Consider the following 72,089-nt stretch of genomic DNA (forward strand, 5'->3'; position numbering starts at 1 on the left):
CTCCATACCTGGCGCAGGGCCGCTGACACCAGCTGTCACACTCCATACCTGGCGCAGGTCCGCTGACACCAGCTGTCCCACTCTCCATTCCTGGCGCAGGGCGGCTGACACCAGCTGTCACACTCCATACCTGGCGCAGGGCCGCTGACACCAGCTGTCACACTCCATACCTGGCGCAGGGCCGCTGAAACCAGCTGTCACACTCCATACCTGGCGCAGGGCCGCTGACACCAGCTGTCACTCTCCATACCTGGCGCAGGGCCGCTGACACCAGCTGTCACACTCCATACCTGGCGCAGGCCGCTGACACCAGCTGTCACACTCCATACCTGGCGCAGGGCCGCTGACACCAGCTGTCTCACTGTGGAGAGACACCCACGTGTACTCCACCACTGGAACAACACCCACGTGTACTCCACTACTGGAACAACACCCACGTGTACTCCACCACTGGAACAACACCCACGTGTACTCCACCACTGGAACAACACCCACGTGTACTCCACCACTGGAACAACACCCACGTGTACTCCACCACTGGAACAACACCCACGTGTACTCCACCACTGGAACAACACTCACGTGTACTCCACCACTGGAACAACACCCACGTGTACTCCACCACTGGAACAACACCCACGTGTACTCCACCACTGGAACAACACCCACGTGTACTCCACCACTGGAACAACACTCACGTGTACTCCACCACTGGAACAACACTCACGTGTACTCCACCACTGGAACAACACCCACGTGTACTCCACCACTGGAACAACACCCACGTGTACTCCACCACTGGAACAACACTCACGTGTACTCCACCACTGGAACAACACCCACGTGTACTCCACCACTGGAACAACACCCACGTGTACTCCACCACTGGAACAACACCCACGTGTACTCCACCACTGGAACAACACCCACGTGTACTCCACCACTGGAACAACACCCACGTGTACTCCACCAGTGGAACAACACCCACGTGTACTCCACCACTGGAACAACACCCACGTGTACTCCACCACTGGAACAACACTCACGTGTACTCCACCACTGGAACAACACCCACGTGTACTCCACCACTGGAACAACACCCACGTGTACTCCACCACTGGAACAACACCCACGTGTACTCCACCACTGGAACAACACCCACGTGTACTCCACCACTGGAACAACACCCACGTGTACTCCACCACTGGAACAACACCCAGGACACCACGATGAGTGCCATCACTTGGAACAAACCGTTGTGTTCCACACACCTCAGGTGCATAACGGCACTAAAAAATATATGTTGATTTCTCTCTATTTTATTTACAAAAATAGTAAATTCCCGACAATATTTTGGTTATCACGTCCCCGAGGGAAGGGTTGTCGGTCATCGGAAGTGAGAGGTGATGACCAGTTGACTGAGGGCGCTGAAGAGTATGATGACCTGAATGGAATACGTCTCGTTGACGGAGGTGTTGTACCCGCTCTGTTGGACGGCGGCCTGGTGCTGACCTGTTGGGTGATGTCTGTTAGTGGTGGGTTAGTACACACACACACACACACTGGTGCTGACCTGTAGGGTGATGTCTGTTAGTGGTGGGTTAGTACACACACACACACACACACACACACACACACACTGGTGCTGACCTGTAGGGGTGATGTTTGTTAGTGCTGGGTTAGTAAACACTCACACACACACACACACACACACACACACACACACACACACACACACACACACACACACACACACACACACACACAAACACACACACACATAGTACTATTCATACTTTTAAAACTAGGTATGATAGGGAAATGGGACAGGAGTCATTGCTGTAAACAACCGATAGCTGGAAAGGCGGGATCCAAGAGTCAATGCTCGATCCTGCAAGCACAAATAGGTGAGTACAAATTGGTGAGTACACACACACACACACACACACACACACACACTGGTGCTGACCTGTAGGGGTGATGTCTGTTAGTGCTGGGTTAGTACACACACACACACACACACACACACACACACACACACACACACACACACACACACACACACACACACACACACACACACACACACACACACACACACACACACACACCACGAACTCGGGGTGACAAACGCAGGATGACAATCGCGGCTGGGACAAACTCAGAGGATGGGGTGGAACTGGGAGATTGGATGAAGGAAGTACTCCAGCAAATGCGGGATGAATTCAGTGAAGGACTGAGGGTAATGAAGGAGACAGTAGCCAACCTGCAGGATGTACTAAGGGCAGCAAAGGAGGAGATAAGATGCCTAAAGGAGACTCTTCCACAATACCAGACACAAACCGTGCCTCAGGGAGACAGGAATGCTACTGTGTGCAGGGGCCACCACAACCCAGCTCTCATTTGCTGAAATGCTTAAAAAGAGCCCTGAAGCTAGGTCTGCAGTTAAGGAAGTTGCCATGGAAGTGGCTTCCTCTCAGGAAGCAGCTAGATGTACTAGCCGGATGATAGAGAGAAAAAGAGCAGTAGTAGTAGCAGGCATTAAAGAGCAAACAGGGACTAGCCCAAAAGGAGCGGAGAGACAAGGACAAAAACGCAGTTACCGAGATCCTTAAAGTGGTAAGGATGGAGGAAACTGACCAAAATGTTGAAAAGGTTTTCAGGCTTGGAAAGTACAACAAGGACAGAGACCGAATGATAAAGGTGGTATTCATGAGCCAAATCACGAAAGAGGAACTGTTAGCATGGAAGAGCGGTCTAGCAAATGTTCAGAAGTTCAAAAAAGTATTCCTGCAGAGGGATATGACAAGGGAAGAGAGAATGCAGGCAGCAGATGTGAGGAAGGAGCGCAGGGAGAGAGAAAGGAATCAGAGTACCACAACCCTGGACCCTACAATCCCAGAGGGGAGTGGGGAACCTTCCTCAAACAGTGCAACAGCCACAGGGAGTGGGGCACCACCCCCACATTCTACCCAACAGACACCCAACCTGCCCCTTCCCCTGTCAGCCCCCCACTAAGTACCCACCTAGGGCACCCTCCCCCCCACTCACCCCCCTCCTCCCATTCACCCCCCTCCTCCCACTCACCCCTCTCCCCAGGACCTCCCTTCTTCCCCCTCCCCCAAGCCCACTCCTCTCCCACATGCCTTCCCGTCTCCCCCACCCCCAAGCCATCCGTTCTCCCCCACCCCCCTAAGCCCCCCACTGTCCCCCACCCAACTTAAGTCTTCCCCTCTCCACCACTCCTCTAAACCCTCCCCCTCTTCCTCACCCACCTCAGCCCTCCTTTTCCCCCCACGCCCCCCAAGCCCTCCTCCCTCTTCTCCCCTATCCCCCAAAGCCTCTCCTCCCCCATGCTCCCCGAACCCTCCCCCTCTCCCCCCCCCAACCCTCCCCCTCTCACTCTTCCCCCCTACCCCCCTATCCCTCCCCGCTCAGCTCGTTGATGCCGTGTGGGGGCTTTGTGGGCGGCTGCTGGAGTGTGATGCTCCTTGGGACAGTCCTCTGTCCTTTTCTAGCCTTGCGCTCCTGCTGCCGTCCTCTCCTATTGTGCTGAGCACCTTTTCCTTTTCCTTCTGTTTCGTTTTTCTCCCCCCTCTTCTCCTATCTGCTTGTCGTTTCCTGCCGACCTTTTGCTTGTTTTGCATCTTTCTTGGACTTCTCCTATTTTAACGCCCGGGTGCTTGAGGAGGCATACTCTTGCACCCGTAGAACTGTTGTACCCGACGTTTCGAGCGAGGGGAACTTTTTATTGTCAATCCCACTTTCGCCGCTGAACCCGATCTCGACGGACTGACGGTTCTTAAGGTGGCGTTTGTGGGGCGTATACTCACGACGCACCCCTAGGGGGCCCCGGCATGATCGGCGATAGCTTCCTGTTGGGTATCCTGCCTCTAATTGTGGCTCCATGGTGGGTATGGGGGCACATTCGTGGATGAATTTCTTTCTCTTCGTCTCTATGTCGATACATGTTTCCGTTGTACCCTCTCAGGCTCGTGGGGTGGGCGACCAAGCCCCCGAGTCGGCCTGTATTGGAAGACCAAGCTCTGTAGCTCCCGCTGCGTTGGGCCCCGACCTTGCTCCTCCTTTGACCGTCCTGACTTCTTCCCCCAGCTCCCCTCCCTCCTCTGTGGTTGGGTCGAGCCTCCAGCCCCCAGTGGTGACCGCTTCGTCCCCTGGTGCGGCTAAGTCTCTCGTTGTGACTACTGCGCCTTTTAACCCCTCTCTCTCTGGGGGTTCTCAACGCCGTTCGCGCCCCGGCCGCACTCGCTCGATTCCTTCCCGTACTGCCGCGTATCAGGCCTTGTTTGGTCCCGCTTCATTGGTCAAATACTTTGATCTCCTCCCTCTTGATTCTGCGCCTCCTGACGATTTCTCCCTCCATCGGCATCTTGTTGATTCCGTGGATGCGTCTGTTACCTTCAACCCCACTCGTCTCGGTACACGTGTCGTTGCTGCTCCTTCTCAGGATGCAGCTTCCCGCTTGGCAGCCTTGTCTTGCCTTGGCAAGATCCTGTTCGGGTCTCCAAGAATGTTCAGATGAAAGCCAGTGTTGGCACTATTCTCCTCCCGCCCCATGTTGCAACCGGTGTTCGGAATCTGCAGGATTGCCACGATGATATTCGGCATATCCTTGATGCCCAAGTCCTTTCTGTCCTCCAGGTTGACTCGTTTACTCGTCCCCCTCGTGGTGGTCGCCGTCAAGCCCTTCGTGTTGTGAAGATCACCTTTGATGGTAGGACCCTTCCATCCTCTGTCATTCTTGCTGGTGCCAGGTGCTCTGTCCAGGAGTATATTCCTTCTCCTCGGCTTTGTAACAAGTGCTGGAGGTTTGGGCATGGTGCCCTCCGCTGCTCTGGGTCTGTCTCTCTCTGTCCTTTGTGTGGGGGTGAAGGTCACTCTAAGTTGGAGTGCACTTCTCCCCAAGCTCGCTGCCTCAACTGCGGTGAGGCCCATCCTACCTTCTCCCGTGCCTGTATCCATTACAAGCTTGAGGCGGCCGTCCTCAACTTGAAGCACCGGGAGCGTTTATCTTTTCCTAAGGCGAGGCGCCAGGTTCGCCGGCTCCCGCCTTATGCTAACGTCTCTTATGCTCGCGTATTGCGCTCTTCCTCTCCTCGTCCTTCCCTCCTTCCTCAGACTCACAACCGTTTCTGGGCCTTGGACCCTGATACGCCCACTGCCCCTCCTCTGTTCCTTTGAGTTCTGTCCGAAGGGTCCCCCTCCTGGTCCTCTGTCTGGGGTTCCCCTTCTTTCTACCCGGTCTGTCGTGTCTCCTGTGTCTTCTTCCTCGTCTCCCTCCAATCCTCCTTCCCATCCTCTTCCTCCATCTATTGGCTCTCCCCGCCGCCTGTCGGTGCAGACGGATGTCCATCGCTCTCCTAACGGCCGTCGTGAGTGCTCTCGTTCAGCTTCTCCTGTTGAGACGCTGGAATCCGTTGCCGGTACGTAGTTGCTGGGACACCGGTCTCTTTAAGTCAGAAGCGTAAGCCTGGCTCCTTTCCTTCCTCCTCCCCGGCAGGTAAGAAGGCTTCGCTTTCTTCCTTGGCCTCTATTTCTGGCTCTGTTGCTCCTTCCCCTCCCATTTCTGTGCTTGCGCCCCCTGTTCCTGCTATGGAGGTTTCTTTGGCCCCTGCTTCCCTTTCGGTTGCTGCCCTTGCTGAGGTGCGCTCCCCTCTTTCTACTCCCCCTCTGCCTGCTGCTGTCCTTGACTGCTCCTCTCCGCTGTCTCCTCCTCTTCCTCCTCCTGACCCCGCCCGCCCACCTCTGCTCTGTTCTCCCGCTTCCTTCCCTCCGTCTTTGCTCAGTTTACCCATGCCCCCTAACCCTGACTTTGCTGACCCTGATCTCGACCCTGATATTCTTTAACGTGCTGTATTGCTCTTTCGCCTTTGTTTCTTCCTTGTTCTCTGTTGTTGTCCTTTCCCTTCTCGTCGATGTCTATCCTTCAATGGAACGTTCGAGGTTATTACGCCAATTTCCTCGAACTCCAACTTCTGATTTCACGGTTTTCGCCCCTTTGTGTCTCCAGGAGCCGATGCTTGGTGCTCGTCCTGGTCGTTTTCGTGGCTATTCCTTTCTCTCTCCCCCCCCCCCCAGCCATTGCTGGTGCTCCTAATTCTTCTGCTCTCTTGATCCGCGCTGATGTTCCCTTTGTTCCTTTACTTTTTCCTTTGCCTCTCCATTGTTCTGCTGCTCGTATCTTTGTGGGGAAATGGTACATAGTTTGTTCCATTTATCTCCCCCGAGTGTCCTGCTTTCTCTTCCTGATTTGAAACACCTCTTGGACTCCTTGCCGGAGCCTGTGCTCCTGCTGGGTGACTTCAATTGTCGTCATTCTCTTTGGGGTGATGTTCTGACGAATTCCCGGGGTCGCCTTCTTGAGCCGTTTCTCCTCTCTTCTTCCCTGTCTCTTTTGAATTCTGGTGAGCCCACTCATTTGGACTCTCGGACTCGCACCCTTTCCTGTCTTGATCTTTCTCTCTGCTCTTCTTCTCTTTATTTAGATTTCACGTGGCAGGTTCTTGATGACCTCCATGGCAGTGATCATTTCCCTATCCTTGTTTCCTTTTTCTCGTTTCGCCCTTCCCTCTCTTTTCCTAGGTGGCAGTTTGCTAAAGCGGACTGGAACCTATTTACCCTCAGTGCTGCTCTCTCTGACCTCTCCCTTCTGCCTCTCCCTCGCACTCTCCTCCTTTTTCATGACACTGTCTTCGACGCTGTCCTCCACTCTATTCCTCGCTCTTCTTCTCGGGGTCCACGGAAGTGCGTTCCCTGGTGGAATGTGGACTGTGCTCGGGCTGTCCGCTGTAAGTGTGCAGCCTGGAAGAGGCACCGCCGTCGGCAGATGACTGATTCTTTTCTTTTCTTTCGGAAAGCAAGTGCGGTGGCCTGTAGGGCCATCCGTATGGCTAAATGTGAATGTTGGACTTCTTATGTCTCCACAATTACGTCCGAAACTCCCCTGCCATAGATCTGGAAGCGTATCCGCAAGATTGCGGGTAAGTTCGTTCCCGATGTTTCCCCGGTCCTTCACCTCCGTGGTACTCTTGTGGCGGACCTGTTGCAGGTCGCTACCGAACTGGGTTCTCACTTTTCTTCTGTTAGCTCTTTTCTTCATCTTCCCCAATCTTTCCTTCTTCGTAAACCTGTCCTTAAGTCTCGTCCTTTAGATTTCTGCACTCGTCTTCAACTTTCCTATAATGGTCCCTTCTTTCTCTCTTAACTTCGTTCTGCCCTGGCCCTCTGCGGTTCTACAGCAGCAGGCTCCGATGGTATTCATTATGAGATGCTTCACCATCTCCCTCCGTGCACGTCTCAGTATTTATTGAGTGTGTATAATCGGATCTGGGAGTCGTCGTCAGTCCCTGAGGACTGGCTCGATGCCTTTGTCCTCCCTGTTCGCAAACCAGGGTCTCTGGGAACTTCCCCTAAGGACTTTCGCCCTATTGCCCTCACAGGTTGTGTCTGCAAACTCTTTGAACGTATGGTTAACGTTCGTCTGATGTGGTTCCTGGAACACCATCACCTCCACTCCCCTTCTCAATTTGGTTTCCGCAAGTGCCGCAGCACGACAGATGCCCTGGTGAACTTGGAGGTCTATATTCGTACTGCTTTTGCTGCAAGGACCTCTGTTGTTGCCGTCCTTTTTGACCTGGAAAAGGCTTACGACACCACTTGGCGATATCATATTCTGTCCCAGCTTCATTCTTTTGGCCTTCGTGGTCATCTCCCTCACTTTCTCCGCAGCTTCCTCTCTCGTCGTTCCTTTTGGGTGCGCCTTGGTACCGCTCTCTCTGCCTCTTTTCAGCAGTATGAAGGTGTGCCCCAGGGTAGTGTTCTGAGCACTACTCTTTTTCTGGTTGCCCTCAATGGTCTTCTTTCCTCTCTTCCTTCAGGTGTCTTCTCTGCTCTCTATGTCGATGATCTTACCCTTTGTTGTCAGGGTGATGATTCGCCTGCCTCTCGTTCAGCGCCGGCTTCAACATGCGATTGATGCCGTGTCGTCTTGGGCCACCAATCATGGCTTCAAGTTCTCTACTTCTAAGACTTGTGTCATGTCTTCTACTAGGAAACGGGTCGTTCTTCATCCCTCTTTGTCACTTTATGGTCATCCCCTTGAGTACAAAGATTCCGCGAATCTTTTGGGGTTATTCCTTGACACTCGTTTGTCTTGGTCTCCCCATATCTCTTACCTCTGTGTTGAGTGCTCTAAGGGCCTTGCCCTCCATCGGGTATTGTCCCATACTTCTTGGGGAGCGGATAGGTACACTCTCCTTGCTTTACATTCCTCTCTCGTCCTGTCTAAGCTCGATTATGGTTGCCCTGCTTACTCATCTGCTTCTCCTTCTACTCTTCGCCGTCTTGATGCTTTGCACCATACTGGGTTGCGCCTCAGTTCTGGTGCCTTTCGTTCGACTCCCGTCCTTAGCTTGTATGTTGACACTGGCTTCCTGTCTCTCCAGGACCGCCGTGATCGCTACTGTCTTCGCTATCTTGCACGATCCTTACAACATCCTTCCTCTCCCCTCTGTCGTGCTTTAACTTTTACCCCTCCTGCGGTTCCTGTTCCTCTTCACCACCTCCCTCCTTCTGTCCGGTTATCTTGCTTGCAGAGTTCTCTTTCCGATCGTGTTTCTAATGTTTCTTCTCGTGTTGTTCCTTCTTTGCCCCCGTGGAGAGTCCCCCTTCCGCAGTTTTGTACATCCTTGACCCGCATCACAAAAGCTTTTACCCCTCCTACGGTTCTAAAACGCCTTTTCCTTGAGCACTTTTCTTCTCACTTCCGCTCCATTTCTGTCTTCACTGATGGGTCTAAGTCTGCAGACGGTGTTGCTACTGTTGTTTTTCCTGATCGCACTTATATGTGTCGCTTACCTCCGGAGACTAGCATCTTTACAGCGGAGCTTTATGCTATTTTCTATGCTCTTCGTCTCCTGCTTTCTCGTTGTCAGTCTTCCTTTGTAGTTGTTGTTGACTCGCGTAGTGCCCTCATGGCTCTTGGGTCCTTTAATCCGGTTCATCCAGTAGTTGTTGAGATCCAGCGTTGGCTGTTTCTTGTCCACAGTAAATTTAAGTCGGTTGAGTTTTGTTGGGTTCCCAGCCATATTGGTGTGTCTTTAAATGAGCATGCGGATGCTGCCGCAAAGGAAGCTGTCCGCTCTTGTCCCATCTCTCGTAAAGGTATTCCATATTCCGACTTTTACCCGGTTATCCATTCCTCCATTCTTACTCGTTGGCAGGCTTCTTGGTCGTCTGTTACTGGTAACAAACTTCGTACTCTTAAATGTTGTGTTTCCTCGTGGCCGTCCTCCTGCCACCGTAACCGGTGTTGGGAAACAGCTCTGGCGAGGTTGCATATTGGCCATACTCCCTTAACCCATGGTCACTTGATGGAGCACCGCCCTGCTCCTTATTGTCCTAATTGCATTGTCCCTCTTATGGTCGTGCATGTCCTTCTTGAATGTCCTGACTTCCAGGACGAGCATGTGTCTTGCTGTCCGACCGCACCTCCCGGTCACCTGTCCCTCAATGGAATTCTTGGTGACTCGGATACTTTTGATATCGTTCGCCTTATGCGTTTTTGTTCTCGTATTGGCATCCTTGGTGATATTTAGCGCCCTCTGATTATTCCGCACATTTGATGGTGCTACATACCCTTCCCGGTTTGGTGCCTTCTTTTGATAATTACTTACTTACTTCCCCCCTACCCTCCCCCTCTCACCCCCATACCCTCCCCCTCTCCCCCACCCCCCCAAGTCCTCCCTCCTCCACCAGTCTCCCCATACCAGATCCCCCCCAGCTCCCACTTACCCCAGATCCCACAGGTCCCCCCCAGAGGAGAAGCAGAAGAGAGTCAGTTTCAGGGTGATGTACTCGAACATAGATGGGATCACAAGCAGGACAAATGAACTAAAGGAAAGAGCACAAGAAGTGAACTCAGATGTAATCGGACTCACTGAAACAAAACTCTCTGGAATCATAACGAATGCCGTGTTTCCCCAGGAGTACACAATAATAAGAAAAGAGAGGGAAGGTAGGGGAGGAAGCGGAGTGGCCCTACTCATGAGAAAGGAATGGAGTTTTAAGGAGATGGCTATCCCGGGCTGTGAGGGTTTCAGAGACTACATAGCAGGCACCATGACAATGGGAGGACCAAGAATAGTAATAGCAGTAATATACAACCCTCCACCAAATGACAGAAGACCCAGTCAAGAGTATGAAAACAACAACATGGCAGTTAACACTATAATTGAGAGGGCAGCCTCTGCTGCCTGTAGAAATAGATCCCACCTGCTCATCATGGGCGACTTCAATCACGGAAGGATTGACTGAGAGAACAAGGAACTGCATGGAGGCGAGGATACGTGGAGAGCCAAACTATTGGAGGTGGTGATTAGAAACTTTTTAACCCTGCATGTCAGAGAACCCACAAGGATGAGAGGCAATGACGAACCAGCGAGACTCGACCTAGTCTTCACTCTGAACGATTCCGACATAAGAGAAATAGGTTTTGTGGACCCAGCAGGAATGAGCGACCACAGTGTACTGGTGTTTGAGTACCTGATTGAAGAAGGGTTATTGAACTCGAGGAGGGATACCGAAACCAAAAGGTTTGCATACCGAAAGGGAAACTATGAGGGGATAAGAATATTCCTAACAGATATAGCATGGGAAACAGAGCTCAGGGGAAAGACGGCCCAAGATATGATGGACTACATCACGCAGAAGTGCAAGGACGCAGAAAACAAGTTTGTCCCAGTCCAAAAGGAAAACAGAGAAATAAAGATGAGAAATCCATGGTTTAATCAGAGATGTAGGCTAGCTAAGCAGCAAAGTAAAAGGGCATGGAGAAACTATAGGAATAACAGGACACTGGAGAGCAGAGAAAGATACCAGAATGCCAGGAATGAATATGTCAGGATGAGAAGAGAGGCAGAAAGACAATACGAAAATGACATCGCAAGCAAGGCAAAGACTCAGCCTAAATTGATGCATAGCCACATCAGGAGAAAAACGACAGAAAAGGAACAGGTTATGAAATTAAGGATAGGGGCAGAAGGATTCACTACAAACGACAAGGAAGTGAGTGAGGAATGGAATAAGAAATTCCAGGAGGTTTTCACCTTAGAGCAAGGAGAAATTCGAAAGATAAGAGAGGGAATTGCTAACCAGGAACCACTGGAAGAGTTTAAGATTACCAGCGGAGAAGTAAGGAAGTGTTTACTCGAGTTGGATGCGACAAAGGATATAGGCCCAGATGGAATCTCCCCTTGGATACTAAAGGAATGAGCAAAAGAACTGTGCCTACCACTCTCCATAGTGTATAACAAATCACTGGCAACAGGGGAACTGCCAGATATTTGGAAAGCAGCTAACGTAGTCCCGATATACAAGAAAGGGGATAGACAGGAGGCACAAAACTACAGGCCAGTGTCCCTAACCTGCATACCATGCAAGCTGATGGAGACGATTGTGCGAAGAAAGTTAGTGGAGCATCTGGAGCGAAGGAACTTTGTAACACAGCATCAACATGGGTTCAGGGATGGCAGGTCCTGCCTCACAGGGTTACTTGAATTCTACGACCAGGCAACAAAAATAAGGCAAGAAAGAGAAGGGTGGGCAGACTGCATATTTTTGGATCGTCAGAAAGCCTTTGATAAAGTACCACATTAGAGGCTAGTGAAAAAGCTGGAGATGCAGGCTGGAGTGAAAGGGAAGGTACTCCATTGGATAAAGGAGTACCTAAGCAACAGGAGACAACGAGTCAGTGTGAGGGGTGAGGTCTCAGATTGGCGAGACGTTACAAGTGGAGTCCCGCAGGGGTCAGTCCATGGACCTATACTGTTTCTGATATATGTAAATGATCTCCCAGAGGGTATATACTAGTTTCTCTCAATGTTTGCTGATGATGCAAAGAGGATGATAGTAGGAGGTTACAAGATGACCTAGACAGACTGAGTGAATGGTCCAACAAATGGTTGTTGCAGTTCAACCCGAGTAAATGCAAAGTAATGAAACTAGGCAGTGGAAACAGGAGGCCAGACACAGGATACAGAATAGGAGATGAAGTACTTAATGAAACGGACAGAGAAAGATCTTGGAGTTGATATCACACCAAATCTATCTCCTGAAGCCCACATAAAAAGAATAACGTCTGCGGCATTTGCGAGGCTGGCTAACATCAGAACAGCGTTCAGGAACCTGTGTAAGGAATCATTCAGAATCTTGTACACCACATATGTAAGACCAATCCTGGAGTATGCGGCCCCAGCATGGAGCTCGTACCTTGTCAAGCACAAGACGAAGCTGGAAAAAGTTCAAAGGTATGCCACTAGACTAGTCCCAGAACTAAGAGGCATGAGTTACGAGGAAAGGCTGCGGGAAATGCAACTTACGACCCTGGAAGACAGAAGAGTAAGGGGAGACATAATCACTACCTACAAAATCCTCAGAGGAATCGACCGGGTAAACAAGGATAAACTATTCAACACTGGTGGTACGCGAACAAGTGGACACAGGTGGAAACTGAGTACCCACATGAGCCACGGGGACGTTAGAAAGAACTTTTTCAGTGTCAGAGTAGATAACGGATGGAATGCATTAGGCAGTGATGTGGTGGAGGCTGACTCCATACACAGTTTCAAATGTAGATATGATAGAGCCCAGTAGGCTCAGGAATCTGTACACCAGTTGATTGACAGTTGAGAAGAGCCAAAGCTCAACCCCTGCAAGCACAAATAGGTGAGTACACAGCTGACTACACACACACACACACACACACACACACACACACACACACACACACAAGGGCTTTAGAAACTTGTGTAAGGAATCTTTCAGAACATTATATACCACATATGTCAGATCAATCCTGAAGTATGCAGCTCCAGCATGGAGTCCATATCTAGTCAAGCATAAGACTAAACTGGAAAAGGTTCAAAGGTTTGCCACCAGACTAGTACCCGAGCTGAGAGGTATGAGCTACGAGGAGAGACTATGGGAATTAAACCTCACTTCGCTGGAAGACAGAAGAGTTAGGGGGGACATGATCACCACATTCAAGATTCTGAAGGAGATTGATAGGGTAGATAAAGACAGTCTATTTAACACAAGGGGAACACGCACAAGGGGACACAGGTGGAAACTGAGTGCCCAAATGAGCCACAGAGATATTAGAAGGAACTTTTTTAGTGTCAGAGTGGTTGACAAATGGAATGCATTAGGGGGTGATGTGGTGGAGGCTGACTCCATACACAGTTTCAAGTGTAGATATGACAGAGCCCGATAGGCTCAGGAATCTGTACACCTGTTGATTGACGGTTGAGAGGCGGGACCAAAGAGCCAGAGCTCAACCCCCGCAAACACAACTAGGTGAGAACTAGGTGAGTACACACACACACACACACACACACACACACACACACACACACACACACACACACACACACACACACACACACACACACACACACACACACAGAGTCACAGTCACCTACCAGACTGGACGTGCACACACACACACACACACACACACACACACACACACACACACACACACACACACACACACACACACACACACACACACACACACACACACACGCGCGCACACACAAACACACACACACAACCAGCTACCCAGTAACACCAGCGGGGAGGGCAACCCCCACCACCCTCCTCTGCATAGAAAACCCCCCTTTCCTTCCTGTCTTCCCGCCCCTTTAACCCCATTCCCTCCCCCTTCACTTGACCCCCCACCCCTCATCCCAGTATCCTCTGCAACCCTATTATCCACCTCACAAATCCTCACACCCATGGCACAGCTTCCTCCACCAGCAGAACACTCACCAAGGAGGAGATTTGAGAAGGGACAGAAGAAAGTGAGCCTCAAGGCAATGTACACTAACATAGATGGAATTACAAATAAAGCAAATGAACTTGGAGAATGGGTACTAGAGGAAAACCCAGACATAATAGCTCTCACAGAAACAAAGCTGACGAAAACATTAACAAATGCAGTGTTCCCACAGGACTATTATGTTATGAGGAAAGAGAGAGAAGGAAGAGGTGGTGGTGGTGGTGGTGTAGTACGAAAAGGCTGGGATTTTGAGGAGTTGGTTGTTCAGGGATGTGAAGGTTTCAGTGACTACATTATAAGAACAATAACAACTGGAGGGCAAAAAATTATAGTCATAGTCATATATAATCCACCACCAAATGACAGAAGACCCAGACAGGAATATGATAGAAATAATATGGCCACCATTAACATAATAGAGAGAGCAGCTTCTGTTGCTAGCAGGAATGGATCTGGACTACTGATCATGGGAGACTTCAACCATGGGAAGATAGATTGGGAGAACAGACACCCGCATGGAGGACCAGAAACATGGAGAGCTAAGCTGCTGGACGTGGCCACAAGAGACTTTCTAAGCCAGCACATCAAGGAACCAACAAGAATGAGAGGAGAGGATGAACCAGCAATGCTTGATCCGATATTTACCCTAAATGAGTGGGATATAAGGGAAGTCAAGACGGAAGCACCCTTAGGAATGAGTGATCACAGTGTATTGAACTTTGAGTACCTGGTAGAGCTAGGAATTATCCCCCCCGAAAAAGAACTAGGAAACAAAAGGCTGGCATACCGAATGGGAAATTATGAGGAGATGAGAAGCTTCCTAAGGGAAATACCTTGGGACACAGACCTCAGAGCTAAGTCTGTACAAGATATGATGGACTATGTCACCCAAAAGTGTTAGGAGGCAGTAAGCAGATACATCCCGGCCCAAAAGGAAAAATCCGAGAAACAAAAGAAGAATCCATGGTATAATAGGGCATGTATGGAAGCAAAGAAACTGAACAAAAGGGCGTGGAGGAACTTCTGGAATACAGAACACCAGAAAGCAGAGAGAGAGATACCAGAGAACCAGAAATGAGTATGTCAGGGTGAGAAGAGAAGCAGAGAAAAGTTATGAAAATGATATAGCAAACAAAGCCAAGACCGAACCAAAGCTACTCCACAGTCACATCAGAAGGAAAACAACAGTGAACGAACAGGTAGTGAAACTTAGAACAGGCGAGGACAGGTATACAGAGAATGACAAAGAGGTGTGTGATGAACTCAACAAGAGGTTCCAAGAGGTCTTCACAACAGAACAAGGTGAGGTCACTGTGCTTGGGAAAAGGGAAGTAAACCAGGCGGCCTTGGAGGAGTTCGAAATTACGAGAGAGGAGGTCAAGAGACACCTGCTGGATCTGGATGTTAGAAAGGCTGTTCGTCCAGACGGGATCTCGCCATGGGTACGGAGAGAGTGTGCAGAGGCACTTTGCTTGCCACTCTCCATAGTGTATAGTAGGTCACTGGAGACGGGAGACCTACCAGAAATATGGAAGATGGCGAATGTGGTCCCAATATACAAAAAGGGCGACAGGCAAGAGGCACTGAACTAGAGGCCAGTGTTCTTGACTTGTATACTATGCAAGGTGATGGAGAAGATCGTGAGAAAAAACCTGGTAGCACATCTGGAGAGAAGAGACTTCGTGACAAATCGCCAACATGAGTTCAGGGAGGGTAAATGTTGCCTGACTAGCTTAATAGAATTCTATGACCAGGTGACACAGATTAAGCAAGAAAGAGAGGGCTGGGCGGACTGCATTTTCTTGGATTGTTGGAAAGCCTTTGACACAGTACCTCATAAGAGGCTAGTACATAAGCTGGAGAGACAGGCAGGTGTAGCTGGTAAGGTGCTCCAATGGATAAGGGAGTACCTAAGGTATAGGAAGCAGAGAGTTACGGTGAGGGGTGAGACCTCCGATTGGCGTGAAGTCACCAGTGGAGTCCCACAGGGCTCTGTACTCGGTCCTATCTTGTTTCTGATAGATCTAAATGATCTCCCAGAGGGTATAGATTCATTTCTTTCAATGTTTGCGGACGATGCCAAAATTATGAGAAGGATTAAGACAGAAGAGGACTGTTTGAGGCTTCAAGAAAACCTAGACAAACTGAAGGAATGGTCAAACAAATGGTTGTTAGAGTTTAACCCAAACAAATGTAATGTAATGAAGATAGGTGTAGGGAGCAGGAGGCCAAATACAAGGTATCATCTGGGAGAGGAAATTCTTCAAGAGTCAGAGAAAGAAAAAGACTTGGGAGTTGATATTACGCCAGACCTGTCTCCTGCAGCCCATATCAAAACGATAACATCAGCAGCATATGCCAGGCTGGCCAACATACGAAAGGCATTCAGAAACTTGTATAATCATTCAGAAATTTGTATTCCACATATGTCAGGCCAATCCTGGAGTATGCAGCCCCAGCATTGAGTCCATATCTAGTCAAGGATAAGACTAAACTGGAAAAGGTTCAAAGGTTTGCCACCAGACTAGTACCCGAGCTGAGAGGTATGAGCTACGATGAGAGACTACGGGAATTAAACCTCACTTCGCTGGAAGACAGAAGAGTTAGGGGGGACATGATCACCACATTCAAGATTCTCAAGGGAATTGATAGGGTAGACAAAGACAGGCTATTTAACACAAGGGGCACACGCACTAGTGAACACAGATGGAAACTGAGTGTCCAAATGAGCCACAGAGATATTAGAAAGAACTTTTTTAGTGTCAGAGTGGTTTACAAATGGAATGCATTAGGAAGTGATGTGGTGGAGGCTGACTCCATACGCAGTTTCAAGAGTAGATATGACAGAGCCCAATAGGCTCAGGAATCTGTACACCTGTTGATTGAAGGTTGAGAGGCGGGATCAAAGAGCCAGAGCTCAACCCCCACAAACACAACTAGGTGAGTACACACACACACACACACATACACAGAGTCTCAGTCACCTACCAGACTGGACGTGCACGCACGCACGCACGCACGCACACACACACAGACACACACACACACACACACACACACACACACACACACACACACACACACACACACACACACACACACACACACACACACACACACACACACACACACACGAAGAAATATAAGAAAATTCACCTTCGCAAATAGAGTGGTAGACGGTTGGAACAAGTTAAGTGAGAAGGTGGTGGAGGCCAAGACCGTCAGTAGTTTCAAAGCGTTATATGACAAAGAGTGCTGGGAAGACGGGACACCACGAGCGTAGCTCTCATCCTGTAACTACACTTAGGTAATTACACACACACACCACACACACACACACACACACACACACACACACACACACACACACAGTCACCTACCAGACTGGACGTGCACAGAGACGGACGAGACTCCGCCAGTATCTGGTCGACAGGTGTATCTGCCAGAGTCGTTGGGGGTGACCGCTGACAACATCAACCTGCTCACCGTTCTGCTCGGCGCCTTCTCTGTCTGGGGAGTGGACACACACACCTCCTTATTATTATCTTCACACAACACACCCTTCACTCTACCAACTCCCATAATATATATATCTATATATATTTGTTTAGCTGTGAAATTATTGGCTAAATTAATGATATCTGTAAAAAAAATATATGTTAAGGAAAGAGTGAGTATATATGTATATGTTAAGGCGCGCGGGAATGTTTATAATGAAGTATGATTTATATTCAATAATTCTAGACTATGAAGGTGATTGGCGCGGCCAACCACACCACCTGTGTACTGGAGTGTGTGGATCATGTCGAGTAAACTGCGTTTTTTGAGTTTACACGTTATTTCCTAAAGTTTACCTTGAACTTTGCAAACTACAATGACATTTTTGTTTTTGTCTGTGCAGTTATCTGCAGTAATACGAGGATGTTATATTGGATATCACTATGTTATGTTAGCTATGTCTTTACCAGAGTTGTCAAGTGGCAGCAAATTTCAGTCGTCAGAATATTGCCGAATTATGTTCCATAATCTTGTGTATTTCGTGTGATAAGATCATTGATTTGTGTGTGTTGGTGCAGCGGTGCATGTATCCGGCTGTCACATTTGTGTGTGTTGGTGCAGCGGTGCATGTATCCGGCTGTCACATTTGTGTGTGTTGGTGCAGCGGTGCATGTATCCGGCTGTCACATTTGTGTGTGTTGGTGCAGCGGTGCATGTATCCGGCTGTCACATTTGTGTGTGTTGGTGCAGCGGTGCATGTATCCGGCTGTCACATTTGTGTGTGTTGGTGCAGCGGTGCATGTATCCGGCTGTCACATTTGTGTGTGTTGGTGCAGCGGTGCATGTATCCGGCTGTCACATTTGTGTGTTGGTGCAGCGGTGCATGTATCCGGCTGTCACATTTGTGTGTGTTGGTGCAGCGGTGCATGTATCCGGCTGTCACATTTGTGTGTGTTTGGTGGTTCATTCCTGACGGAGGGACTTGCAGTGAAGGTAAATATGATACATGAAAGTGTAAAACTTTACAGAACACACACACACACACACACACACACACACACACACACACACACACACACACACACACACACACACACACACACACACACACACACACACACACACACACGCACACAGGGGGGGCCCTGTGTGCGTGTGTGTGTGTGGGGGCCCGGGCCCCTAGGGGGCCTCGTAGCCTGGTGGATAGCGCGCAGGACTAGTAATTCTGTGGAGCGGGTTCGATTCCCGCACGAGGCAGAGCCAAGGGGCAAAGTTTCTTTCACCCTAAGTGCCCCTGTTACCTAGCAGTAAATAGGTACCTGGGAGTTAGTCAGCGGTCACGGACTGCTTCCTGGTGTGTGTGTGTGTGGTGAAAAAAAAAAAAAAAAAAAGTAGTTAGTAAACAGTTGATTGACAGTTGAGAGGCGGGCCGAAAGAGCAAAGCTCAACCCCGGCAAAAACACAACACAACTAGTAAACACACACACACACACACACACACACACACACACACACACACACACACACACACACACACTTATGTCGGGAGAATTGCCCAGTTGTTGGAAGAAGGCAAATGTCGTGCCGATCTTCAAGAAAGGTGATAGGGAGGAGGCACTTAACTACAGACCTGTATCACTGACAAGCATCCCCTGTAAAATACTGGAAAGAATAATTAGGCTACGACTGGTTGCACACCTGGAGAACATTAGGTTTGTGAACAAACATCAACATGGGTTCTGGACAGGGAAATCGTGCCTAACAAACCTTCTAGAATTTTATTATAAAATAACAAGGATAAGACAGGACAGAGATGGTTGGACAGACTGCATATTTCTGGACTGCCAAAAAGCCTTTGATACAGTACCGTACATGAGACTGCTGTTCAAGCTCGAGAGGCAGGCGGGGTGGGGGGAAAGGTCCTAGCATGGATAAGGAACTACCTAACAGGAAGGAGCCAAAGAGTCACGGTAAGGGGCGAGAAGTCGGACTGGCGAACAGTAACAAGTAGAGTACCACAAGGATCGGTGCTGGGATCAATTCTATTTCTTGTATATGTTAACGACATGTTTACAGGCGTAGAGTCCTACATGTCGATGTTTGCGGATGACGCAAAGTTGATGAGAAGAGTTGTGACAGATGAGGATTGCAGGATCCTCCAAGAGGACCTGAACAGGTTGCAGAGATGGTCAGAGAAATGGCTACTGGAATTCAACATGAGCAAATGTAAAGTTATGGAAATGGGACTAGGAGATAGGAGACCACAGGGACAGTACACAATGAAGGGGAACAGCCTACCTGTGACGACGCATGAAAGAGACCTGGGGGTGGACGTAACACCTAATCTATCTCCTGAGGCACATATAAATAGGATAACGACAGCAGCGTACGCTACACTGGCAAAAGTTAGAACATCATTCAGAAACCTAAGTAAGGAGGCATTTAGGGCGCTTTACACTGCATACGTGAGGACAGTCTTAGAGTATGCCGCCTTATCATGGAGTCCCCATCTGAAGAAGCATATAATGAAACTGGAAAAGGTTCAGAGGTTTGCAACGAGACTCGTCCCAGAGCTACGAGGGATGGGGTATGAGGAGCGCCTGAGGGAACTGTGCCTTACGACACTAGAAAGAAGAAGGGAGAGGGGGGACATGATAGGAACGTATAAGATACTCAAAGGGATTGACAGAGTGGACATAGACGAAATGTTCACACGGAATAGTAACAGAACGAGGGGACATGGATGGAAGCTTGAAACTCAGATGAGTCACAGAGATGTTAGGAAGATTTCTTTTAGCGTGAGAGTAGTGGGAAAATGGAATGCACTTCACTTCAGGAACAGGTTGTGGAAGCAAATACTATTCATAATTTTAAAACCAGGTATGATTGGGAAATGGGACAGGAGTCATTGCTGTAAACAACCGATGCTTGAAAGGCGGGATCCAAGAGTCAATGCTCGATCCTGCAGACACAACTAGGTGAGTACACACACACACACACACACATAACGTCTGTGGGCATATGAATAACGTCTGCGGCATATGCGAGGCTGGCTAACATCAGAACGGCGTTCAGGAACCTGTGTAAGGAATCATTCAGAATCTTGTACACAACATATGTAAGACCAATCCTGGAGTATGCGGCCCCAGCATGGAGCCCGTACCTTGTCAAGCGCAAAACGAAGCTGGAAAAAGTCCAAAGGTATGCTACTAGACTAGTCCCAGAACTAAGAGGCATGAGTTATGAGGAATGGCTGCGGGAAATGCACCTTACGACACTGGAAGACAGAAGAGTAAGGGGGGACATGATCACAACCTACAAAATCCTCAGGGGAATCGACCGGGTAAACAAGGATGAACTATTCAACACTGGAGGGACGCGAACAAGGGAACACAGGTGGAAGCTGAGTACCCAAATGAGCCACAGAGACATTAGAAAGAACTTTTTCAGTGTCAGAGTAGTTAGTAAATATAATGCATTAAGTAGTGTTGTGGTGGAGGCTGACTCCATACACAGTTTCAAATGTAGATATGATAGAGCCCAGTAGGCTCAGGAATCTGTACACCAGTTGATTGACGGTTGAGAGGCGGGACCAAAGAGCCAGAGCTCAACCCCCGCAAGCACAATTAGGTGAGTATAATTAGGTGAGTACACACACACACACATCTCTCCTGTGTGAAGAGACTCTCAATGTATAAGTTATGGGGTCAAACACATTTACTTTCCTTTTAACTATCATGGACTATGTCCAACAACTTCCAATAACATTGGGGAAGGATTTCGAAATTGGTGGTGCGTGCTGTATTAAAAAATTGGTTTGTTGCAGAGTATTATACATTTAGGTGATGCGCTACTCTCTTTAGACAAGCCATAGTTTCCTAGTGCATTTGGAGGCAACATATTTGTACATTTTCACTACCATTGTGGTAATTGGCGAGTTGCATATTCAGCATTTTCTTGTGTGATCTTATGAGAGGACGATATATTTGGTGTCTCCTTGACATAGTCTTCATCTTCAGGCAACAATAGCTGGCCTCCCTCGTCCTCACGATCAAGAGTCTTTTATATATTATCAATGTGATAATATATAAACAACTGGAGACAACCTCTCATCAAGTTGTCTCCAGAGGCGTCAGCGTTCAGACATTAACATGGGCGCCGGCTTCGGGTAGGAACTATTGTGTCACTGAAGCAGATGTTCCACAGGAGCAGTCCCGTTACAATACTCTGAGGTGCCCTCGTCTTCATGGTGTACTCCACAGGAGCACTCCAGTCACACTACACGTGTAAATAATTAACATTTGGCGTGACCAATTCATTATCTGCCCGAGGGAAAAAACTAATGATTTTATTGTACAGAAGCAAACATCTTCTGCTGGAGATAAAGAGCTTCTTAACTTTCGTCTACGACCTAGAGAGAACCAGCAACTGGAAGAGGACCTTTGGCAGTGAGAAAGGACACACCTGCATATATGTGGTACATCCAAGACCCAGGACACATAGGTGGCTGACAACACACACACACACACACACCAGCCATACACACACACACGCACACACACACACACACACACACACACACACACACACACACACACACACACACACACACACACACACACACACACACACACACACACACATTAGAACAGGCGAGGACAGGTATACAGAGAATGACAAAGAGGTGTGTGATGAACTCAACAAGAGGTTCCAAGAGGTCTTCACAACAGAACAAGATGAGGTCACTGTGCTAGGAGAAAGGAAAGTAAACCAGGCTTCCTTGAAAGAGTTTGAAATTACGAGAGAGGAGGTCGAGAGACACCTGCTGAACCTGGATGTTAGAAAGGCTGTTGGTCCAGACGGGATCTCACCATGGGTACTGAAAGAGTGTGCAGAGGCACTTTGCTTGCCACTCTCCATAGTGTATAGTAGGTCAGTGGAGACGGGATACCTACCAAAAATATGGAAGACGGCAAATGTGGTCCCAATATACAAAATGGGCAACAGGCAAGAGGCACTGAACTACAGGCCAGTGTCCTTGACTTGTATACCATGCAAGGTGATGGAGAAGATCGTGAGAAAAAACCTGGTAGCACATCTGGAGAGAAGGGACTTCGTGACAAATCGACAACATGGGTTCAGGGATGGTAAATCTTGCCTGACTGGCTTAATAGAATTCTATGACCAGGTAACACAGATTAAGCAAGAAAGAGAGGGCTGGGCGGACTGCATTTTCTTGGATTGTCGGAAAGCCTTTGACACAGTACCTCATAAGAGGCTGGTATATAAGCTGGAGAGACAGGCAGGTGGAGCTGGTAAGGTGCTCCAGTGGATAAGGGAGTACCTAAGCAATAGGAAGCAGAGAGTTACGGTGAGGGGTGAGACCTGCGATTGGCGTGGTCACCAGTGGAGTCCCACAGAGCTCTGTACTCGGTCCTATCTTGTTTCTGATATATGTAAATGATCTCCCGGAGAGTATAGATTCATTTCTCTCAATGTTTGCGGACGATGCCAAAATTATGAGAAGGATTAAGACAGAAGAGGACTGTTTGAGGCTTCAAGAAGACCTAGACAAACTGAAGGAATGGTCGAACAAGTGGTTGTTAGAGTTTAACCCAACCAAATGTAATATAATGAAGATAGGTGTAGGGAGCTGGAGACCAAATACAAGGTATCATGTGGGAGAGGAAATTCTTCAGGAGTCAGAGAAGGAAAAAGACTTGGGAGTTGATATCACGCCAGACCTGTCTCCTGCAGCACATATCAAGCGGATAACATCAGCGGCATATGTCAGGCTGGCCAACATACGAACGGCATTCAGAAATTTGTGTAAAGAATCATTCAGAACTTTGTATACCACATATGTCAGGCCAATCCTGGAGTATGCAGCCCCAGCATTGAGTCCATATCTAGTCAAGCATAAGACTAAACTGGAAAAGGTTCAAAGATTTGCCACCAGACTAGTACCCGAGCTGAGAGGTATGAGCTACGAGGAGAGACTACGGGAATTAAACCTCACTTCGCTGGAAGACAGAAGAGTTAGGGGGAACATGATCACCACATTCAAGATTCTCAAGGGAATCGACAGGGTTGATAAAGACAGGCTGTTTAACACAAGGGGCACAAGCACTAGGGGACACAGGTGGAAACTGAGTGCCCAAATGAGCCACAGAGATATTAGAAAAACTTTTTAGTGTCAGAGTGGTTGACAAATGGAATGCATTAGGAAGTGATGTGGTGGAGGCTGACTCCATACACAGTTTCAAGTGTAGATATGATAGAGCCCAATAGCTCAGGAACCTGTACACCTGTTGATTGACGGTTGAGAGGCGGGACCAAAGAGCCAGAGCTCAACCCCCGCAAGCATAACTAGGTGAGTACAACTAGGTGAGTACACACACACACAAACACACACACACACACACACACACACACACACACACACACACACACACACACACACACACACACACACAAACACACACACACACACACACACACACACACACACACACACACACACACACACACACACACACACACACACACACACACACATACACACACACACACACCGGCCATACACACACACACACACACACACACACACACACACACACACACACACACACACACACACACACACACACACACACACACACACATACACACACACACACACACACACACACACACACACACACACACACACACACACACACACACACACACACACACCGGCCATATACACACACACACACACACACACACACACACACACACACACACACGCACACACCTGCCATACACACATGAGGTACAGACCTGGAGAGCTATTCCGCCTCTCGGAGCATCGTAGTCCAGTCTGCGGGCGCCCTGGTACCACACCACGGCGTGAGGACCCTTCATGTGGTGGTGGGCGACGGTACAGGTCACCGCCAGCACGCTGCCCTCCTGGATGTACCGTTCCTCAGCCCCCGAGATGTGTACCTGGGTACCTGCAAGTATTAGTTCACATGTACTTCAGTTCCCCTTGTACCTGTAACATTACATCATATGTACATCACCAATTATACTTTGTATAACTCCCAATTTGTTGTAGAGTAATTATCACGGAGCACGGAGTTTACCTTTAGTGATAGATTTAGGCAAATATTTATCAAACATACCTAATTAACTAAATGATATAATGAGGAAAGACTCAAATTTTTACGCCATACCCAAACATTCAGTTAGATTGACAATCTCGGCTGGACTCCTTAAACGAAGAGTTAAATCAGAGCGGATCGGGCTTTGCGGAGTAAGATTACCTCAGGGATCACATAAACTCATGACTCGCTGTGTACAACATAAGCACACTCACAAACACACACACACACACATGCACACACACGCACACTGACGCGCTCAAACATGTAAATGTGATTCTCATTGGTTCACGAGCGAGAACACAAAAGAGGACCTGTTAGCAAGGAAGAGTGGACTAGTAAATGTACTGAAGTTCAAAAAAGTATTCCTGCCGAGGGATAAGACAAGGTGAATGAGAGCAGCAGCCGCGAGGAAGGAGCGCAGGGAGAAAGAAAGGAATCAGGGAAACACAACCCCGAACCCTACAATCCCATAGGAGAGTGGGAAACCCTCCACAAGCAGTTCAACAGACACAGTGAGAGGAGCACCACTTGCACCTTCCAACCAATAGACGTCCTACCTGCCCCAACCCTTGCTATCACCCCACTAAGTGCCCATCTAGGGCACCTTCCCCCCACCCCCTCTCTCCAGGACCTCCCATCTCCCTCCCCCCCCAAGCCCTCCCTTCTTCCCCACCCCCTAGCTCTTCCTTTTCCCAAAAGCCCTCTCTTCTCCCCCACCCCCAAGCCCTTCCTCCTCCAGCACCTTCCCCATGCCAGATCCTCCCAGCACCCTCACATCCCAGATCCCCTAGGTCTCCCTTCCTAGGCCCTCCCATCCCGGTCCCTCCCTGTTTTCCTGCTTCAGGGGAATCAACACAAACTGAGGAAGGACAGAAGAGAGTCAGTTTTAAGGTGATGTACTTGATTATAGATGGGATTACAAGCAAAGTAAGTGAACTAAAGGAAAGAGCACAAGAAGTGAACCCAGATGTAATTGGACTCATAGAAACAAAACTCTCAGGAATCATAATGAATGTTATGCTACCCCAGGACTACACTGTAATAAGGAATGAGAGGGAAGGAAGGAGAGGAGGCAGAGTGGCCCTACAAATAAGAAAGGAATGGAGTTTCAAGGAGATGGTTATCCCGGGCTGCAAGGGATTCAGAGACTACATAGCAGGCACCAAGACGATGGGAGGACCAAGAATAGTAGTAGCAGTGATATATAACCCTCCACCAAATGACAGAAGACCCAGGCAAGAGTATAACAACAACAACATGACAGATAACACTATAATTGAGAGGGCAGCCCCTGTTGCTTGTAGAAATAAATCCCATCTGCTCATCGTACAGGACTTCAATCAGGGAAGGATCGACTGGGAGCTAGGAACTGCATGGAGGTGAGGATACATGGAGAGCTAAACTATTGGAGGTAGAGACAAGAAACTTCTTAAGCCAGCATGTCAGGGAACCTCTTGCATTCCGAAAGGGAAATTATGAGGAGATAAGAAAATTCCTAACAGATATAACATGGGAAATAGAGTTCAGGGAAAACACGGCGCAAGACATGATGGACTACATCACGCAGAAGTATTAGGAGGCAGCAGACAAGTTTGTCTCGGTCCAAAAGGAAAGCAATGAAATGCAGATGAGAAACCCATGGTTTAATCAGAGATGTAGGCTAGCTTAGCGGCAAAGTAAAAGGGCGGGAGAAACTATAGAAATAACAGGACTCTTGAGAGCAGTGAAATACCAGAGTGCTAGAAATGATTGTCAGGTTGAGAAGAGAGGCAGAAGGGTAATACAAAAATGATATCGCAAACAAGGCAAAGACTCGACCTAAATTGCTGCACAGTCACATCAGGAGAAAAACAACAGTAAAGGAACAGGTAATGACATTGAGGATAGGGGCAGACAGATTCACTACAAACGACAAGGAAGTGTGCGAGGAACTGAATAAGAAATTCCAGGAGGTTTTCACCTTAGAGCAATGAGGAGTTCCAGAGATAATAGAGGGAATAGAACAAATCCACAAGGGCCGTGGAGTTGTGTAGAGGGAATAATTAATCAGGCACCACTAGAAGAGTTTGAGATTACCAGTGGGGATGTAAGAAAGCTTTTGCTAGAGTTGGATGTGACAAAGGCTATAGGCCCAGATGGAATCTCCCCATAGATACTGAAGGAAAGAGCAGAAGCACTGTGCCTACCACTCTCCATAGTGTATAACAAATCACTGGCAACAGGGAATCTGCCAAAAATTTGCAAGACGGCTAATGTAGTCCCGATATACAAGCAGGGGGATAGACAAGAGGCACTGAACTATAGGCCAGTGTTCCTAACTTGCATACCATGCAAGCTGATGGAGAAGATTGTGCGAAAAAAGCTAGTGGAACATCTGGAGTGGAAGAACTTCGTAACACAGCATCAACACGGGTTCAGGGATGGCAAGTCCTACCTCACAGGATTAACTGAATTCTACGAGCAGGCAACAAAACTCAGGCAAGAAAGAGAGGGGTGAGCAAACTGCATATTTTTGGATTGCCAGAAATCCTTTGACACAGTACCACACACGAGGCTAGAGCAAAAGCTGGAGATGCAGGCCGGAGTGAAATGGAAGGTACTCCATTGGATAAGAGAGTACCTAAGCAATAGAAGACAGCGAGTCACTGTGAGAGGTGAGGTCTATGATTGGCGAGACGTTACAAGTGGAGTCCCGCAGGGTTCAGTCCTTGGACCTATACTGTTTCTGATATATGTAAATGATCTCCCAGAGGGTATAGAATCGTTCCTCTCATTGTTTGCTGATGATGCAAAAATTATGAGGAGGATTAAAACAGAGGAAGACAGTATGAGGCTACAAGAAGACCTAGACAGACCGAATGAATGGTCCAACAAATAGCTATTAAAGTTCAACCCCAGTAAATGTAAGTAATGAAACTAGGCGGTGGAAACAGGTCAGATACAGGATACAGAATAGGAGATGAAGTACTTCATGAATCGGAAAGAGAAAAAGATTTAAGAGTTGATATCACACCAAACCTGTCTCCTGAAGCCCACATAAAAAGAATTACCTCTCCGGCGTTTGCAAGACTGGCTAACATCAGAACAGCCTTCAGGAACCTGTGTAAGGAATAATTCAGAACCTTGTATACCACATATGTAAGACCAATCCTGGAGAATGCGGCCCCAGCATGGAGCCCGTACCTTGTCAAGCACAAGACGAAGCTGGAAAAAGTTCAAAGGTATGCCACTAGACTAGTTCCAGAACTAAGAGGTACGAGTTACGAGGAAAGGCTGCGTAAAGTGCACCTCACGACACTGGAAGACAGAAAAGTAAGGGGAGACATGATCACTACCTACAAAATTATCAGAAGTGCACCTCACGACACTGGAAGACAGAAAAGTAAGGGGAGACATGATCACTACCTACAAAATTATCAGAGGAATTGACATGTTTAACACTGGTGGTACGCGAACAAGGGGACACAGGTGGAAGCTGAGTACCCAAATGAGCCACAGGGACGTCATAAAGAACTTTTTTAGTGTTAGAGTAGTTAACAGGTGGAATGCACTAGGAAGTGATGTGGTGGAGGCTGACTCCATACACAGTTTCAAATCTAGATATGACAGATCCCAGTAGGTTCAGGAATCTGAACACCAGTTGATTGACGGTAGAGAGGCGGGACCAAAGAGCCAGAGCTCAACCCCCGCAAGCACAACTAGGTGAGTACACACACACACACACACACACACACACACACACACACACACACACACACACACACACACACACACACACACACACACACACAAATGGGACAGGACTCATTGAAGTAAACAACCGATGGCTGGAAAAGCGGGATCCAAGAGTCAATGCTCGATCCTGCAAGCACAGATAGGTGACTATAAATAGGTGAGCACACACACACACACAGGTGAGCTGAGCCATAGATTAGCTAGGACACAGGTGAGCTAGGACACAGGAGAGCTAGGACACAGGTGAGATAGGGTGAGCTAGGACTAGGGTGAGCTGGGACACAGATGAGCTAGGACACAGGTGAGCCAGGGTGATCTAGGACACAGGTGAGCTAGGGTGAGCTAGGACACAGGTGAGCCAGGGTGATCTAGGACACAGGTGTGCTAGGGTGAGCTAGGGCACAGGTGAGCTAAGACACATGTGAGCTAGGGTGAGCTAGGACACATGTGAGCTAGGGTGGGCTAGGACATAGGTGAGCTAGGGTGAGCTAGGACACAGGTGAACTAGGGTGACCTAGGACACAGGTGAACTAGGGTGAGCTAGGACACAGGTGAATTAGGGTGAGCTAGGACACAGGTGAGCTAGGATGAGCTAAAACACAGGTGAGCTAGGACACAGGTTAGCTAGGGTGAGCTAGGACACATGTGAGCTAGAGTGAGCTAGGACACTGGTGAGCTAGGGTGAGCTAGGACACAGGTGAGCCAGGGTAAGCTAGGACACAGGTGAGCTAGGAAACAGGTGAGCTAGGGTGAGCTACGACACGGGTGAGCTAGGACATAGGTGAGCTAGGGTGATCGAGGACACAGGTGAGCAAGGGTGAGCTCGGACACAGGTGAGCTAGGACATAGGTGAGCTAGGGTGAGCTAGAACACAGGTGAGCTAGGGTGAACTAGGACATATGTGAGCTAGGGTGAGCTAGAACACAGGTGAGCTAGGGTGAACTAGGACACAGACGAGCTAGGGTGAGCTAGATCACAGGCGAGCTAAAACACAGGTTAGCTAGGACACAGGTGAGCTAGGGTGAACTAGGATACGGGTGAGCTAGGGTGAGCTAGGACACGGGTGAGCTAGGACACAGGTGAGCTAGGACACAGGTGAGCTAGGGTGAGCTAGGACACGGGTAAGCTAGGGTGAGCTAGGACATGGGTGAGCTAGGACACGGGTGAGCTAGGACACAGGTGAGCTAGGGTGAGCTAGGACACAGGTGAGCTAGGGTGAGCCAGGACACAGGTGAGCCAGGGTGAGCTAGGACACAGGTGAGCTAGGGTGAGCTAGGACACAGGTGAGCTAGGGTGAGCTAGGACACAGGTGAGCTAGGGTGAGCTAGGACACAGGTATGCTCGGACACAGGTGAGCTAGGGTGAGCTAGGACACAGGTGAGCTAGGGTGAGCCAGGACACAGGTGAGCTAGGGTGAGCCAGGACACAGGTGAGCTAGGGTGAGATAGGACACAGGTGAGCTAGGGTGAGCCAGGACACGGGTGAGCCAGGACACAGGTGAGCTAGGGTGAGCCAGGACACAGGTGAGCTAGGGTGAGCCAGGACACAGGTGAGCTAGGGTGAGCCAGGACACAGGTGAGCTAGGGTGAGCCAGGACACAGGTGAGCTAGGGTGAGCCAGGACACAGGTGAGCTAGGGTGAGCCAGGACACAGGTGAGCCAGGGTGAGCTAGGACACAGGTGAGCTAGGGTGAGCCAGGACACAGGTGAGCTAGGGTGAGCCAGGACACAGGTGAGCTAGGGTGAGCCAGGACACAGGTGAGCTAGGGTGAGCCAGGACACAGGTGAGCTAGGGTGAGCCAGGACACAGGTGAGCTAGGGTGAGCCAGGACACAGGTGAGCTAGGGTGTGCTAGGACACAGGTGAGCTAGGGTGAGCTAGGACACAGGTGAGCTAGGGTGAGCTAGGACACAGGTGAGCTAGGGTGAGCTAGGACACAGGTGAGCTAGGGTGAGCCAGGACACAGGTGAGCTAGGGTGAGCTAGGACACAGGTGAGCTAGGGTGAGCCAGGACACAGGTGAGCTAGGGTGAGCCAGGACACAGGTGAGCTAGGGTGAGCCAGGACACAGGGGGTAACATACTCACCATTGTCAGAGGCCTCCAGCTGGTAGAACGGGTCGTCCATATTCTTGTCTGGAAAAGATAACACCATAAATATGTTTCTATAACAATTGATGAATATACAATCAATACAGATTATGTCTCTTTACCTGCAATGTTGCAGTGTGTATGGCGTTATTTAGAGGTTTAGTCGCTTATACATCCATACACACACACACACATATATGTACTCATGCATACACACACCCACACTCCCCCAGTGGTAGTCTCCAAGCCAAAGTACTTCCCACCCTCAATTACACCCTCCCACAGTACCTTACACTATCCCAGAGTACCTCACACCCTCCCACAGTACCTCCCACTCTCCCACAGTTCCTCACACTCTCCCACAGTACCTCACACCCTCCCACAGTACCTCACACCCTCCCACCCTCCCACAGTACCTCACACTCTCCCACAGTACCTCCCAATCTCCCACAGTACCTCACACTCCCCCACAGTACCTCACACCCTCCCACAGTACCTCACACTCCCCCACAGTACCTCACACTCTCCCACAGTACCTCACACCGTCCCACAGTACCTCACACTCTCCCACAGTACCTCACACTCTCCCACAGTACCTCACACTCTCCCACAGTACCTCCCACTCTCCCACTGTACCTCACACTCTCCCACAGTACCTCACACTCTCCCACAGTACCTCCCACCCTCCCACAGTATCTCACACTCTCCCACAGTACCTCCCACCCTCCACAGTACCTCACACTCTCCCACAGTACCTCACACTCTCCCACAGTACCTCACACTCTCCCACAGTACCTCACACTCTCCCACAGTACCTCCCACTCTCCCACAGTACCTCACACCCTCCCACAGTACCTCCCACTCTCCCACTGTACCTCACACTCTCCCACAGTACCTCACACTCTCCCACAGTACATCACACTCTCCCACAGTACCTCACACTCTCCCACAGTACCTCAAACCCTCCGACAGTACCTCACACCCTCCCACAGTACCTCACACTCTCCCACAGTACCTCAAACTCTCCCACAGTACCTCACACTCTCCCACTGTACCTCACACTCTCCCACAGTACCTCACACTCTCCCATAGTACCTCCCACTCTCCCATAGTACCTCACACTCTCCCACAGTACCTCACACTCTCCCACAGTACTTCACACTCTCCCACAGTACCTCCCACCCTCCACAGTACCTCACACTCTCCCACAGTACCTCACACTCTCCCACAGTACCTCACACTCTTCCACAGTACCTCACACTCTCCCACAGTACCTCACACTCTCGTACAGTACCTCACACTCTCCCACAGTACCTCACACCCTCCCACAGTACCTCACACTCTCCCACAGTACCTCACACTCTCCCACAGTACCTCACACTCTTCCACAGTACCTCACACTCTCCCACAGTACCTCCCACCCTCCCACAGTACCTCACACTCTCCCACAGTACCTCCCACCCTCCCACAGTACCTCACACTCTCCCATAGTACCTCCCACTCTCCCATAGTACCTCACACTCTCCCACAGTACCTTACACTCTCCCACAGTACCTCACACTCTCCCACAGTACCTCCCACCCACCACAGTACCTCACAATCTCCTACAGTACCTCATACTCTCCCACAGTACCTCACACTCTCGTACAGTACCTCACACCCTCCCACAGTACCTCACACTCTCCCACAGTACCTCACACTCTCCCACAGTACCTCACACTCTCCCACAGTACCTCACACTCTCGTACAGTACCTCTCACTCTACCACAGTACCTCACACTCTCCCACAGTACCTCCCACCCTCCCACAGTACCTCACACTCTCCCACAGTACCTCACACTCTCGGACAGTACCTCACACTCTCCCACAGTACCTCACACCCTCCCACAGTACCTCAAACTCCCCCACAGTACCTCAATCTCTCCCACAGTACCTGCCACCATCCCACAGTACTTCACACTCTCCCACAGTCCCTCACACCCTTCCACAGTACCTCACACTCTCCCACAGTACCTCACACCCTCCCACAGTACCTCAAACTCCCCCACAGTACCTCAATCTCTCCCACAGTACCTCCCACCCTCCCACAGTACCTCACACTCTCCCATAGTACCTCCCACTCTCCCATAGTACCTCACACTCTCCCACAGTACCTTACACTCTCCCACAGTACCTCACACTCTCCCACAGTACCTCCCACCCACCACAGTACCTCACAATCTCCTACAGTACCTCATACTCTCCCACAGTACCTCACACTCTCGTACAGAACCTCACACTCTACCACAGTACCTCACACCCTCCCACAGTACCTCACACCCTCCCACAGTACTTCACACTCTCCCACAGTACCTCATACCCTCCGACAGTACCTCACACTCTTCCACAGTACCTCACACCCTCCCTCAGTACCTCACACCCTCCCACAGTACTTCACACTCTCCCACAGTACCTCACACCCTCCCACAGTACCTCACACTCTCCCACAGGACCTCCCACCCTCCCACAGTACCTCACACCCTCCCACAGTACCTCAAACTCCCCCACAGTACCTCAATTTCTCCCACAGTACCTGCCACCATCCCACAGTACTTCACACTCTCCCACAGTCCCTCACACCCTCCCACAGTACCTCACACTCTCCCATAGTATCTCACACCCTCCCACAGTACTTCACACTCTCCCACAGTACCTCACACTCTCCCACAGTTCCTCGCACTCTCCCACAGTACCTCACACTCTCCCACAGTACCTCACACCCTCCCACAGTACCTCACACCCTCCCACCCTCCCACAGTACCTCACACTCTCCCACAGTACCTCACACTCTCCCACAGTACCTCACACTCTCCCACAGTACCTCCCACCCTCCACAGTACCTCTCACTCTCCCACAGTACCTCACACTCTCCCGCAGTACCTCACACTCTCGTACAGTACCTCACACTCTACCACAGTACCTCACACTCTCCCACAGTACCTCACACCCTCCCACAGTATCTCACACTCTCCCACAGTACCTCACACTCTCCCACAGTACCTCACCCTCTCCCACTGTACCTCACACTCTCCCACAGTACCTCACACTCTCCCACAGTATCTCACACCCTCCCACAGTACCTCACACTCTCCCATAGTACCTCACACTCTCCCACAGTACCTCACACTCTCCCACAGTACTTCACACTCTCCCACAGTACCTCCCACCCTCCACAGTACCTCACACTCTCCCACAGTACCTCACACTCTCCCACAGTACCTCACACTCTTCCACAGTACCTCACACTCTCCCACATTACCTCACACTCTCGTACAGTACCTCACACTCTCCCACAGTACCTCACACCCTCCCACAGTACCTCACACTCTCCCACAGTACCTCACACTCTCCCACAGTACCTCACACTCTTCCACAGTACCTCACACTCTCCCACAGTACCTCCCACCCTCCCACAGTACCTCACACTCTCCCACAGTACCTCCCACCCTCCCACAGTACCTCACACTCTCCCATAGTACCTCCCACTCTCCCATAGTACCTCACACTCTCCCACAGTACCTTACACTCTCCCACAGTACCTCACACTCTCCCACAGTACCTCCCACCCACCACAGTACCTCACAATCTCCTACAGTACCTCATACTCTCCCACAGTACCTCACACTCTCGTACAGTACCTCACACCCTCCCACAGTACCTCACACTCTCCCACAGTACCTCACACTCTCCCACAGTACCTCACACTCTCCCACAGTACCTCACACTCTCGTACAGTACCTCTCACTCTACCACAGTACCTCACACTCTCCCACAGTACCTCCCACCCTCCCACAGTACCTCACACTCTCCCACAGTACCTCACACTCTCGGACAGTACCTCACACTCTCCCACAGTACCTCACACCCTCCCACAGTACCTCAAACTCCCCCACAGTACCTCAATCTCTCCCACAGTACCTGCCACCATCCCACAGTACTTCACACTCTCCCACAGTCCCTCACACCCTTCCACAGTACCTCACACTCTCCCACAGTACCTCACACCCTCCCACAGTACCTCAAACTCCCCCACAGTACCTCAATCTCTCCCACAGTACCTCCCACCCTCCCACAGTACCTCACACTCTCCCATAGTACCTCCCACTCTCCCATAGTACCTCACACTCTCCCACAGTACCTTACACTCTCCCACAGTACCTCACACTCTCCCACAGTACCTCCCACCCACCACAGTACCTCACAATCTCCTACAGTACCTCATACTCTCCCACAGTACCTCACACTCTCGTACAGTACCTCACACTCTACCACAGTACCTCACACCCTCCCACAGTACCTCATACCCTCCCACAGTACTTCACACTCTCCCACAGTACCTCATACCCTCCGACAGTACCTCACACTCTTTCACAGTACCTCACACCCTCCCTCAGTACCTCACACCCTCCCACAGTACTTCACACTCTCCCACAGTACCTCACACCCTCCCACAGTACCTCACACTCTCCCACAGGACCTCCCACCCTCCCACAGTACCTCACACCCTCCCACAGTACCTCAAACTCCCCCACAGTACCTCAATCTCTCCCACAGTACCTGCCACCATCCCACAGTACTTCACACTCTCCCACAGTCCCTCACACCCTCCCACAGTACCTCACACTCTCCCATAGTATCTCACACCCTCCCACAGTACTTCACACTCTCCCACAGTACCTCACACTCTCCCACAGTTCCTCGCACTCTCCCACAGTACCTCACACTCTCCCACAGTACCTCACACCCTCCCACAGTACCTCACACCCTCCCACCCTCCCACAGTACCTCACACTCTCCCACAGTACCTCACACTCTCCCACAGTACCTCACACTCTCCCACAGTACCTCCCACCCTCCATAGTACCTCTCACTCTCCCACAGTACCTCACACTCTCCCGCAGTACCTCACACTCTCGTACAGTACCTCACACTCTACCACAGTACCTCACACTCTCCCACAGTACCTCACACCCTCCCACAGTATCTCACACTCTCCCACAGTACCTCACACTCTCCCACAGTACCTCACCCTCTCCCACTGTACCTCACACTCTCCCACAGTACCTCACACTCTCCCACAGTATCTCACACCCTCCCACAGTACCTCACACTCTCCCACAGTACCTCACACTCTCCCACAGTACCTCACCCTCTCCCACTGTACCTCACACTCTCCCACAGTACCTCACACCCTCCCACAGTATCTCACACCCTCCCACAGTACCTCACACTCTCCCACAGTACCTCACACTCTCCCACAGTACCTCACACTCTCCCACAGTACCTCACACCCTCCCACAGTACCTCACACCTTCCCACAGTATCTCACACTCTCCCAAAGTACCTCACTCTCTCCCACAGTACCTCACACTCTCCCACAGTACCTCACACTCTCCCACCGTACCTCTCACTCTCCCACAGTACCTCACACTCTCCCACAGTACCTCACACTCTCCCATAGTACCTCACACCCTCCCACAGTACCTCACACTCTCCCATAGTACCTCACACTCTCTAACAGGACCTCAAACTCTCCCACAGTACCTCACACTCTCCCACAGTACCTCACACTATCCCACAGTACCTCACATCCTCCCACAGTACCTCACACTCTCCCGCAGTACCTCACACTCTCGTACAGTACCTCACACTCTCCCACAGTACCTCACACTCTACCACAGTACCTCACACTCTCCCACAGTACCTCACACCCTCCCACAGTATCTCACACTCTCCCACAGTACCTCACACTCTCCCACAGTACCTCACCCTCTCCCACTGTACCTCACACTCTCCCACAGTACCTCACACTCTCCCACAGTATCTCACACCCTCCCACAGTACCTCACACTCTCCCACAGTACCTCACACTCTCCCACAGTACCTCACCCTCTCCCACTGTACCTCAGACTCTCCCACAGTACCTCACACCCTCCCACAGTATCTCACACCCTCCCACAGTACCTCACACTCTCCCACAGTACCTCACACTCTCCCACAGTACCTCACCCTCTCGCACTGTACCTCACACTCTCCCACAGTACCTCACACTCTCCCATAGTACCTCCCACTCTCCCATAGTACCTCACTCTCTCCCACAGTACCTTACACTCTACCACAGTACCTCATACTCTCGTCTAATACCTCACGCTCTCCCACAGTACCTCACAATCTCCCACAGTACCTCACACCCTCCCACAGTACCTTACACCCTCCCACAGTACTTCACACTCTCCCACAGTACCTCACATCCTCCCACAGTACCTCAGACTCTCCCACAGTACCTCACACCCTCCCTCAGTACCTCACACCCTCCCACAGTACTTCACACTCTCCCACAGTACCTCACACCCTTCCACAGTACCTCACACTCTCCCACAGTACCTCCCACCCTCCCACAGTACCTCACACCCTCCCACAGTACCTCACACTCTTCCACAGTACCTCACACTCTTCCACAGTACCTGCCACCCTCCCACAGTACCTCACACTCTCCCACAGTACCTCCCACCCTCTCACATTACCTAACACTCTCCCACAGTACCTCCCACCCTCCCGCAGTACCTCACACTCTCTCACAGTACCTCACACCCTCCAACAGTACCTCACACTCTCCCACAGTACGTCACACTCTCCCACAGTACCTCACACTCTCCCACAGTACCTCCCACCCTCCCACAGTACCTCACACTCTCCCACAGTACCTCCCACCCTCCCACAGTACCTCACACCCTCCCACAGTACCTCACACCCTCCCACAGTACCTCACACCCTCCCACCCTCCCACAGTACCTCACACTCTCCCACAGTACCTCACACTCTCCCACAGTACCTCACACTCTCCCACAGTACCTCCCACCCTCCACAGTACCTCACACTCTCCCACAGTACCTCACACTCTCCCACAGTACCTCACACTCTCCCGCAGTACCTCCCACCCTCCCACAGTACCTCACACTCTCCCACCGTACCTCCCACCCCCACAGTACCTCACACACTCTCACAGTACCTCACACCCTCCCACAGTACCTCACACTCTCCCACAGTACCTCACACTCTCCCACAGTACCTCACACTCTCCCACAGTACCTCACACCCTCCCACAGTACCTCACACCCTCCCACAGTATCTCACACTCTCCCACAGTACCTCACACTCTCCCACAGTACCTCACACTCTCCCACTGTACCTCACACTCTTTCACAGTACCTCACACTCTCCCATAGTACCTCCCACTCTCCCATAGTACCTCACACTCTCCCATAGTACCTTACACTCTCCCACAGTACCTCACACTCTCCCACAGTACCTCCCACCCTCCACAGTACCTCACACTCTCCTACAGTACCTCATACTCTCCCACAGTACCTCACACTCTCGTACAGTACCTCACACTCTCCCACAGTGCCTCACACTCTCCCACAGTACCTCACACTCTCGTACAGTACCTCTCACTCTACCACAGTACCTCACACTCTCCCACAGTACCTCCCACCCTCCCACAGTACCTCACACCCTCCCACAGTACCTCACACTTTCGTACAGTACCTCACACTTTCGTACAGTACCTCACACTCTCCCACAGTACCTCACACTCTCCCACAGTACCTCACACTCTCGTACAGTACCTCACACTCTACCACAGTACCTCACACCCTCCCACAGTACCTCACACCCTCCCACAGTACTTCACACTCTCCCACAGTACCTCACACCCTCCCACAGTACCTCACACTCTTCCACAGTACCTCACACCCTCCCTCAGTACCTCCCACCCTCCCACAGTACTTCACAGTCTCCCACAGTACCTCACACCCTCCCACAGTACCTCACACTCTCCCACAGTACCTCCCACCCTCCAACAGTACCTCACACCCTCCCACAGTACCTCACACTCCCCCACAGTACCTCACTCTCTCCCACAGTACCTGCCACCATCCCACAGTACTTCACTCTCTCCCACAGTACCTCACACCCTCCCACAGTACCTCACACTCTCCCACAGTACCTCACACCCTCCCACAGTACCTCACACTCCCCTACAGTACCTCACACTCTCCCACAGTTCCTCGCACTCTCCCACAGTACCTCACACTCTCCCACAGTACCTCACACCCTCCCACAGTACCTCACACTCTCCCACAGTACCTCACACTCTCTCACAGTACCTCCCACCCTCCCACAGTACCTCACACTCTCCCACAGTACCTCACACTCTCCCACAGTACCTCACACTCTCCCACAGTACCTCCCACCCTCCACAGTACCTAACACTCTCCCACAGTACCTCACACTCTCCCACAGTACCTCACACCCTCCCACTGTACCTCACACTCCCCCACAGTACCTCACACTCTCCCACAGTTCCTCGCACTCTCCCACAGTACCTCACACTCTCCCACAGTACCTCACACCCTCCCACAGTACCTCACACTCTCCCACAGTACCTCACACTCTCTCACAGTACCTCCACCCTCCCACAGTACCTCACACTCTCCCACAGTACCTCACACTCTCCCACAGTACCTCACACTCTCCCACAGTACCTCCCACCCTCCACAGTACCTCACACTCTCCCACAGTACCTCACACTCTCCCACAGTACCTCACACTCTCGTACAGTACCTCACACTCTACCACAGTACCTCCCACCCTCCCACAGTACCTCACACCCTCCAACAGTACTTCACACTCTCCCACAGTACCTCACACCCTCCCACAGTACCTCACACTCTCCAACAGTACCTCACACCCTCCCACAGTACCTCACACCCTCCCACAGTACTTCACACTCTCTCACAGTACCTCACACCCTCCCACAGTACCTCACACTCTCTCACAGTACCTCACACCCTCCCACAGTACCTCACACTCTCCCACAGTACCTCACACTCTCCCACAGTACCTCACACTCTCCCACAGTACCTCACACCCTCCCACAGTATCTCACACTCTCCCACAGTACCTCACACTCTCCCACAGTACCTCACCCTCTCCCACTGTACCTCACACTCTCCCACAGTACCTCACACTCTCCCATAGTACCTCCCACTCTCCCATAGTACCTCACACTCTCCCACAGTACCTTACACTCTCCCACAGTACCTCACACTCTCCCACAGTACCTCCCAACCTCCACAGTACCTCACACTCTCCTACAGTACCTCCCACTCTCCCACAGTACCTCACACTCTCCCACAGTACCTCACACTCTCCCACAGTACCTCACACTCTCGTACAGTACCTCACGCTCTCTCACAGTACCTCACACTCTCCCACAGTACCTCACACTCTCGTACAGTACCTCTCACTCTTCCACAGTACCTCACACTCTCCCACAGTACCTCCCACCCTCCAACAGTACCTCACACTCTCCCACAGTACCTCACACTCTCGTACAGTACCTCTCACTCTACCACAGTACCTCACACTCTCCCACAGTACCTCCCACCCTCCAACAGTACCTCACACTCTCCCACAGTACCTCACACTCTCGTACAGTACCTCACACTCTCCCACAGTACCTCACACCCTCGTACAGTACCTCACACCCTCCCACAGTACTTCACACTCTCGTACAGTACCTCACACTCTACCACAGTACCTCACACTCTCCCACAGTACCTCCCACCCTCCCACAGTACCTCACACTCTCCCACAGTACCTCACACTCTCCCACAGTACCTTACACTCTCCCACAGTACCTCACACTCTCCCACAGTACCTCCCACCCTCCACAGTACCTCACACTCTCCTACAGTACCTCACACTCTCCCACAGTACCTCACACTCTCGTACAGTACCTCACACTCTACCACAGTACCTCACACAATCCCACAGTACCTCACACCCTCCCACAGTACTTCACACTCTCCCACAGTACTTCACACTCTCGTACAGTAACCTCACACTCTACCACAGTACCTCACACTCTCCCACAGTACCTCCCACCCTACCACAGTACCTCACACTCTCCCACAGTACCTCACACCCTCCCACAGTACCTCACACTCTCCCACAGTACCTCACGCCCTCCCACAGTACCTCACACTCTCCCACAGTACCTCCCACCCTCCCACAGTACCTCACCCCCTCCCACAGTACTTCACACTCTTCCACAGTACCTCACACTCTTCCACAGTACCTGCCACCCTCCCACAGTACCTCACACTCTCCCACAGTACCTCCCACCCTCTCACAGTACCTCACACTCTCCCACAGTACCTCCCACCCTCCCACAGTACCTCACACTCTCCCACAGTATCTCCCACCATCCCACAGTACCTCACACCCTCCCACAGTACTTCACACTCTCCCACAGTACCTCACACCCTCCCACATTCCCTCACACTCTCCCACAGTTCCTCGCACTCTCCCACAGTACCTCACACTCTCCCACAGTACCTCACACCCTCCCACAGTACCTCACACTCTTCCACAGTACCTCACACTCTCTCACAGTACCTCCCACCCTCCCACAGTACCTCACACTCTCCCACAGTACCTCACACTCTCCCACAGTACCTCACACTCTCCCACAGTACCTCCCACCCTCCACAGTACCTCACACTCTCCCACAGTACCTCACACTCTCCCACAGTACCTCACACTCTCGTACAGTACCTCACACTCTACCACAGTACCTCCCACCCTCCCACAGTACCTCACACCCTCCCACAGTACTTCACACTCTCCCACAGTACCTCACACCCTCCCACAGTACCTCACACTCTCCCACAGTACCTCACACCCTCCCACAGTACCTCACACCCTCCCACAGTACTTCACACTCTCTCACAGTACCTCACACCCTCCCACAGTACCTCACACTCTCTCACAGTACCTCACACCCTCCCACAGTACCTCACACTCTCTCACAGTACCTCACACCCTCCCACAGTACCTCACACTCTCCCACAGTACCTCACACCCTCCCACAGTACCTCACACCCTCCCACAGTACCTCACACTCTCCCACAGTACCTCCCAACCTCCACAGTACCTCACACTCTCCTACAGTACCTCCCACTCTCCCACAGTACCTCACACTCTCCCACAGTAACTCACACTCTCCCACAGTACCTCACACTCTCGTACAGTACCTCACGCTCTCTCACAGTACCTCACACTCTCCCACAGTACCTCACACTCTCGTACAGTACCTCTCACTCTACCACAGTACCTCACACTCTCCCACAGTACCTCCCACCCTCCAACAGTACCTCACACTCTCGTACAGTACCTCTCACTCTACCACAGTACCTCACACTCTCCCATAGTACCTCCCACCCTCCAACAGTACCTCACACTCTCCCACAGTACCTCACACTCTCGTACAGTACCTCACACTCTCCCACAGTACCTCACACCCTCGTACAGTACCTCACACCCTCCCACAGTACTTCACACTCTCGTACAGTACCTCACACTCTACCACAGTACCTCACACTCTCCCACAGTACCTCCCACCCTCCCACAGTACCTCACACTCTCCCACAGTACCTCACACTCTCCCACAGTACCTTACACTCTCCCACAGTACCTCACACTCTCCCACAGTACCTCCCACCCTCCACAGTACCTCACACTCTCCTACAGTACCTCACACTCTCCCACAGTACCTCACACTCACGTACAGTACCTCACACTCTACCACAGTACCTCACACAATCCCACAGTACCTCACACCCTCCCACAGTACTTCACACTCTCCCACAGTACTTCACACTCTCGTACAGTAACCTCACACTCTACCACAGTACCTCACACTCTCCCACAGTACCTCCCACCCTACCACAGTACCTCACACTCTCCCACAGTACCTCACACCCTCCCACAGTACCTCACACTCTCCCACAGTACCTCACGCCCTCCCACAGTACCTCACACTCTCCCACAGTACCTCCCACCCTCACACAGTACCTCACCCCCTCCCACAGTACTTCACACTCTTCCACAGTACCTCACACTCTTCCACAGTACCTGCCACCCTCCCACAGTACCTCACACTCTCCCACAGTACCTCCCACCCTTTCACAGTACCTCACACTCTCCCACAGTACCTCCCACCCTCCCACAGTACCTCACACTCTCCCACAGTATCTCCCACCATCCCACAGTACCTCACACCCTCCCACAGTACTTCACACTCTCCCACAGTACCTCACACCCTCCCACATTCCCTCACACTCTCCCACAGTACCTCACACCCTCCCACAGTACTTCACACTCTCCCTCAGTACCTCACACTCTTCCACAGTACCTCACACTCTCCCACAGTACCTCACACTCTCCCACAGTACCTCACACCCTCCCAGAGTACTTCACACTCTCCCTCAGTACCTCACACTCTCCCTCAGTACCTCACACCCTCCCACAGTACCTCACACTCTCCCACAGTACCTCTCACACTCCCTCAGTACCTCACACTCCCCCACAGTACTACACACTCTCCCACAGTTCATCGCACTCTCCCACAGTACCTCACACCCTCCCACAGTTCCTCACACCCTCCCACCCTCCCACAGTACCTCACACTCTCCCACAGTACCTCCCACTCTCGCACAGTACCTCACACTCCCCGACAGTACCTCACACTCTCCCACAGTTCCTCGCACTCTCCCACAGTACCTCACACTCTCCCACAGTACCTCACACCCTCCCACAGTACCTCATACCCTCCAACCCTCCCACAGTACCTCACACTCTCCCACAGTACCTCACACTCTCCCACAGTACCTCCCACCCTCCCACAGTACCTCACACTCTCCCACAGTACCTCACACTCTCCCACAGTACCTCACACTCTCCCACACTACCTCCCACTCTCCCACAGTACCTCACACTCCCCCACAGTACCTCACACCCTCCCACAGTACCTCACACTCCCCCACAGTACCTCACACTTTCCCACAGTACCTCACAACCTCCCACAGTACCTCACATTCACCCACAGTACCTCACACTCTCCCACAGTACCTCACACCCTCCCACAGTACCTCACACTCTCCCACAGTACCTCACACTCTCCCACAGTACCTCACACCCTCCCACAGTGCCTCACACTCTCCCACAGTACCTCACACTCTCCCACAGTACCTCACACCCTCCCACAGTTCCTCACACTCTCCCACAGTACCTCACACTCTCCCACAGTACCTCACACCCTCCCACAGCACCTCCCACCCTCCCACAGTACCTCACACCCTCCCACAGTACCTGCCACCCTCCCACAGTACCTCACACTCCCCCACAGTACCTCACACTCTCCCACAGTACCTCACACCCTCCCACAGTACCTCACACTCTCCGACAGTACCTCCCACCCTCCCACAGTACCTCACACTCTTCCACAGTACCTCACACTCTCCCACAGTACCTCCCACCCTCCCACAGTTCCTCACACTCTCCCACAGTACCTCCCACACTCCCACAGTACTTCACACTCTCCCACAGTACCTCACACCCTCCCACAGTACCTCACACTCTCCCACAGTACATCCCACCCTCCCACAGTACCTCACACTCTCCCACAGTACCTCCCACCCTCCCAGAGTACCTCACACCCTCCCACAGTACTTCACACTCTCCCACAGTACCTCACACCCTCCCACAGTACCTCACACCCTCCCACAGTACCTCACACTCTCCCACAGTACCTCACACCCTCCCACAGTACTTCACACTCTCCCACAGTACCTCACACTCTCCCACAGTACCTCACACTCTCCCAGAGTACCTCATACCCTCCCACAGTACCTCACACCCTTCCATCCTCCCACTGTACCTCACACTCTCCCACAGTACCTCCCACTCTCCAACAGTACCTCACACTCCCCAAACAGTTCCTCACACTCTCCCACAGTTCCTCGCACTCTCCCACAGTACCTCACACCCTCCCACAGTACCTCACACCCTCCCACCCTCCCACAGTACCTCACACTCTCCCACAGTACCTCCCACTCTCCCACAGTACCTCACACTCCCCCACAGTACCTCACACTCTCCCACAGTTCCTCGCACTCTCCCACAATACCTCACACTCTCCCACAGTACCTCACACCCTCCCACAGTACCTCACACCCTCCCACCCTCCCACATTACCTCACACTCTCCCACAGTACCTCACACTCTCCCACAGTACCTCCCACCCTCCCACAGTACCTCACACTCTCCCACAGTACCTCACACTCTTCCACAGTACCTCACACTCTCCCACACTACCTCCCACTCTCCCACAGTACCTCACACTCCCCCACAGTACCTCACACCCTCCCACAGTACCTTACACTCCCCCACAGTACCTCACACTCTCCCGCAGTACCTCACACCCTCCCACAGTACCTCACACTCTCCCAGAGTACCTCACACTCACCCACAGTACCTCACACTCTCCCACAGTACCTCACACCCTCCCACAGTACCTCACACACTCCCACAGTACCTCACACTCTCCCACAGTACCTCACACCCTCCCACAGTACCTCACACTCTCCCACAGTACCTCACACTCTCCCACAGTACCTCACACCCTCCCACAGTACCTCACACCTTCCCACAGTATCTCACACTCTCCCAAAGTACCTCACTCTCTCCTACAGTACCTCACACTCTCCCACAGTACCTCACACTCTCCCACAGTACCTCTCACTCTCCCACAGTACCTCACACTCTCCCACAGTACCTCACACTCTCCTATAATACCTCACACCCTCCCACAGTACCTCACACTCTCCCATAGTACCTCACACTCTCTAGCAGTACCTCAAACTCTCCCACAGTACCTCACACTCTCCCACAGTACCTCCCACCCTCCCACAGTACCTCACACTCTCCCACAGTACCTCACACCCTCCCACAGTACTTCACACTCTCCCACAGTACCTCACACCCTCCCACAGTACTTCACACTCTCCCACAGTTCCTCGCACTCTCCCACAGTACCTCACACCCTCCCACAGTACCTCACACCCTCCCACAGTACCTCACACTCTCCCACAGTACCTCCCACTCTCCCACAGTACCTCACACTCCCCCACAGTACCTCACACTCTCCCACAGTTCCTCGCACTTTCCCACAGTACCTCTCACTCTCCCACAGTACCTCACACCCTCCCACAGTACCTCACACCCTCCCACCCTCCCACATTACCTCACACTCTCCCACAGTACCTCACACTCTCCCACAGTACCTCCCACCCTCCCACAGTACCTCACACTCTCCCACAGTACCTCACACTCTTCCACAGTACCTCACACTCTCCCACACTACCTCCCACTCTCCCACAGTACCTCACACTCCCCCACAGTACCTCACACCCTCCCACAGTACCTTACACTCCCCCACAGTACCTCACACTCTCCCACAGTACCTCACACCCTCCCACAGTACCTCACACTCTCCCAGAGTACCTCACACTCACCCACAGTACCTCACACTCTCCCACAGTACCTCACACCCTCCCACAGTACCTCACACTCTCCCACAGTACCTCACACTCCCACAGTACCTCACACTCTCCCACAGTACCTTACACCCTCCCACAGTACCTCACACTCTCCCACAGTACCTCACACTCTCCCACAGTACCTCACACCCTCCCACAGTACCTCACACCTTCCCACAGTATCTCACACTCTCCCAAAGTACCTCACTCTCTCCCACTGTACCTCACACTCTCTAACAGGACCTCAAACTCTCCCACAGTACCTCACACTCTCCCACAGTACCTCACACTATCCCACAGTACCTCACACTCTCCCACAGTACCTCACACTCTCCCACAGTACCTCACACTCTCCCACAGTACCTCACACTCTTCCACAGTACCTCTCACTCTCCCACAGTACTTCACACTCTCCCACAGTACCTTACACTCTCCCACAGTACCTCACACTATCCCACAGTACCTCACTCTCTCCTACAGTACCTCACACTCTCCTACAGTACCTCCCACTCTCCCACAGTACCTCACACTCTCCTACAGTACCTCACACTCTCCCACAGTAACCAACAGCCTCACTGGGAAGAGTTGAACAGAGCAGAGAGGGTAAAACTCTGATGTAGTCTTTGAAAACAAAAATATCTTGCCGGAAGGTGTGAGGGAAAACTGTAAACTTTACTTCTGACGTATTTTTGTGGTCTACGGCGACCGGTCACGATACTCGGGTTTACATCACCCTACTCTTGGTGCTACTTACCTTTTTACATTTTAGTTACAAGGGAAGTTTTTCTGTAAATATTGGATTCCAAAATATAATTTGTGTAATTTTTCGTGTTTAAGAATTTGGATGAACTTGTTCATAGTGATAGTTTAGTGATTATTCTCTGAAAAAATATTTATATAAGGTAATAAATATTAAAATATATAATAATCATACTGAGACTGGTGTATGATGTGCTCAAACTTTATAGTGATGGTGTTTTAATCCACAAGTTAGTAGGGATTATTAGCTAGAGGATCATTACTACAACACTTAACGAATGATGATTGGAAGTACATGTTAAGTAGACAGACTATGGATCACATATCTAAGAAAGGTCAATGGATTATGACCGCAGCTGCTTAGCCAAATTAGTAATTCCTAGAAAGAGAACTCAGGCTTCTAGGAACAAGGTTACCGCTCTAGGGATAAGGTTAATCGGATTATACCTTCCTTGAGAGGCGGGGTGAAATGGTTGAGGTAGATGGCTGACTGGAGACAGTCTTGTTGTGGGAGTGGAACCGGCAAGTCCTCCGAGGTCTCCGTTTGTGGCAGCAGCGAAGTGTAGCAGACAGCTATGGGAGAGCCTGATGTGATCTTAGTGACAAAGTTAAGTCTGCAGTAAGTGAGTATTGAATGAAAGACTAACCGGGTGTGGAGCGTTGTAGTAATCATTCAGTATTAGGGACTTAGGCGGAAGTTACGAGTGCAAGTGGTGACTGCGGAGGTCAAGTGGTCTATAGGTATTGGAAGTGTATTTACCTAATAGAGTATGTTAATATGTTATTATTTGTCAGAGTCTATTCTTTGTAATTAAATGACAAAACCCGACGGCCTTTAAATACCTTCCATATGTTCATTCATTGTGTTCCAGTACAAACCTAGTGGTACGCCTCAAGGGTCTGTTGTGTGTAGGAGTATAGGTGGTAGTAACGGTTGCTGAGGCAAGGTGTTATGTGTTGTGTAATCGCTGTGTTCGGAATGAACCGAGGTTCAGCGTCACGACATATTTGGTGGCAGCGCAAACAGGTTTTGGAACACTTTGAGAGATGAAGGAAGTGTGTTACTGGTTTAGTTGGTGAGGGAATGTTCGGGAATTGGTAGACGTCGGGTTGTGTTCAGGACGGTGGATATTGGAGTGAGGAAGGGAAGGTGTGTGGGCCAGTGAGTGGCCATAGTGGGGTGTGGGGGCCAAGGTGTGTGGCCAAGTGGAGTGGCCATGTTGTGCGGCAGGGAAAGGTCCCCTAAGGGGTGGAAACAGTAGTGTGGGGAAGGGATAAGTGACGCTGTTAATGGTGGCTTAAAATTATAAGTGATCCTAGTGAGATTAAGGGAATAAGGCGAAGTAAGGTTACTGTACGGCAAAGCGTCAAGCTGGTTCATACACGAGCACATAAGGGGCGAGTAGCGATGACGAGTATGGGTAGTAATAGGGGCGCCAGTGGCCAGGCCACGAGTAATGTCGGTCAGGGTGAGAGTGGTGATTACACGGCGGCGTTGCTTACGGCGCAGGCGGCAGCGTCAGAGACAATTGGGCAGGTTGCACAGTGGTTGAAAAATGTGTTGAGCACGCATGAGACGACTAATGCAGGACCTAAGGCATATGGAGACATACCCACGTTTTGGGGCGCCAAACAGGATTCGAAAGGTCAGTTACTGACGGATATTAGAACATTTTTCTTTGCTCTAGAGAAGGCGACTAGTGTGGGGTCATGGTCGGATCAGGCAAAGATTGCATTGGCATATTCCAAGGTGAAAGGGGAAGCAAAGACCCTGCTCAACTCGGCGGAAATTAGAGAGATAAATAGTTATAGCGAGTTTAAGCAGGAACTGATAGATCATTACGATGTGCAGCACGATGCAGTAGAACTAAAGGCTCAGTTAGCTGCACTTAAACGAGAACCAGGGAAACAATTAAGGGCGTTTGGCCATAGAATAAGACTCTTGGGTGATGTGATTGAGCGGACGGAAACGCAGTTCACGGGGGTCGTAAGAGATTCTATGCAACGGAGTGTTTTTTTTTCGGTGCATTACCGCGGGAAAGTGCGTTACACTGCAGGGAAGCTAAGTCTTTTAAGGAAGCGGTGAAACATGCAGTGTTTTGGGCGGAGAATAGCCCGACACATAAACTGACAGAGGATGACATTGTCAAGGAAGTGTCCCCTAAGGAACAGGCAAATCTTGCAGACACGCAAGAGAGAGACAGGCTCAGCTCTGGGCCCCAGTAACTCAGCCAGTGGAGGATGGACTCGCGGCGGGGGTCACACATTCCAAGGGCAAGGGGCGAGGTACATATTTGTAGCAGTGGATGCACTCACACGGTTCACTGTGGTGAGTGCACTCCGTTCTAAGTCGGCAGAGGATGTGACCCAGGCCATGGTGGAAAGTGTGTTAACCAGGTTTGGGGCTCCTCAACAAGTTGTGTCAGACCAAGGGTCAGAGTTTATCAATCAAGTATTTCAAAGCATCGCGAGTGTGTATCAATTCAAACATACTCCAGTGCTGGCATATCGACCATCGGCGAATGGTTTGGTTGAAAGACACAATGCTGAAGTAATCAGTATTCTGCGGCATTTGGCTGCAGATGATGTGCTTGCATGGGATCAGAGTTTGTCGATGGTGGAGTTCGCGCTCAACAAGGCGTTCAATAGGTCGGTGGGAGAAACCCCGCATTTTTTGTTGCATGGGTTCGATCCCCGACTTCCGTTCACGACGTTCACAAGCAAGCAACCGCCATGCTATGCGTTAGACTTCAAAAGTGTTGTCTGTAGGCGAGCAACCAAGGCATTTGACTTGGTGAAACTACATTTAAGAAAGTCGACAGAGGTAGCAGAGGCATATTATAATGCGCAGAACAAGGTCCAAGCAAAGGTGATCAATGAAGGTGATAGGGTATTCGTGAAGCAGATGCACGCTCAGGCAGAAGGTAAGTTGGCACCCAAGTTTGTGGGGCCATGTCGGGTAATTAGCAAAAAGAATGCAGAAGTGAAGGTTAAGGTGCCAAACACAGGGCATGTGTTCTCCTGTCACCCAGACCGCGTCTATACACTGACCGGTCAGGCAAGTGAGGAGCCATACCGGCGGGGAGTGTGCCAGGGGAGAGCACACCAGCGGCTGAGGACACAGGTAGGGGTACGAGGAGTTGGCAATCAAGGGTGGATAACACAGAACAGCCTTCGCAGGACCGGGAACAAGGTCCACAGGCGACGGTGACACATCGCTATCCGACCCGCTCTCGTGGGGTCATGAACACAGAAGGAGCATAGTATGTACTGTAGAGTAGTGCATGGCCATGGTAGTTTTTGTAGAGTGTGGGGTAGTGTGTAGAGTGCGGTGTAGAGTAGCATGTGTAGTGGGTGGTGTAGTGTAGTGGCGTTGGGGACGCCGGATGTTGTGTTGATGGCGTTGGGGACGCCGGGTGTTGTGTTGATGGCGTTGGGGACGCCAGGTGTTGTGTTGATGGCGTTGGGGACGCCAGGTGTTGTGTTGATGGCGTTGGGGACGCCGGGAGTTGTGTTGAGGGCGTTGGGGACGCCGGGTGTTGTGTTGATGGCGTTGGGGACGCCGGGTGTTGTGTTGATGGCGTTGGGGACGCCGGGTGTTGTGTTGATGGCGTTGGGGACGCCATTGGGTGGTGTAGTATAGTGGCGTTTGGACGCCTGGTATGGAGTGTGGTGTTGTGGAGTATATGGTGGCGCAGGGGCGCCAGGTAGTGGTCTGTAAGGTGAGTATTGGCGTAGCAAGGTCGGTGCGTTAGGACACAGGAAGTGGTTGTGGAGATGTGTGGCGTTATATTAATTAAGGTCATCAGTGGTTGGGATGACCAGAGGAGATGGTGTGTCGGAGTGGGTAAGTCTTATGGATAAGATGAAATGTGGATAATTGCAGGAGTTGGTGGCTGCAGTAGGCGAGTCAAGTCGATATATCTAGCAAAACTCATAAAAGACTAATAAAAATTCATTATTTTCATTAAAATTTTCATTAATTAAGTCGGAGTGAGTAAGTCTTATGGATAAGATTACAAGGTAGAAATTCAAAATTTCAGGTGTTGGTGGCTGCAGTGGGCGAGCCAAGTACATATATTAAATTCTCATTAAGTTGTTACAGGAATCTCGCTAGAGGCGAGCCAGTGGCAGTATGATGCTTTAGTGACATTAGTTGTGGAATTATTTTAATGAGGTATTTATTGAGATAATGTATGTGCAGGTATATACTGTATATTACCTCATCGGCACCATTACTGAGTGTTAGGCTTGAGAAGGTCCCCCGGGATCATGTCACAGAGCTTCAGGTAGAGTAGAAGGGAAGCTATGACGCTACACTCAGTAATTCTAGATAAAAAAGGGGGGAGGAAGTGAAGCCAACGTGACGTTATAGGCGAAATTCGCCCACTGACATCAAAGCAGGGATAAGGGCCAGCTGCAATGGCTTTGCAGCTGCGCTCAGGCTATATACGGGGAGAGAGTAGGGAGCCAAGAGGGTGTCATGTAATAATGGGATCGAGCCAGGGGCTCAGAGGGAATATTTTGCAGGTACAGCGGTCGGGAAGGTGTGAATACAGGTGGACACACTCTGGGCAGATGGACCTAGAGTAATGTGCTACAGCTGTGGTGAGCACAGCAAGGAAGGATGACCAGAGAGCTGTAAGGTACTACAGCGTTCTGGGGTTGGTTCCCTGGAACGAGACGGCAGCATAGACCCGAGGGAACATGACCCTGGGGTAGGAATCTCCGTTGCTCTGGAGGCCAGGATCACGTTAGCTTAGAGCAACGATGGGACATTGACAACATTCACCAGGCTGGACAGCCTGGGTTTTGTCTGGGTCATGGAGGATCTATGACCTAGCAACCATGGGACACGAAGACAAGAGAAGTGATGCTGGCAATTGTGGAGGAGGCCAGTGAAACATTGTGTGACCATTGTAAGCCCTTATGTCAACAGTACAGGGCAAGATGTTAAATTATTATTAACGTGTTACTAAGGATGAAGAACCTTAGATATATATGTGTTGTGTATATATTAATGACTAGTGTCATTTCTGGTTAAGTGCCAGCATTCGGGTCCATGTAATTTTATGGTTATGTTTGTATGTAATTATATGTCAGCAGTTTAGGTATATGTGCATTGTTGGAGATGGGAAAAAATATTTCAGACTATTATACCTGTGCTATGATGTGAATATAATGTATATGTTGGAGAAGTGTTGTGAGTCATGTCGGGGAAAATTTTAATTTAGTTCATCGTGTGCATGATGAACTGATTGGATGATTTTTTAGTTGTACATATATGGTGGGTGCATCCTCCAGGTCCTTGCACCAATGGAACCATTGCAATGATGCATATGGGGACATATGCGTGTTTAAGGAGGGGAGTGGTGTTGTAATCCACAAGTTAGTAGGGATTATTAGCTAGAGGATCATTACTACAACACTTAACGAATGATGATTGGAAGTACATGTTAAGTAGACAGACTATGGATCACATATCTAAGAAAGGTCAATGGATTAAGACCGCAGCTGCTTAGCCAAATTAATGATTTCTGGAAAGAGAACTCAGGCTTCTAGGAACAAGGTTACCGCTCTATGGATAAGGTTAATCGGATTATACCTTCCTTGAGAGGCGGGGTGAAATGGTTGAGGTAGATGGCTGACTGGAGACAGTCTTGTTGTGGGAGTGGAACCGGCAAGTCCTCCGAGGTCTCCGTTTGTGGCAGCAGCGAAGTGTAGCAGACAGCTATGCGAGAGCCTGATGTGATCTTAGTGACAAAGTTAAGTCTGCAGTATGTGAGTATTGAATGTAAGACTAACCGGGTGTGGAGCGTTGTAGTAATCATTCCGTATTAGGGACTTAGGCGGAAGTTACGAGTGTGGGTGGTGATCGCGGAGGTCAAGTGGTCTATGGGTATTGGAAGTGTATGAACCTAATAGAGTATGTTAATATGTTATTATTTGTCAGAGTCTATTCTTTGTAATTAAATGACAAAACCCGACGGCCTTTAAATACCTTCCATATGTTCACTCATTGTGTTCCAGTACAAACCTAGTGGTACGCCTCAAGGGTCTGGTGTGTGTAGGAGTACACGGTGGTAGTAACGGTTGCTGAGGCAAGGTGTTATGTGTTGTGTAATCGCTGTGTTCGGAATGAACCGGGGTTCAGCGTCACGACAATATCTTGGCTGATTAGTCTATTATCACGAATATTGCAATTACTAGCTAATCTTCTTTTGACCGTGAATGATTATATTTTGACAATGTATATCATACATAACCTACTATATTATATTTCTGTATCAAAGTTGTATGCCATGTAATTGTGGATTTATATATTTGATGTCTAATGTATAGTAGTAGTAGCCTAATGTCACGTAGCTTGAAAATCTCTTTGTATGCTTACTGTATGAAATGCTACATAAAAGCTGTATAGGAAGTATTATGTGAACCATGATGGAGAATGTATACATTTAGGTCTCGGATGTATTGCTAACATGTATACTGTGTAATTTAAATTTCATTGTTGTTCCTTACATTGTCCTCTTGTCATGACATTAAATGATATTATGGCACTGTGAAATATATACCCGTAGACAAGCTTTTGATACACATATTGTGTGTGTATATATATATATGTTGTACCTAGTAGCCAGAACGTCGTACTCGGCCTGCTATGCAAGACCCGATTTGCCTAATAAGCCAAGTTTTCCTGAATTAATATATTTTCTCTAATTTTTTTTTTATGAAATGATAAAGCTACCCATTTCATTATGTATGAGGTCAATTTTTTTATTGGAGTTAAAATTAACGTAGATATATGACCGAACCTAACCAACCCTACCTAACCTATCTTTATAGGTTAGGTTAGGTTAGGTAGCCGAAAAAGTTAGGTAGGTTAGGTAGTCGAAAAACAATTAATTCATGAAAACTTGGCTTATTAGGCAAATCGGGCCTTGCATAGTAGGCTGAGAAGTGCGTTCTGGCTACTAGGTACGACATATATATATATATATATATATATATATATATATATATATATATATATATATATATATATATATATATATGTTGAGAAGTTGGATAAAGTAATAGTGTGTGAGTTGGTAGATTTATATTAATTATGTTGTTATGTGGATTTATATTAATGGACAGTAAACTGGAAGATTTTTTGCTAGCCTTTCACTCCCCTAGAATATTGATTGATATTTGGCCAGGTTGGTTTCCAGTGATGCTGGAGGTTACTTCCTCAGTTATCATTTTTTCCCCACATACACAAACACACACACCCCAGGAAGCAACCCGTATCAGCTGTCAAACTACCAGGTACCTATTTACTGCTAGGTAACAGGGGCATCAGGGTGAAAGAAACTCTACCCATTTCATTTCCACCTCCACCGGGGATCGAACCCGGAACCTCAGGACAACGAATACGAAGTGCTGCCCACTCAGCTGTCAGCCCCCCCCCAGGCATTTATACACACCCCAGTGTACTCACCTAATTGTGCTTGCGGGGGTTGAGCTCTGGCTCTTTGGTCCCGCCTCTCAACCGTCAATCAACAGCTGTACAGGTTCGTGTGTGTGTGCGTGTCTCATAACTCACAAACATATGCCACAGTCTTAACTTGACAAGCCACGTGTTATCCTCACAATGAGTGAGGCCACCAACCAGAGTGAGATACTGACCCTTGACAATGAGGAGGACAGGCCTGGTGATCTTGGGGTCAGAGTTGACCTGACACTCGTACCAGCCACCGTCCCCTGGCTGGGCGTACTTGATGTGTAGCGTCCACTCGTCCGTGTTCCCCGGGTGCAGCACCTGCCACACAACCTTACCATTATTATATATAACAATATTATCACAGGTAATAATGTGTAGCGTCCACTGGTCCGTGTTCCCCGGGTGGAGCACCTGCCACACAACCTTACCATTATTATATATAACAATATTATCACAGGTAATAATGTGAAGATCCACTAGGGCTGTGAGGTGGGCGCGAACCTGCGACCTCGACATTGTCAAGTAGAATACTCTACCACTGGACCACCGGTTCTTATCATTGATATATATCACGTTAATGTAATTACTGTGTAAATAAAATATTATTAATATTAAATCATACATATAATAATAATAGTTATAGGTAGAATGATAATATTAAACCCATGATTCCGGTACATTTCTCCGCTCAATACTTCAGCGTTCATGTTGCCGTTCGTGAAGCCGGATCACAGCCTAGGCGCTCAAGAACGCCACATGTGTGTGATGTATGGCAGAGGAAGATCTTGTACCCCTGAAACATGGCTTGTAATGGCTTACTGTGTCCTCCTCATAATTACCTTACCTCACCTTGCACGCTTACACTCATCACCAAACTTATAAGAATAGGTGAGAGTGTGAGGAAGTGGTGAGTGTGAGGACCGCGGACAATAGTTATGCTGGCCAAACACCTTTAACCTTTAACCTCTTAGACCTTTAACTCGCGGCTAGAGAACAATTCTAGAAAATTCGAATATTCTAGAAATTTCGACCCGAATCGAGAGGAAGAAAGAAGGGGTATATAGAGAGTCCCACCACCTGCCACAGTCAGTATAAGTGTAGACGTGGACCAGTACACATGCTCCTCCTCCACTTCATATATAAATCTTATTTATAAAGAGTTAATCCTGACCCTTTCCCAGTGCTATATAATCGTAACGACTTGGCGCTTTCCCCCTCATACTTCCCTGCCCTTGCAATCAGCTTAACACTTGACAAATCAACACACATCACAAATGGTAATAGTTGCCCACTATTATTGACCAAAACTTGCTGGACTGTGTACGTGTTGTTGTGAAGCTGTGGATGACTGCTGCAGTAGTGTGGTGGTGGTTCCCGAGGAAGAAAGGCACACAGTGTGCGTGTTCAGCAGCACACCATTAAGGGGTCCACTATGCCTCCCTCGGCTCCCTTCACCAATCGATTCAGATCTAATTATTAGTGTCGGATGGGGAGGGAAGTCTTTTATAATTATCCTGGCAATTAATATTGTAGCAATTATTAGTATTAAGTTTTCCTCCCTAATTATGTGCGTTTAGGGATGGTTGGTGCAGCTCTACATATTTGATGACCATCTTCATCAAATGGGTAATATTTATTTAATATGTACAACGTATATCTAATTAGTTCATCAAAGTATTAATCTATACTATGTGTATGTTTGTGTGTCTGGAAAACTGGAGGCCAGAGGGTTGAGGACTGCCTCACTGAAACCTATCAACGGTATAGGTTAAGTAATAATTGTAATTACGAAGCAATAAGATGCTTATCTTAACATACTAAGAAGGTTAGGTGAGGTCGTGTTTTCTATGAAGCTTTTCAAGGTAAACTAAAATATTCACAATCAATTAGTATGTCACATATGCACTTATTAAATAAGCCAATATTGACTATAAGCAAGTGCGAGAACGGGTTGAGGAAGCAGCCCGTAGCAGCTGTCTAACTCCCAGGTACCTATTTAGTCTCCCTTCTTGTCTGTGTTTCCTCCTAAAATGTTCCGTCAGGAGGTTTCTTTCTGCACTCTCTACTAAGTTTGCTCTCCAAGTCTCTTCTTCCACTCTTACATCGACTGATTCCTAGTCAACTTGCCGCATGGTTGAACTCTCCCATTACTAGTAACTTTGTTCTCAATCTACGAGATAATTTAGTTACACTTTTGATTATATATATATATATATATATATATATATATATATATATATATATATATATATATATATATATATATATATATATATATATATATATATATATATATATATATATTATTAAATATGACCGAAAAAGTAAGATTAATAATTCTAACACGAATTTTCTCAATCTTTCGTACATTTCGTTTCACTGTTGGAGGTAAATCAAAAATCAATTCTCCAAAATTCATTTTTATTTCTAGTCTGACGCGACACGAGCGCGTTTCGTAAAACTTATTACATTTTCAAAGACTTTAGTTCACAAATACACAACTGAATAGAACTTACGCATCTCCGATTTTATATCTACATTTGAGTGAGGTGGAAGGGGTGATGTGACATTAACACAAGACAGAACAAGATGTGGTATTAATAGGGTATTAATTTCATCAACACAAGACAGAACAAGAAGTGGTATTAATAGGGTATTAATTTCATCAACACAAGACAGAACACGAAACAATGGATATTGAATAGAAGTGTTTGTAGAAAGCCTATTGGTCCATATTTCTTGATGCTTCTATATTGGAGCGGAGTCTTGAGGTGGGTAGAATATAGTTGTGCAATAATTGGCTGTTGATTGCTGGTGTTGACTTCTTGATGTGTAGTGCCTCGCAAACGTCAAGCCGCCTGCTATCACTGTATCTATCGATGATTTCTGTGTTGTTTACTAGGATTTCTCTGGCGATGGTTTGGTTGTGGGAAGAGATTATATGTTCCTTAATGGAGCCCTGTTGCTTATGCATCGTTAAACGCCTAGAAAGAGATGTTGTTGTCTTGCCTATATACTGGGTTTTTTGGAGCTTACAGTCCCCAAGAGGGCATTTGAAGGCATAGACGACGTTAGTCTCTTTTAAAGCGTTCTGTTTTATGTCTGGAGAGTTTCTCATGAGTAGGCTGGCCGTTTTTCTGGTTTTATAGTAAATCGTCAGTTGTATCCTCTGATTTTTGTCTGTAGGGATAACGTTTCAATTAACAATATCTTTCAGGACCCTTTCCTCCGTTTTATGAGCTGTGGAAAAGAAGTTCCTCTAAAATAGTCTAATAGGGGGTATAGGTGTTGTGTTAGTTGTCTCTTCAGAGGTTGCATGGCTTTTCACTTTCCTTCTTATGATGTCTTCGACGAAACCATTGGAGAAGCCGTTATTGACTAGGACCTGCCTTACCCTACAGAGTTCTTCGTCGACTTGCTTCCATTCTGAGCTGTGGCTGAGAGCACGGTCGACATATGCGTTAACAACACTCCTCTTGTACCTGTCTGGGCAGTCGCTGTTGGCATTTAGGCACATTCCTATGTTCGTTTCCTTAGTGTAGACTGCAGTGTGGAAACCTCCGCCCTTTTCCATGACTGTTACATCTAGAAAGGGCAGCTTCCCATCCTTTTCCATCTCGTAAGTGAAACGCAGCACGGAACTCTACTCAAATGCCTCCTTCAGCTCCTGCAGATGTCTGACATCAGGTACCTGTGTAAAAATGTCGTCAACATACCTGCAGTATATGGCCGGTTTCAAGTTCATGTCGACTAAGACGTTTTGCTCGATGGTACCCATGTAGAAGTTTGCAAACAGGACACCTAGGGGAGAACCCATGGCGACCCCATCTACTTGCTTATACATGTGCCCATCCGGGCTCAAGAAGGGTGCCTCTTTAGTACAAGCTTGGAGTAGTTTCCTCAGAATATTTTCTGGTATGTGCTCTCAGCCACAGCTCAGAATGGAAGCAAGTCGACGAAGAACTCTGTAGGGTAAGGCAGGTCCTAGTCAATAACGGCTTCTCCAATGGTTTCGTCGAAGACATCATAAGAAGGAAAGTGAAAAGCCATGCAACCTCTGAAGAGACAACTAACACAACACCTATACCCCCTATTAGACTATTTTACAGGAACTTCTTTTCCACAGCTCATAAAACGGAGGAAAGGGTCCTGAAAGATATTGTTAATAGAAACGTTATCCCTTCAGACAAAAATCAGAGGATACAACTGACGATTTACTATAAAACCAGAAAAACGGCCAGCCTACTCATGAGAAACTCTCCAGACACAAAACAGAACGCTTTAAAAGAGACTAACGTCGTCTATGCCTTCAAATGCCCTCTTGGGGACTGTAAGCTCCAAAAACCCAGTATATAGGCAAGACAACAACATCTCTTTCTAGGCGTTTAACGATGCATAAGCAACAGGGCTCCATTAAGGAACATATAATCTCTTCCCACAACCAAACCATCGCCAGAGAAATCCTAGTAAACAACACAGAAATCATCGATAGATACAGCGATAGCAGGCGGCTTGACGTTTGCGAGGCACTACACATCAAGAAGTCAACACGAGCAATCAACAGCCAATTATTGCACAACTATATTCTACCCACCTCAAGACTCCGCTCCAATATAGAAACATCAAGAAATATGGACCAATAGGCTTTCTACAAACACTTCTATTCAATATCCATTGTTTCGTGTTCTGTCTTGTGTTGATGAAATTAATACCCTATTAATACCACTTCTTGTTCTGTCTTGTGTTGATGAAATTAATACCCTATTAATGCCACCTCTTGTTCTGTCTTGTGTTAATGCCACATCACCCCTTCCACCTCACTCAAATGTAGATATAAAATCGGAGATGCGTAAGTTCTATTCAGTTGTGTATTTGTGAACTAAAGTCTTTGAAAATGTAATATATATATATATATATATATATATATATATATATATATATATATATATATATATATATATATATATATATATATATATATATATATATATCTACATTTGAGTGAGGTGGAAGGGGTGATGTGGCATTAACACAAGACAGAACAAGATGCGGCATTAATAGGGTATTAATTTCATCAACACAAGACAGAACAAGAAGTGGTATTAATAGGGTATTAATTTCATCAACACAAGACAGAACACGAAACAATGGATATTGAATAGAAGTGTTTGTAGAAAGCCTATTGGTCCATATTTCTTGATGCTTCTATATTGGAGCGGAGTCTTGAGGTGGGTAGAATATAGTTGTGCAATAATTGGCTGTTGATTGCTGGTGTTGACTTCTTGATGATGATTTCTGTGTTGTTTACTAGGATTTCTCTTGCGATGGTTTGGTTGTCGGAAGAGATTATATGTTCCTTAATGGAGCCCTGTTGCTTATGCATCGTTAAACGCCTAGAAAGAGATGTTGTTGTCTTGCCTATATACTGGGTTTTTTGGAGCTTACAGTCCCCAAGGCATTTGAAGGCATAGACGACGTTAGTCTCTTTTAAAGTTTTCCGTTTTGTGTCTGGAGAGTTTCTCATGAGTAGGCTGGCCGTTTTTCTGGTTTTATAGTAAATCGTCAGTTGTATCCCCTGATTTTTGTCTGTAGGGATAACGTTTCTATTAACAATATCTTTCAGGACCCTTTCCTCCGTTTTATGAGCTGTGGAAAAGAAGTTCCTGTAAAATAGTCTAATGGGGGGTATAGGTGTTGTGTTAGTTGTCTCTTCAGAGGTTGCATGGCTTTTCACTTTCCTTCTTATGATGTCTTCATAAGAAGGAAAGTGAAAAGCCATGCAACCTCTGAAGAGACAACTAACACAACACCTATACCCCCTATTAGACTATTTTACAGGAACTTCTTTTCCACAGCTCATAAAACGGAGGAAAGGGTCCTGAAAGATATTGTTAATAGAAACGTTATCCCTACAGACAAAAATCAGAGGATACAACTGACGATTTACTATAAAACCAGAAAAACGGCCAGCCTACTCATGAGAAACTCTCCAGACACAAAACAGAACGCTTTAAAAGAGACTAACGTCGTCTATGCCTTCAAATGCCCTCTTGGGGACTGTAAGCTCCAAAAAACCCAGTATATAGGCAAGACAACATCATCTCTTTCTAGGCGTTTAACGATGCATAAGCAACAGGGCTCCATTAAGGAACATATAATCTCTTCCCATAACCAAACCATCGCCAGAGAAATCCTAGTAAACAACACAGAAATCATCGATAGATACAGCGATAGCAGGCGGCTTGACGTTTGCGAGGCACTACACATCAAGAAGTCAACACCAGCAATCAACAGCCAATTATTGCACAACTATATTCTACCCACCTCAAGACTCCGCTCCAATATAGAAGCATCAAGAAATATGGACCAATAGGCTTTCTACAAACACTTCTATTCAATACCCATTGTTTCTGTTCTGTCTTGTGTTGATACTTTTAATACCCTATTAATATCCTCTCCTGTTCTGTCTTGTGTTAATGCCACATCACCCTTCCCACCTCACTCAAATGTAGATATAAAATCAGAGATACGTTCTAATCAGTTGTGTATTTGTGAAGTCTTTGAAAATGTAATAAGTTTTACGAAACGCGCCCGTGTCGCGTCAGACTAGAAATAAAAATGAATTTTGGAGAAGTGATTTTTGATTTACCTCCAACAGTGAAGCGTATTGTACGAAAGATTGAGAAAATTCGTGTTAGAATTATTAATCTTACTTTTTCGGTCATATTTAATTATATATATATATATATATATATTTATATATATATATATATATATATATATATATATATATATATATATATATATATATATATATATATATATATATATATTCTGATAACGGAGGAATAAGACACCGACAGCATTGGGACCTATTTATTTAATTTTTTAGTAGTAACAAAATAATTAAATTTTTTCAGACCATGTTAATGAACAGTTAATTTGTATAATTTTACAACAGCATAAATACATGTATAACTTGGCTACAATGACTTAATAACATTAATATATATGCTTATATCCGGTAACTAAATAGAACATGGTCTGAAGAACGCGGAATCCTTATTAACTATTGGTGCAAGTAAGGCAAACGTTTAACATAATTTTTAAGTAGAATCGGGGCTTAAAGAGTAGCATATAGTGGCCTAACACATGACATAAATAATGTGGCAAATCCCAGACATAATGTGAAATGGTAAATTACTAGTAGCTGTAGAATACACCTATAGGACAAATTTAACAATACTCTTACAAGTGAGAGTAAGTAGCTGCGGACAGCGTAATACTTAGGGGCCGGTGCTGCACCCCCCTGTTGACCAACAATAAAGGACAAAGACATAGTACTGTGCGTAGGGTTATATTGCCGCTGAACATTGGAAGGGGAGGAGGGTGGGAAAAAATTTTTCTAAGACTTATGAAGCGGAGCGAGGCTGGAACAAGAAAGAACGCATGACCCCTCCTCTCTGTTATATATAGGCCCCCCGCGGCGCTCCGCGCGCTGCGGATCGCGCTGTGCAACTGTCTTCTCCTCCATCAGAAATTCCTCCGCATTCCTACATAATGCAGCGGTTATATATATATATATAAATATATATATATATATATATATATATATATATATATATATATATATATATATATATATATATATATATATATATATATATATATATATATATATATATATATATATATATATAACATCTCTTTGAATTTTCGAGTTCTTATCTGGATCTTCTGTGACTGGGGAGATTTGTAAATAACAGCTTCAACCACTTGTTTCCTTCCAGTGAAATGATTTCTGTGATACAGTTCACTTGATTGATATCGTTTTGAGATGTCTTTAAATTTGGTGTTTTTTCTGACCTTCTCAACCAATTTTCAACAGCCAGCCAACAGTTGCCTTCTACCATCTTAAGAGTCTGGTACTGCCTGGGGTCTACCCAAGTGCGGGTATGTCTCACGTGCATCAGTATGTGTCGTGTGTCAAGTGTGACAGTTTGCATCACATGTTATTTATCATGTGTGAGCAAGTATCACGAGTTGGCATGTGTGTCAACAACCCGTTCTCGCACTTTCGTATAGTCAATATTGACTTATTAAATACGTACATATGTGATTATGCATGTATTTACAATTATTACTTAACCAATTATAGGTATAGGTTAAGTAATATTTTTAATTACGAAGCAATAAGATGCTTATCTTAACAAACTAAGAAGGTTAGGTAAGGTCGGTGTTTTCTATGAAGCGTTTTGTTACGACCCTGGGTTCTTCAGTGGAAACCAGAGGTCAAAATTGAACTAAATAAGCTATGTTAGAGTAGCAAAACGCAACTCGATGTGTCTTTGTTTGTATCTTCCCTGCCAGACGTAAGACTATTCTTGTTTCTCAAAGAGCATTTAAAGACTGAGCTGGGGGTTGATTATTAAATAATAACATAGGCACCAACTATGTTTACTAATACTTTAATCATTTGTAAAGTAACAATACGTTGCATAGGGGAAGATTTTTAATGTGCTTAGCTGCACGATCAATTAGGCTCCTTCCGGCACCACCACATGCGGGAGGCCTGAGCTGCTCGCTGGGAGCGTTCTTGTCTGGTTGCTGGCTGTGGTGAAAGGAACCCCCCCTCTCCTTCCTCTTCGTTTCCTTATTTCTGTGTCTTGTTCAAGATAAGTATATACTGAGTACATTATTCAATCTCTGGCATACTTATGTTCTATGTGTAGAGTAGTATATTTTGTGTGTAGTAGGTGTTTTTAGAGTTTATATTACTAGTTATTCTAAAGGGGGTCCCATTGGAACCACGTGGTCCCCTACCCTAAGCTGACTCTAACTTCAAGTAATTCAATAGTAGAGCTTTACCCTAGCTTGTGTTCAGTGTAAAACCTTGTATCCTGCTTATGTGGACCAAGGCTTTTAACGTAAGGTAGTGTGGTAAAGTTATTATTATTATTGTTATTGGTGTGAATGTATATGGGGAGCTGTTAAGGGGTTAATAAATAAGTACATGAATTATAAGAGTATCGTTCTTCCTGTGTAGGAGATCTTGATCATTCCCTAGACTGACCTTGTTGTGTAGCCAAGCAGTCAGCACTACTTCTAGTTTCCATGGGGGCCGGGCCTTACTGATCTCCCCAAATAGATACATCTTTATTCTGACTGACCTTACCCCTGAATAGCACTAGTTTCCCCATAGCAAGCCCACCATTTAATATAACAAGTGGGGGCCTGTCCTGGATGAACAATAAATTGAAAAAAAATTTAATTTTTGAGTGCCAAAACTAAATTTTGTTGTTTTCCGAAGAACGGTTGTGTGCAAGCCTAGGGTCCAGCTCATCTAGCAAAGGACATTCTTGCACTGACTGGACACCTAGCTGGATCCCTTCACGATTAAGGTTAGTGTGGCCTTGTGTTAGGGGCCGTGCAAATTTTTGTTTTTTTCCAATTTTTATTTTTTAATTTTTTCTTTGGCTGGGAGCTAAAATTATTAGTGATGTCATCTGAAATGCAGAGACTGGCAAGGGAGCCTTCAGTGGTAGAGATAAAGAATCTTACCAAGTCTAATTTAGTATTGTTAGGCAAGGAATTTGACCTAGAATTAAATGACGCGGATAAAAAGTGGACTTTGGTGAATGAAATATTACAACACTGTATTGATCAAGAACTATTGGAAAGTGATACACCTTTATGCCAGCCTAGCCAAGCAGAAAGTGCAGCTCATAGGGATAGAGAGTTAGCTCTAGAGTTAGCAAGAATAAAATTAGAGGAGCAAAGACTCAAAACCGAGGAGGCTAGAATTAGAGCGAATGCCACTGGACCTCCACCTGCCGGGGATTCAAACCCCAGGCATTATGAGAAAAAGCATAATTTGCCTGAATTTTCCGAGTCGGACCCTGAAAGGTTTTTCAACCATTTTCAGAGATTGGTCATGTCCATGAACTGGCCAAAGGAAGAGTGGGTGAAAATCCTACAGGGAAGACTTAGGGGTAAAGCACAAGATGTTTTTATAAACATGCCTGACGACGAGTGTTTTGAATATGATAAAGTCAGGGGAACAAATTTTGCGGGCATATGAAATTACTCCTGAAACTCACCGCCAAGCGTATCGCAACCTTAGGCCTACCCACAACCAACCGCTCACTGAATTTGCTAATGATCAAATTAGATTGTTTGATAAATGGATTCGCTCGGCTAAAGCCGAAACATACGAGGCACTTAAGAATAGTATGTTAATAGAACAGTTTATAGATAGTATGCCAGACATTGTAGCTTAGTATATAAGAGGAAGGGTAGAGGTAAATTCTAAAATAGGGGATTTGGCCAAGTTGGCAGAAAACTACCAATTGGCAGGCAAAAGGCCCAATAAAAATAATTATACCCCACAGAGTAGCAAAACTTATACCCCACAGCCAGTCCAGACCAGCTCATTCTAACCCTTTAACTAATGCATCTTCTGTTTCAGACATAACTAACCCTGTTAAAGTGTCTAGCCCCATGGTACCTAAGGGTGAACCGAAGGGTAACCCAGCAAACACAAATCATCTAGGCAACGTTCGCCTATCTCTTCCCATAGGTGTGGGAATGATTTGCATTGAGAATGGTGCAGGAGAGCCTTTGAGAAACTTTTACTCAAAAAATCCAAACACAAAGGTTTTATTATAAATTGTTTTTCAACAATTATTTTGTTCCAAATGTAAAACAAATAGTTTTTACATGTTTAAATATAAAATTTATGGTGTTTTTTTGTAAAATTCATTAATAAATTGTGAATGATATATATTGGCTGAGTGAAACCTTTAAAATCCATTTAGTTATAATATGAACAGAAAAAAAGTAGTTTTCCAAATTTTCTAAAAATCGCTCTTTTTAACACAATTTGACTCCTTATGCATTCCACTAAACACTATATCATGTTTAAATATATAATTTATGTTATATTCCCTAAAATAATTTATATAAATTATATAAGTTGCTGGAAAGTGGTGTGAAAGAATCTGAAAACTTTTTGTTGTGTTATAATTGGAATGTTCTTATTAACTATGTCTCAAGTTCACAGTTTATCAAACAAGAATATTAACATTCGTCAACTCTTAAAATCTTATATGTTATCTTGCTGGTGCAAAATGGGTGAATCTTTAGGAACAGCTAGTATCTATATATCACAAATGGTGTTTTCCCTATTTCAAACAACGTAGGGTTTATTATTCTACACATATTTCTAATGACTCTTAGATGTTTACATTCTCTGAAGTATAATTGTGAAGGCTGTGTCCATCACTCTCAACACAGATTCTTAAACTCCTCTCTGCAGGTTCAACTATATAATTGGTTTCCATTTTGAATCTCCATGGACATTTGTATCCAAAATGAAACCAATGTGGTTTCCTTCAGCGCCTTCAGCCAGCACATTTGCTCATTCATTTCCACAGATTCCAACATGGTAGGGGATTTACAGAAATTTGTATATTCATATTGTTATATATTAAAAATATGAATGCAGTTCAATATGATAAGACAAATACATAAGTTTATGATAAATTCGTTTTCTGTGATATACCATTGATATGCTCTTTTTTTCTTTAAACGGCAGACTAAACTAAAGTGCTCACATCAACAGATTTGATGTATAAATGGTCAATGCTCAACAGAGTTAGTATAAATGTATTAGTATAAATCTTACTTGTCTCATTGTTAATTCACATTCAATGTCAACTTGTGGTTTTGATGTGGCACGTTTGGCCAAGTCACCCCACCCCATTATGCACCCCATACCCATCTTGTGGGCGGTTGTGGAAAGGGTTACAGAGGCACATAATGGGCTCAGGGACTGAACCCCACAATTCATTTAGCTAAGCAAGTTACAATCTTGATGAGCTAGTTACAAAATTCAATATAAGTCATCACATCAACAATGGGTTCGAGATCGACCTCAAGTACAGGTTCTAAATTAAGCAACTGACATATGTGGAGAGCTAGTATCAAAATTTATATGTTTGTCTTGCACACCGCCCCCCATCCAGTGGGCAGCGGTGGATAGGTTACAATCACTTAGTTGTTATCTACAGTTAGCAAACTGGGGATATTTGGCTAAAATTTCTGGTAGCAGATCATTTTGAATGAAATATTGACACATCGCTGGAACATTGGTTATAGAATTGTCTCTAAATTCATGTATCTTTTCGCACTCCATCACATAGTGACGGAGGGTGTGTGAATAATTTTGTTGACACAGTTTACATTTGGTCAGGTCTACATCAGCAGATAATGAGAATTCCCAGAGATACTTGTAACAGAGTCTAAGCCGAGCAGTAGTAACATCTAGAAGTCTGCTGATTTTATTGGATGATCCATAGATGTGTGGCTCCTCTTGTATGATAGTATGATGATAGATGGAATTACTAGTTCCAGTTTCCAGTTTAATTCCAGTTTCTAGGCAGGCGATGAGTACTCACAATAACCTTAAGCGTCAAAACAAAAATGTGTATACTCTTTTTACTCTCCTGACCTTAGTTCTCGAGCTATGTATTTCATTTTGGTACCAACGTGTTCGCAATAACATTTTCTAGAAGAACATCAGTAAAAACGGTCACCAAAAGTTATATGAATACCAGCACCCAATAAATACCTACGTAGATGACTCGCCCTGAGTGCCCAAGAGCAACAAAATGTTTTTACTCTTGGGATTGTTATCACTTCCACACTTGTCCTACAGCGTTAATTTTGGTATCAATGTACTCGCAATGAAATTCCCAACACGGTGATATGAATATAAACGTAGAATAATGGTCGCTGCCCACCCGCAAGAGTGTGGGAAGTGGCGGAACTGTTACCCAGTATTGGTGACACGACGACACATGGGCGATACAGCGCTTTGAAAGTTTATAATTATTTCACTGTCCTGACATTATTATTGTATGTACGTCATTCATTTTTGTGCCAATGTTTTCGCAATAGAATGTTCTATGAGCCCGTAGGTAAAAAAGAGCAACATAGCATAAGATAGAATAGCACCATATATAAAACAATGCTGGTACATATCAGTGAGCGTCAAACACACACGAAATGTGTGTGTTTGTTGGTGGTCAAACGATGTTTGATGTGTTTGATCAGGTGATGTCCTGATCCGCCTAATTAAAGTAAGAATTATGTTGAGAAAAAATAAGAAAAAAGGGAAAAAACAGGGGTGGGAGAAACATGACAGAAAAAGAGTAAAAATACAATTTGGTCAACAAAACAGCATTGTTTAAAATAAAATATATGGATTGACATTTTGGTGGTTAGGTAGGTTACATTGAGTTAATTAGGTAGTACTTAGTGTTTATCTGTTATAGATAGGAGCTGCCTGGTATGGGCCAATAGGCCTTCTGCAGTTACCTTTGTTTTTATGTTTTTGCCCTGTAACCTAAATGGTTAGAGAGGCACATATATGGGCTTAGGGACTGAACCCCACACTACATTTAGCTAAGCTGGTTACAATCTTGATGATATAGTTACAAAATTCTGTATAAGTCGTCACATTATCAATGGGTTCGAGATTAACCACAATTTCCTGAATGGATATAACAAAGGGGATATTAATAGGGTATTAAAATTGTCAACACAAGATAGAACACGAAACAATGGGTATAAATTGGATAAGTTTAGATTTAGGAAAGACTTGGGTAAATACTGGGTCAGTAACAGGGTTGTTGATTTGTGGAATTTTTCTTAACTTATAAATTTATCTTTATTTATCTTAAACTGTTGGGAGAGGTACAGTTTTTAACATAATTGGGAAGGTCATTCCACATTCGAGGTCCCTTGATTTGTAAAGCATTTCTAGTTTGACTAAGTCGTACTCTTGGAATATCAAATTGGTATTTGTTTCTGGTGTGGTGCTCATGGGATCTGTTACAACCTTCTAGGAAGCTTTTAAGGTCAGGATTGACATTACAGTGCAGCGTTTTATATATATAAAATACACATGAGAGTATGTGCAGGGACTTAATATCTAACATATACAGAGATTTGAGTAAGGGGTCCATATATACTGCCCGGTTGCCTGAAATGCTATGCCTACTATAGTTGCTTTAGGTATTGTATGCACTAGCTCTATCTATAAATCCAACATTATGTTTGTAAATCAACTATGTATGTACTTTCCTGAATAAAATTGACTTTACTGTACACTTATATTCTCTGTGGATTTGTTATCCCCTATCGTTTGGGAGAAAAAAAATGACTAATACGTTCGGCGAATGACTTTGACTTCAACTTCACTTTGACTTCGTTCATGTCATCGTATTTTCCGTAATATATAAAGGTTATGACAATGCAATTATATTATTGTGTGCAAATAAGTTGGAAATTTCATGTACCCTAAAAATAGTAAAATAAAGAATAAGAATAATTAAATAATTGTTGTAGAAAATTGTCACACGTTCATCATACGCAAACGAACACACAGTTTGGAGCGTCAGTAGAACAAGGTCCGCGCCATTTTAAAACACGGCTTCGAATGTAAGTAATGTTTTTCTCGTACTAACACTGTGTTATGCAATAGATTAGGTCTTGAATTCACAAATTTAGTTGTTACATCTGACAGAGTATGTTAGACGGTGTAATGCTGGTCCATGTTGACGTATTTGTGGGCTTGGTTGGTTTAAATGTGATGGCACACAATATGGGCACCCCACAACATGCTGCTGAAGTTGGAATGCATGGCATAGGCTCCTCACACAATGTTCTTTATGTGGTCCTCAGGTGATAGTTTTCTATTTAGAACCACCCCTAGATCTCTTTCTTTATCAGAATTCCTTAAAGATTTCTCACATGGTTTTCCTAATGATAGATTGTGGGCTGTAAGGGACAGGTGGGATGTATGGATTAGTTGATAGAAGTTCCAGTCCACCTGTAGACAAGGATCTCACATCAGCTTGTATATTATACAACGATAAGATTTGATAAATTCAGTTATTTGACTGAACACTGGCTCTGTTTAAATCAGAGATTTAAACATACATAGTCTAACCTAGCTCGATAACTAATTGCCATTAGCCGGCTCTGTTTAAATCAGAGATTTAAACATACATAGTCTAACCTAGCTCCATAACTAACTGCCATTAGCCGGCTCTGTTTAAATCAGAGATTTAAACATACATAGTCTATCCATAGTACATAGTCTAAAAATTTATATTCTAATTTTAAAAAATTCTAATTCTAATTTTAAAAAATGTGATATGAACCGCCAAATTCTATCATTTGTGGCTACGCCTATGGTGTCCCATCCCAGCACTGTCATATAATGCTTTGAAACTACTGATGGTTTTGGCCTCCACCACCCTCTCACCTAACTTGTTCGTGGCCCGTGTTTTTTTTCGATGCCTCAGTGGTCCATGCACAGGTCCGTTCAAGGGGATTAAATAGCCGTTCTATGGCCCCCAGGGTTTTCTCAAATTTTCTTTCATAGCCGGTCTATGGCCCCTGGGTTTTACGAACTTTTTTTTCCCAAGCCGGTCTATGGCCCGTGTTTTTTTTCGATGCCTCAGTGGTCCATGCACAGGTCCGTTCAAGGGGATTAAATAGCCGTTCTATGGCCCCAGGGTATTCTCAAATTTTCTTTCATAGCCGGTCTATGGCCCCTGGGTTTTACGAACTTTTTTTTCCCAAGCCGGTCTATGGCCCCTGGGTTTTACGAACTTTTTTTTCCCAAGCCGGTCTATGGCCCGTGTTTTTTTTCGATGCCTCAGTGGTCCATGCACATGTCCGTTCAAGGGGATTAAATAGCCGGTCTATGGCCCCTGGGTTTTACAAACTTTTTTTTCTCAAGCCGGTCTATGGCCCGTGTTTTTTTTTCGATGCCTCAGTGGTCCATGTACAGGTCCGTTCAAGGGGATTAAATAGCCGTTCTATGGCCCCAGGGTTTTCTCAAATTTTCTTTCATAGCCGGTCTATGGCCCCTGGGTTTTACGAACTTTTTTTTCCCAAGCCGGTCTATGGCCCCTGGGTTTTACGAACTTTTTTTTCCCAAGCCGGTCTATGGCCCGTATTTTTTTTCGATGCCTCAGTGGTCAATGCACATGTCCGTTCAAGGGGATTAAATAGCCGGTCTATGGCCCCTGGGTTTTACGAACTTTTTTTCCCCAAGCCGGTCTATGGCCCGTGTTTTTTTTCGATGCCTCAGTGGTCCATGCACAGGTCCGTTCAAGGGGATTAAATAGCCGTTCTATGGCCCCAGGGTTTTCTCAAATTTTCTTTCATAGCCGGTCTATGGCCCCTGGGTTTTACGAACTTTTTTTTCCCAAGCCGGTCTATGGCCCCTGGGTTTTACAAACTTTTTTTTCCCAAGCCGGTCTATGGCCCGTGTTTTTTTTCGATGCCTCAGTGGTCCATGCACATGTCCGTTCAAGGGGATTAAATAGCCGGTCTATGGCCCCTGGGTTTTACGAACTTTTTTTTCTCAAGCCGGTCTATGGCCCGTGTTTTTTTTCGATGCCTCAGTGGTCCATGCACAGGTCCGTTCAAGGGGATTAAATAGCCGTTCTATGGCCCCAGGGTTTTCTCAAATTTTCTTTCATAGCCAGTCTATGGCCCCTGGGTTTTACGAACTTTTTTTTCCCAAGCTGGTCTATGGCGTGTATGTTAAATAAACCAAATTTTTCACTTTTGACAATTGAGCACCTGCTACATCCAGATTCTAGGGAGGAAAGGAATATAATATAATATCTAATATATCTATCTGTGTGAAATAGATTAAATCCATTTATTTGATATTCAGCTAATAGTTCTGTATTTTCTACATTCATCCATGTTTTGGTAAGTGCAATAATATGTATTGTTTCATTGCAGATTAGAGATTCTGGATAGTTCTAGATTTCCGAAGTACTGAAACGCGCGCCATACAGGCTTGGTGGATCTAGGTGCAAGGTAAAATTATTTACATTTACTTGTTTTTTATTTATATGCATATATGCATTTATATGCATTATTCTATAGAATAATAGATCTCGTAATAATTTTGCAAAAATAGTGGCATTTACTATTTTTAAAAGATTATTAAAAAATTTACCGATATGGTGCATTCGGAAGACAAACCCAATTTTTCACTTTTGACAATTGAGCTCGGGTGCAGGGGGGGGGGGTTGTGTAAAAGCCTGGTTTGTGCCTCGGAGAGGCTACGGGATCCAGTAAGATCGTCCTTCCTTTCCTCCCTAGAATCTGGATGTAACAGGTGCTCAATTGTCAAAAGTGAAAAATTGGGTTTGTCTTCCGAATGCACCATATCGGTAAATTTTTTAATAATCTTTTAAAAATAGTAAATGCCACTATTTTTGCAAAATTATTACGAGATCTATTATTCTAATAAGGGTTTCATAAAATACAGTAGACTGCCTACTGGTTTTACCTGTAATAAGGTTTGATACAGATGATTATGGATATATTGAAATGCTCTTATTGTTAAGAAGCAATTTTTTAAAGAGTATTTTGTAATGAGCAGCTCTGAATTTATATTCTAATTTTAAAAAATTTTAATTCTAATTTTAAAAAATGTGATATGAACTGCCAAATTCTATTATTTGTGGCTACGCCTATGGTGTCCCATCCCAGCACTGTCATATAATGCTTTGAAACTACTGATGGTTTTGGCCTCCACCACCCTCTCACCTAACTTGTTCCAACCGTGTCTACCACGCTGCTTGCGAAAGTTAATTTTCTAATATTTCTGTGTAACACGGGTTCGGGTCCTCTCTCTTTACTTCCTTCTTTCTACTCCCTCTACCCGTATTCTTACTTTTATTTCTAAACCAAGGGACTCCAAAACTTTTACCAAAGCCAACTCCACGCCACGTGGTCCTAAGACGATTGACCGACTTAGGATTCTACACCCAGTATGACGTGACCTAAGCTCTGAACAAAACCCTAGAGTCACCTCTGCTGCCACCACCAGACCAGTAATACAAGAGCAATGATCGAGGTCTGGATCGATCACGCTAATTAATCAACCTAGGGGCTTGATCCCCACTATAAATGATGACCTTGAG

General features: G+C 47.3%; 1 protein-coding gene across 1 annotated transcript; it reads right to left on the bottom strand.

The window, feature by feature from the left end:
* Positions 1-1,357: 1,357 nt before the first annotated feature.
* LOC138369041 (uncharacterized) lies at positions 1,358-54,579 on the bottom strand. The gene is made up of 6 exons (XM_069331956.1): positions 54,565-54,579; positions 54,249-54,381; positions 30,331-30,378; positions 24,185-24,357; positions 17,242-17,371; positions 1,358-1,512 (listed from the first exon to the last, which is right to left on the bottom strand). The coding sequence occupies exons 1-6, from the start codon at positions 54,577-54,579 to the stop codon at positions 1,388-1,390; spliced, it is 624 nt and encodes a 207-aa protein (XP_069188057.1). The 3' UTR covers positions 1,358-1,387.
* Positions 54,580-72,089: the final 17,510 nt, after the last annotated feature.

This window comes from Procambarus clarkii, chromosome 3 (assembly GCF_040958095.1).
Source record: "Procambarus clarkii isolate CNS0578487 chromosome 3, FALCON_Pclarkii_2.0, whole genome shotgun sequence".
NCBI lineage: Eukaryota > Metazoa > Arthropoda > Malacostraca > Decapoda > Cambaridae > Procambarus > Procambarus clarkii.

What these genes read in the sequence shown, in the direction of transcription:
- LOC138369041 (XM_069331956.1), bottom strand. An exon ending in GCTGGAGGCCTCTGACAATG is followed by an intron (nt 24,358 to 30,330) that starts GTGAGTATGTTA and finishes TAATACTTGCAG; the next exon opens with GTACCCAGGTACACATCTCG. An exon ending in GAGGCGGAATAGCTCTCCAG is followed by an intron (nt 17,372 to 24,184) that starts GTCTGTACCTCA and finishes TCCACTCCCCAG; the next exon opens with ACAGAGAAGGCGCCGAGCAG.